The 72,089-nt window shown below is 40.0% G+C and overlaps 1 protein-coding gene across 1 annotated transcript; it reads right to left on the bottom strand.

The window, feature by feature from the left end:
* Positions 1–23,307: 23,307 nt before the first annotated feature.
* LOC114650955 (ICOS ligand-like) lies at positions 23,308–64,661 on the bottom strand. The gene is made up of 6 exons (XM_028800911.2): positions 64,382–64,661; positions 45,855–45,910; positions 43,515–43,835; positions 41,676–41,984; positions 37,961–38,084; positions 23,308–31,065 (listed from the first exon to the last, which is right to left on the bottom strand). The coding sequence occupies exons 1-6, from the start codon at positions 64,393–64,395 to the stop codon at positions 31,044–31,046; spliced, it is 846 nt and encodes a 281-aa protein (XP_028656744.1). The 5' UTR covers positions 64,396–64,661; the 3' UTR covers positions 23,308–31,043.
* Positions 64,662–72,089: the final 7,428 nt, after the last annotated feature.

The following is a 72,089-nucleotide window of genomic DNA, read 5'->3' as shown; positions in this document are numbered from 1 at the left end:
TATGTGTGATACTGAGAAATTAATTCATGCATTTATTTCTAGTAGGATTGACTAATGCAATGCGGTGTTCACTGAATGTTCAAACTGTTGTTTATACAGCTTCCAGTTAATCCAAAATGCTGCTGCAAGAATTTTTACAAGAACAAGAAAATACGAACACATAACTCCAGTTCTTAAATCCTTACACTGGCTCCCGGTTAAGTTTAATTGAATTGCTTTTTCCGAGATTTCTTCCATTATTTTTTCCCCCTTTATGGCTTTTTTTCTGGGAGTTTTTCCTTCTCTTCTTAGCGAGTCAAGGCTGGGGGGCTGTCGAAAGACAGAGCCTGTTAAAGCTCATTGCAGCACCCCTTGTGTAATTTTGGGCTGTACAAAAATAAATTGCTTTGTATTGTATTTTTACTTTTTGTGAAAGTCTTTAGATCAATCCTTGTAAGAGTAACCTACTGTTATTTTGAACAACCCTCTTAAAAGATGTTTGCTCATTTTCAAAGAGGAACCCTTCCTATTATCTGTCAATAGTTTCAGTCTGCTTCCTTTCATCTATAGACCTTTTCTCTAAAAAAAAGAAAACTAAATGCGGAAATCACAGTCCGGAAGAAAAGGCCACTAGAGGGCAGTGGGCTCCTTTTGTGGAGTTTTGATGTTCTTAATTTCAGTAAGGCAATGTAAGTGATGCTTTATGGGATGTGACAGCTTTAGCTCCCTTTCTATTTAAATCACTTCAGTTTGTTTTCTTATGTACACATCTATAAATATATAACACTAAAAATAAAAGATTAATCATTGCCTGATTGCAAATGATATGATACTAGACAAAAGTAATCAAATTCTTCTTTTTTTCTTAAATTTGTTTTCTTCTTTAAATCCATCCATCCATCCATTGTCCAACCCTCTGAATCCGAACACAGGGTCACGGGGGTCTGCTGGAGCCAATCCCAGCTAACACAGGGCACAAGGCAGGGTGCCAACCCACCGCAGGACACACACAAACACACCCACACACCAAGCACACACTAGGGCCAATTTAGAATTGTCTCAGAAATGTATTTCTAGTGTTTTATAGGTTTCAGTTGTGTTTGAACAATTCCACCTTTAATTCCCAGTTCCTAAAGTGATCTATTTTATACAGGTGCTTGTCCAAGTAATAAATGGGCAAATGTTAGTAGTGACTGAACTGTGTGTAAAACGAACAAACTGGTACTGCAAACGGATACAAACAGGATCAACAGAGACGTGTGAAATGTACTGTTGGATTAATGCCCTGAACTGGCTCTTTGCCCTCAAAAGACATATTTTCTGAGTAGCTGATCACAAAAATGAGGATCCTTAAATGGGAAAGCCTCAGTAAGTTGTAGGTATGAGATTTTGTGTCCTGAACTGGCTAAATATAAAATCAATTTAACTAGTCATTTAAATCTCTGGAAAGTAGGCTGCTGTTATATACTATACTAAAATGTCCATGCCATAAACTTGCACTATACTTTGCTTAAAAATGGCAGTACTTCAGGGTACCAACAAACCGATTGCCTGCTTAAGTATGGTATTTAAAGGGTTTAATCCATTACCATCTTTAAACCAAATACTCGTAAAATATAATTGAACATATATGCTCTAAGTATGGGGTAAATGAGCAAACAGCTACTTAATAGCACAAAATTTCTAACAAAAACTATAGTGCAAATATGCATTAAGTTGATTTAACTAGACAATGGCTGTCCTATGCAGTAAACATGTCACTTCTTTATCTTCATCATCATTATTATCATCACTGTTAATACTGGTTTGATGTTCATTTTCCAGGTTTACCTACAGTAAGTAAGCTGGTTGCCCCTAAAATCATGTTCCTCCATTTTTCAAGGACTGGGTATCCTTTTGAGTAGCACTCATTTTTTTTCATTTCATCTGTCACCAACTCCTCTGGGACTCATCCATCTTGGTGGACTTCTTCGTTCAATCATTCTCTGCTTTTCACTCTTCGTGTCTAAATCACTTTAGTTTGTTTCTGCTTAGAACACCAGTCGTCACCTGCACGCCAAGCCTTTCTCTCAACTGAGCCTTTGTCTTCCTCTCACTCTGTGACATTCCACAGATAAACACGATCAGTCTCATCTCTGTTGTTTCTGCCTTTGTCATCCATGTTTCACTCCTTCACATGACTTTCAGAAACCTTTCCCTGCATTGCCATAGAAGCTCCTTTAGAAATCAGAACAGAAGTCGGCTCTTTGAGTTTCTTCCATGTATCTCGTGCAGGACTTCTCACCCTCACTATGCTATACCTGCACCTTGGTCGATACTCAGCATGTCACTTAAGTAGCAGAATGTCCCTATTTTCTCCCAAACAATTCTATTGTCAATATATAAATTCACACTTACTGCAACAGCATTCTGTACCATCTTACACACTTTCCTGAAAAACCTTTACACCACAAAGGTCCGGACCTTCTGACAAACTATATTGGATATTTTATCCATCCATCCATCATCCAACCTGTTATACCCTAACGACTGAAACGCAGCACCCCGAGGCACTTGTGCTAATCGCTGGAGACTTTAACCATGTGACGCTGGACAAAACATTACCTGCATTCTCCCAGTATGTGGACTGCAACACCCGGGGAAATAAGACTATTGATTTACTGTATGCAAACGTTAAAGACGCATACAGTGCCACCCCGCTGCCTGCGCTTGGGAAAGGAGATCATAACCTGGTTCTGCTTCTGCCTCACTACAAACCAAAAGTGAGAGTCCTACCTGTAACCAAACGATCATTCAGGAAGTGGACCCCGGAGGCTGAGAATGCTCTGAGACAATGTTTTGGAACTACAGACTGGGATATCCTGCAGGGATCACATAGTGAGGACATTGAGGAGGTTGTTGACTCCACTACTGACTACATCAACTTCTGTATGGACACTTTAGTTCCAGTAAGAACTGTACGCTGCTATGCTAACAACAAGCCATGGATTACAAGTGACATCAAGGGCCTTTTGAACCAGAAGAAAAGGGCCTTTAAAGACGGTGATCAGCATGAGCTCAAGCGCGTGCAGAAGGAACTCCGAGTCCAGCTCAGGGCGGCAAAGGAGCAGTACAGGAGAAAGCTGGAGCAGAAGTTGCAGAACAACAGCATGAAGGAAGTGTGGGATAGGATGAAGATCATCACTGGCTGCAGCTCGAAGCGGGGTGCCACCATCGAGAGAGACGTGAAGAGAGCAAACCAAATGAACATCTTCTTTAACAGGTTTGACCACCCTAACCCACTCTCACCTCGGAGTACTGCACTCTCTACACATCCTTCTGCTGATACCAACATAGGAGAGACATCCCCACCCACAATTACAGCAGCGCAAGTGAGCAGAGAGCTGAGGAAACTTCGTGCCAGCAAAGCAGCAGATCCAGATGGAGTATCGCCACGACTGCTGAAGGTCTGTGCATCAGAGCTGGGGGGGTCCTCTACAGCGCATCTTCAACCTGAGCCTGAAACAGGGGAAAGTCCCGAGGCTTTGGAAAACATCTTGCATCACCCCAGTCCCAAAGGTATCACGTCCTAGTGAGCTGAACGACTTCCGGCCTGTTGCTCTGACATCACATGTGATGAAGACCATGGAGCGGCTGCTGCTTCACCACCTGAGGCCACAGGTCCAACACTCCCTCGACCCTCTGCAGTTCGCATACCAGGAGAAAGTGGGAGCGGAAGATGCCATCATCTATATGCTACATCGATCCCTCTCCCACTTGGACAGAGGCAGTGGTGCAGTAAGAATTATGTTTCTAGACTTCTCTAGCGCCATCAACACCATCCAACCTCTGCTCCTTAGGGACAAGCTGACAGAGATGGGAGTAGATTCATACCTAGTGACATGGATCGTGGACTATCTTACAAACAGACCTCAGTATGTGTGTCTCGGGAATTGCAGATCTGACATTGTGGTCAGCAACACAGGAGCGCCGCAGGGGACTGTACTTTCTCCGGTCCTATTCAGCCTGTATACATCAGACTTCCAATATAACTCGGAGTCCTGCCACGTGCAAAAGTTTGCTGATGACACTGCTATCGTGGGCTGCATCAGGAGTGGGCAGGAGGAGGAGTATAGGAACCTAATCAAGGATTTTGTTAAATGGTGCGACTTAAACCACCTACAACTGAACACCAGCAAAACCAAGGAGCTGGTGGTGGATTTTAGGAGACCCAGGCCCCTCATGGACCCCGTGATCATCAGAGGTGACTGTGTGCAGAGGGTGCAGACCTATAAATACCTAGGAGTGCAGCTGGACGATAAATTAGACTGGACTGCCAATACTGATTCTCTGTGCAAGAAAGGACAGAGCCGCCTGTACTTCCTTAGAAGACTGGCATCCTTCAACATCTGCAGTAAGATGCTGCAGATGTTCTATCAGATGGTTGTGGCGAGTGCCCTCTTCTACGCAGTGGTGTGCTGGGGAGGCAGCATTAAGAAGAAGGATGCCTCACGCCTGGACAAACTGGTGAGGAAGGCAGGCTCTATTGTTGGCATAGAGCTGGACAGTTTAACATCTGTGGCAGAGCGAAGGGCGCTCAGCAGACTCCTATCAATTATGGAGAATCCACTACATCCATTAAACAGTGTCATCTCCAGACAGAGGAGCAGTTTCAGCGACAGACTGCTGTCACTGTCCTGCTCCACTGACAGACTGAGAAGATCATTCCTCCCCCAAACTATGCGACTCTTCAATTCCACCAGAAGGGGTAAACGTTGAACATTATTCAAGTTATTGTCTGTTTTTTTTTTTTTTTTTTACCTGCATTTTTTATTACTCTTTAATTTAATATTTTTTGCTGCTGGAATATGTGAATTTCCCGCTGGGATTAATAAAGTGTCTAAAGTATCTATCTATCTATCTATCTATCTATCTATCTATCTATCTATCTATCTATCTATCTATCTATCTATCTATCTATCTATCTATCTATCTATCTATCTACAGGGTCACGGGGATCTGCTAGAGCCAATCCCAGCCAACACAGGGCGCAAAGCAGGAACAAACCCCAGGCAGGGAGCCAGCCCACCGCGGGGCACGCACACACACACCAAGCACACACTAGGGACAATTTAGAATCGCCAAACCTGCACCTAACCTGCATGTCTTTGGACTGTGGGAGGAAACCGGAGCACCGGAGGAAACCCATGCAGACAAAGGGAGAACATGCAAACTCCACAAAGCGAACCCGGGTCTCCTAACTGTGAGGCAGCAGTGCTACCCACTGTGCCACCGTGCCGCCTGGATATTTTATATATACTGAATTTCTCCCAACGTCTTGACCAAAAACATCACATGGCCACACATCCACATCTTCAGTTTCTAATGTGCCCCTCACCTCCAATCTTTACTTTGAGGCCTTTTCACTTGCAAACTTGCCTTCAATTCCACTTCACATTTTGTCACCAATATTAGATTATCAGCCTACAAGAGCTCCCATGGAAATCTTTCAAATAGATCTCTGGTCACTACCTCCATAAATAGGAAGTCACATACTCTGGAACCAAAATTAAGGGAAGTGCATTTAAGACTGAAACCAGGAAGTACATCTTCACACAAAGAGTTGAGGAAATCTGGAACAGACTACTGAGTCATGGAGTTCAAGCAGAAACCCTGACAATCTTTAAGAAGTATCTGGATGTGGCATTGGGACAACTTATCTGTTTGCTAAACAAACAGGCTTGATGAACTGAACGCTTTTGTCTCATTTCTCAAATATTTTATGTTCTCTCACTATCATGAAAACCGACAGACTCAACACCAACTCCTGGTGCAGCCCCATTGTCCCCTTGAAACTTTCACCATCCCCATCTGCTGTTGAGGTCCTCAAACATGAGATCACCGCAGACTCTAAGCATTCATCCAAACTTAACTTTCTTAGTGCCCACCTCACCACCCCTTACGGGATTGTCTCAAATGCTTTCTTCAGATTTACAAATGCATGATACAAGTTCATCCTTTTCATCTGATATTTCTACTCCAGTTGCCTGACAACAAAGATCACATTTATTGTCCCATTCCTAGTGCTAAACTTAACTGCTTTTTGTTAACTTTCCCTTTTTTCTATCTTAACCTCTTTGCAGTTAACCCCAAGCTTCTCTCAGTCTTTAAATTCTATATAAAAATGGTCAAACCCGAGTGTATCTTGGGAATAGCTGTTAAGATCCAAAGTACAGCGTTAAACCTTTGCAGTTTAAGTCAGAAATTTACATACACTTAGGGTAACTTCTTTCAAACTTGTTTTATAACCCTCTACAAGTTTTGCTCTATACTAACAAGCTCTAAATTTGGCATATCATTTAAGACATCTACTTTGTGCAGTATAGAAGTCATTTTTTCCAATAATGTATTTCACTTTTTATTGACTCTATCACAATTCAACTGGATCACAAGTTGACATACACTTTAACGTCTTTAAACAGCTTGAAAAACTCCAGAAAATGACGCCAAGCCTTTAGGCAATTAGACAATTAGCTTCTGATAGCCAGTTAGCCTAATTGGAGTCAACATGTGGATGTATGTTAAGGCCTACCGTCAAACTCACAGCCTCTTTGCTTGATATAAGTGCAAAATCCAAAGAAATCAGCCAAGACTTCTGAAAAAAAAGGTGGACCTCCACAAATCTGTCTCATCCTTGGGAACAATTTCCAAATGCCTGAAGTTCTCACGTTCATCTGTACAAACAATAATACGCAAGGATAAACACCATAGGACCACACAGCCATCATACCGCTCAGGAAGGAGACACATTCTGTCTCCAAGAGAAGAATGGACTTTGGCAAATCAATCCCAGAACAACAGCAAAGGACTTTGTGACGATGCTGGAGGGAACAGGTAGACAAGTATCGATAAACACAGTAAAATGAGTCTTATATTGACATAACCTTCAAGGCTGCTGAGCAAGGAAGAAGCCATTGCTCCATATCTGCCATAAAAATGCCAGACTGCAGTTTGCAGTGGTACATGGGGACAATGATCTTACCTTCTGGAGATATGTCCTCCAGTTTGATGAATCCAAGATTGAACTGTTTGGCCATAATGACCATGTTGTGGGGGTGCTTTGCTGCAGAAGGGACTGGTACACTTCACAAAATAGATTGTATCATGAGGAATGAAAATGATGGACATATACTGCAGCAACATCTCAAGAGCTCAGTTGCAAATGGGTCTTCCAAATGGACAATGACCCCAAGCAGATCTCCAAAGCTGTGGTAAAATGGCTTAAGGAAAACAAGGTCAAAGTACTGGAGTGGATATCACAAAGCTCTGAACTCAATCCGACTTGAAATTTGCAGGCTGAACTGAAAATGTGTTTGTGCGCAAGGAGGCCTACGCACCTGTCCCAGTTACACCAGTGTTGTCTGGAGGAATGGGCCAAAATTCCATCAGCTTATTGTAAGAGGTTTGTGGAAAGAGACCCAAAATATTTGGCTGAAGTTAAACAATTTAAAGACAATAATACCAAATATGAGCAAAGTGTAAGTAAACTTGTGACCCACTGGAATTGTGATATAGTCAATAAAAAGTGCGATACTCTGAGGTCTGTGAACATTGTTGGAACAAAATGATTTTTTGCTCAGCACAAAATAGACATCTTAAAGTTTGTTAGTATAAAACTTGTGGAGCTTTATAAAGTGAGTTTGAAAAAATTCACTTGAAGTGGATGTAAACTTCTGACTTCAACTGTAGGGGATAAAATAACATCATGCTACTAACAAATGATGAATGTTTCTGTGTGTTTTATCACTCTGTGGTAACTCATCAAGAATGAGATGGAGCCTTCAAGCAAAGCACACAATGGTGTGGAAAGAAAAAGTTGCAAACCCAGTTTCACAACAAACTAAAACTGAGCCATTAGTTGAATCAATCCATAGTGAAACTGTTGCATTGTGACATCGGTTGCACGAAGGTTCACCGTGGTGCAAATCGATGTGAAGCAAAATGACAAAATGATTGCAATTAAGTTGAAGGACAAGAAAGATGTTAGCCCCCTAAGCACTGTTTACATTGCAGCAACTGTCAATTTTTGTGTCAGGGGAAATTTGGAAGTCACTAAGTCTTGTGCTGTGGTAGCCTGCAATAACACGAGGGGGGCGTCAGTTGTGCGGAAAAGGCTTTGCAAGAAATGGAAAAACTATTATAAGAAAAGTGAGCAAAGAAACATGTACTGTCCTGATTGCAACATCAAGCTGTGCGTTGGTGACTGTTTTACACAAAGGTCGTGTATTAAATCCGTATCAGTACAGCACTGGACACTCGACATACCTTTCCTATGTATTTATGTTGACATTTTGATATTTACATGTTTCTGTTACACATAGTTACATTTTTTCTTGTTTATAAAACGTTAACATTTTTGACTCATTTTTCCAGTGGTAAACATACTGCTAGGGAGATTAATGTATTTGTTCATGTTAGGCAGCAGCAGTATTTAAATAAAGATACGCCTCTATGCAGCATGAGTGAAGGTAATGCTTTGTAAAGCTCTAATCTTCTTTTTCTTCTTTCGGCTGCTCCCGTTAGGGGTTGCCACAGCAGATCATCTTGTTCCATGTCTTCCTGTCCTCGTATCTTGCTCTGTCACACCCATCACCTTAATGTCCTCTCTCACCACATACATAAACCTTCTCTTAGGCCTTCCTCTGTTCCTCTTGCCTGGCAGCTCAAGCATTAATATTAACTCAAATTAGGTAGCAGACTGAACATTCCCAGCAGATCTGCTCTTGATCCAGAAAACAATCCAGTGGAGGTCACAAAAACACTAAAATATTATAGTGGATCAGAATCATGTGGGAACGACACATGGAAATGTAATAACCACATCTATTTAGCGGTTTTCTTAACCAACTCAAAGCGCTTTACATAGATAGGGGGGGGGGGGGGGGGGGACCTGGATGATGCAACAGCAGCCATTTTTAGCCACACTTTAGCTTTTGGGTAGTGAAACGGTGAGAAATAGTTAGCCATTTAAGGCCAAGAGGTGATTAGAGGGCCTAAATGACCCCAGTGGACATGGTGGGCAGTTTAGCCATGACATCAGTGTACACCCTACTCTTTTTCAAAGGTACCCATGAACCTTTTATGACCACAGGGAGTCAGGTCCTTTGTTTTATGTCTTATCTGGAAGACGGCACCATTTTTTTAACACCGTGTCCCTGTCGCTGCACTGGGACATTGAGATCCACACATAGAGGTGGTATGGCTCTCTAGGAACTAGAGAGTAAATGTAGGAGGATTTAGGATAAAGAGGTGAGACTGCTGATGGTTGGACAGGCTGTAAGTATTCGTCACTGTCTGCTTATTATTTTTTGTGCCTTTTTCTGTGACTTTGCTAACAGAGCGTCCATTTGATCCTGTTTCCTTACTATTCCTGTAATGCCACACAGCAGTCGGGCTTCTGGTTGTTATTTCTCAGGCACTAAATGCCCAGGCTGCCACAAGCTTGCCAATCTGAAGTGTTCTTTATAAAACTTTAATGTAATTTATATTCTTATGTAATATGAATTGACTTGAAAGGCACCTGCAGTTGACGTTAAAGGTAAAAGTTAAAAGAATATAATCACTTTATTATTATTTTTAGCATTACTTAATATATTATAGCTTGGTGATAACATCTGTCTGTTTACCCAACCTGTTTAAAATATGAAACGACAAAATATTTTCTTTTTATTTCTTTTTTTCTTCAAAAAAATAATACTAATTTTGTATAACAATATATAACAAGACCCTGGAGAAAAATAAAAATAAAATAAAATAAACTGAAACTTGCCCTTTAAACCGCTGACAATGAGCCTGGAGACTGATTGTTTCTATTAAAATTTTCATTAAAGAACCCGCTCAGCACTGGTTAAAGGTTAATGCAAAGCCTGCAGTATTACATACTGAAAATGTTTTGCATCATTTCTACAAGTGAACATTTTTCCAGACCCATAAACATAATTTTCAAAAGTCACAATATGGGTACCATAATTTACTACTTCAACTAAAGCCACAAAGTGGCTGGTTAGCTGAGCTTTCCTTTTAAAAAACAACTGACTCAGTATTTTAACATTTTTGTTATGTACATGTTCATTATGTTTAACATAATAGATAAATCCCATGAAAAAATATATAAATAGATATTGTCACACACATTCTCCTTGGGGACAGCTTAAAGGCTCTGGTTGGTGGTAATTCATTGCTGAAACACAAGGTGGCGCTGTTTAGTAACACTTCTTCTCTTCCTCCCTCTACAGACCAGATGATTGACAGCCCTACCAGCTCTGACATCACTTCCGGTGTCCATCCACCTGGACCCACCTCTTCCTGCCTGGCCTGTACTTAACCAGAAGTGTCATCATCTTGGAGCAGTCACTTTTGAGACCTGTATCTGTGAAGACATCTTTTCCCTGTTTAAGCTTGTTTGTGTTCTTCATTAGTGTCTAAATGCAATAATGTGCAATGGTCTTAGGCACTTGTGAACAAATGCTGCGAAGCAGAAATATTTTTTTTTAAATAAAGCCATAAATATTTTTTAATAATCAAGAAACTTCCTTGAAACTGCAGATAACTGAGAAAAAGTAAATTTTATCAATATCTGGAGTAACCGCCATTTGCCTTCTCTTAGGTCCATTGTTATGGAGATACTCTTTCCTTGTCCCAGTCCTGCTGCCGACTCTGTGTGTCGTACACATAACCTCGGACTAGGTCAGTGATGTGGAGATCACGGCTCTGTGGCGGCCATATCATCTGTTGCAGGATTTCCTGTTTCTCTTTTGGCTACAGACAGTTTGTAATGATTTTGGCTGTGTGTTTGTGGTCATTGTCAGAATGAAGAATGAATGATAAGACTGATCAGACCACAGCTTGATGGTATTGCATGATGGATATAAATCTTTCTGAACTTCTCGGCAGTGAGGGTGCCATCAATTTTGACCAAATCACCCATTGTTTTTGCAGAAATTCAGTCCTAAACCTGCAAGGAACTTCCATCATGCTGCACTGTTGTCTACAGACATTCATCATTGCACTGGTCACCAGCCTTCTGGTGGATAAACTACCTTCTGTTACTGACAAAAATGTCAAATTCCGACTAATGAATTCAGAGCACCTGTTACCATTTTTCTGTACACCCAGTCCTTGTGTTTTTCATGCATACACCCTTAAAAATGCTGGTTCTTTAATGGTCATTTGTGGTTCTTTTCTGGGTTGTGTGGTTATTCATAGAAATATTGCCTGATAAAAGCACAATTTCATTTTCCGATAGGTTCTTCGCATATGAAGTTTTTTTTTTGTTTTGTTTTGGAAAACTTTCTAATATCTAGAAGAAACCCAAAATCTTTTATGTATGGTAAGTTACCAAGAAGGACAGTAACAGGTTAAGAAAACCTGGACTTGCCTTGTGTTATGGTATACAGCAGGAGTGCTTATAAAATCATGAGCCATTGGTATTTCACAAATCTGTTACCATCTATTCATGGTTATTCACTGTGTGGAGTCTGTTATGGATCAAAATAAATAAATGTTCTTTCTAGAACCTTCATGCGGATGGGTCTTTTGGGAACCAAAAATGGTTCCCCTATGGCATCTCTCTGATGAACTGCTCTGGCACCTTTATTTTTAAGAGTGTAGTTTAGTCATTTAGAGGAAAGTTGCATGAAGACCACTTCCCATAAGACTGAAATTGGTTTCACTAGAGTTCCAGTACTTTCTGCTGGTTCTGAGCAGATAGTTCTAGAGATCAATGGGAGGTAAGTTTGATCTGTTTCTCATTTGCTGCACTGAGTATCCATGGCCGACTACTGCATTTCTGATCCTTAGCCCTGATTGTTTGTTTGTGCTTCTGCAGCAGAGTTTGGACATCACATCTGGAAACAACTGCCTGCTTGGGAGGTTCCTTGATGATGGAGGATGACAACCTTGTATCTTGAGAGTATACCATGGTGTATGAATTTTCTTCCCTCTTCACAGCCAGTTTTTTGGTTAAATGATGTCATTGATCATTAGCACCTCTTTCTTAGATTTGCTTCTTCAAGCACAGGACTATATGCCTACAAAGATCTCACATTTATGAACTGACGTGTACTCTGCTACTGTGTTAGTGTCTTTCTTTAAGGACAGTTATTCATTTTTGCAAGTCGAATGAACTCTAAAATACCCTCTTCTCTGCTGACACACTGATCCAGAAGATAAAAAATAATCATCCTAGACAACTATTTAAGTGAACTATCTAAAGTGCCTAAGGGTTTTGCACTACACTGTATATTTACTTGTGTAAAATATACGCCGTAATTCTGCAAACAAAACAGACAGAATACAGTAAAGGGCTGAGGACTGGCCAGGTACCCCATTTAATAAAGAAACTAAAAGGGAAGGAATACAAGGATGTCTATGGTCCTCGTAAGTTCTTGGCGAAAAAAGGCTTCTCTGTTGTGGAGTTCAGGTGCCTCACGTATAAAGCTTTCTTATACTCGGAATTATGCATAAGCCGTTTGTTAGGCAAAAGTCTGGATTTATAAAATATGAATTTGACGCGAAAGTTGGCTTAATATTGCAATAAGTTTCGACCATCGATAAGTCCTATGCAGATTTTTTTGATGTTGGCATTTTAGCAACTCCAGGCAGTAGGAAAATGAAGTGAAAAGAAAATCTCATCTCATTGCACATTTCGTTGAGGAGTCAGTCACAATTTGATGTTCTTGAACTAATTATATCACAGCTACCTGACATGCCCTCTCAATACAATTGCCTTCAGTGTTGGTAATAATCTTCATTACCTCTAATTTGTCTATAAAAATGATGGGTTCTGTGACAACTGGCAGTGGCAGTGTTAGCTCTTTTGTAGGATATCCCTAGTGGAAGGCTATAGGAGATCGAGATGGCTTTTCGGTTCATGATGATCACTGGCTTATAGACTTCCTAGTGTCGTCCTCTTGGACTTGTGTGCTGAATTGGAGCCTGTATTACAGAGACCGTCACACAAAAATCACACGATCCCTGTACCATTCCAGGTTTTAACAAAGGTAAGGTATTTGGCGATGGACACTTTTCAGAGCAAATTGTCTGACCAGTCTGGAATCTCTCAGTCATCAATGAGCCACGTCATGCCATCTGTATGGGATGGTATAATTAATACGAGGAATGTTCAAAAAGTTTCGGCACTTTTATATTTTTATTGGAAATAGTGAAGGCGGGAGTGGTAGTAATTAGGCATTAAAAAGTTGGTATAACGCTGGGAAAATTGCATCGCAAATGAAGGTGACTATGTAGAAAATTGTTATTTGTTTTTGAAATTCTTAATAAATAGAGTTAAAAAAAGTGCAGAAACTTTTTGAATGCCCCTCGTACACTGTAACTATCCAGCTTAATGCAAAATCCTTACTGTCATGTTGAACAAGCCAAGATCAAAAGGCAGTAAATGGTGATTTTCCTAATGTCATTGGTGAAATTGACTGCACACTTGTTGTGATAAAGGCCCCATCACAGAATGAATTTGGTTTTGTAAACCAAAAGCTCTTTCATTCAATTAATATACAACTGATATATGATGCTCAAATGTGTGTGACTAAGATTGTTGCAGGTAGCCCAGTTCAACCCACAATTTGTTTATTTTATGAAATAGTAGTGTGGGAAGCAGATTTCAGGATCATGCAGTTTGTGATGGTTGGCTTCTTGGTAAGTAAGCCTAATTGATAGGATTGCGATTAAGTTTAGTACATTACAGACATCTTGTATAATCTTTCAGGAAAGAGCGGGTAGACCACGAGAGAGGAAACATAATTAAAGGCACTACCACACATGATCAGGAACAGAATGGCTCATTAACAGCTAGATGGCGGTGTTTGCGCTCATCGCACGGCACACTGCTGTACAGCCTCACAAAGGCTTGCCACGTTGTGCCACATTTGAACTTTATATGTAGAATTTAAAGAGACTTGTATGTATTGCAACACTGACATTTACTAGGCAAAATTATATTTTTTACAAGTTCAATAAGAATGTTCTTAATGTCTTAAAGTTTTGCACATACAACTGTGCACTGGCAGTGGTCTAATCACTGAAAGATGGCGCATTGCTATTACTCTCTCCACTCAGCTGCCGTCTCTCTTATTTTATTCTTTAATTTGTGACTACTGCAGAGAGACCACCAAAAAGAATGATTTTACAGTACTCCACTTCAGTCAGTAATACCTCAAATTCATCCATCCATCCATTTTCCAACCCGCTGAATCCGAACACAGGGTCACAGGGGTCTGCTGCAGCCAATCCCAGCCAACACAGGGCACAAGGCAGGAACCAATCCTGGGCAGGGTGCCAACCCACCGCAGGACACACACAAACACACCAAGCACACACTAGGGCAAATTTAGAATCGCCAATCCACCTAACCTGTATGTCTTTGGACTGTGGGAGGAAACCCACGCAGACACAGGGAAAACATGCAAACTCCACGCAGGGAGAACCCGGGAAGCGAACCCAGGTCCCCAGGTCTCCCAACTGCGAGGCAGCAGCGCTACCCACTGTGCCACCGTGCCGCCCTCAAATTCATCCATTCATCCATTTTCCAACCTGCTGAATCCGAACACAGGGTCACAGGAATCTGCTGCAGCCAATCCCAGGGCACAAGGCAGGAACCAATCCAGGGCAGGTCGCCAGCCCAGCGCAGGGCACACACACACACACACACCAAGCACACACTAGGGATAATTTAGAATCGCCAATACACCTAACCTGCATGTCTTTGGACTGCGGGAGGAAACCTACGCAGACACAGCGAGAACATGCAAACTCCACGCAGGGAGGACCGGGGAAGCGAACCCGGGTTTCCTTACTGCAAGGCAGCAGCGCTACCACTGCGCCACCATGCTGCCCACTTCAATCACATTGACATAAATTTGTTTTTCTGTGTTCTCCCATTGTTCGTAGTAAAGATGTAATTTCTTCTTCTTCTTCATTTTGTTGACCATTGTTATATTCTGTATTGCATTACTGCCGAAAGATGTCACTGAGGGACATAGACAAATTTATATGCTGATTCGATAAATTTATACAAATTTCGATAAATTTACACAAATTATGGTTACTGATGTAAAGCAGTGGGGAGTAGCTAAATTTGTGTGCATCAGAGCATAGTTGACTTTGTGATTCACGAGGTGTCCATACAGTTTTATAAATCCAATTTTTTTGTGTGTGAGCTTTCTTGCCTTTTGAGTGTAAGCAAAATTTTAAAACAGAATCTAAGCAAGTTTTACGCACAAGGCCCCTGCTGTTTGGGTGAGGGTGGTCCAAATGGGTACTGACATCCAATGCCACCATTGTTTAAATAGCTCATGGAATGGAAAGGGCGTATCTTCTGGAAGTGTACATGAAGTGACGGTATGGCCTTTCCTGGGATACATTATAAACAAGAAGTTAGTTTTTGGGTGTAGTATCAATTTTTCTTTACAGTTTTTTTTACTTTGAACTCTACTGAAATTTAAATAAATGAAAATACTGGGACTATAGAGTTGTACACATCATAGACACCACTTGAATGTAGTTGTGGAGTTAGAAGGGGGACATGGAGGTACTCACCCCAGGCCATAGAAACTGTAAGCTTTGTCCACGCTCCAGGTCTCCCAAATGCAAATTGTCTATCTTTGGGGTGGCATTGGAGGTTGACACCCCTGATACCCCTCACTAGTCATCAAATGTCCCTGGCTTTCATCAATCATATGGAAATTCATTGTGTACCGGGAATGCACTAAAATAATGGGATTCCTAAATGGGATCCACTTCCAGTATGTGTGTTCCCCTTCCTGTTCAAATTCCCCCTGCCCCACCACTGTTTGAATCATTATGGTAGCTGCAGAATTTTTGACACCTCCAATGAATGCAGCTACAGGATACATGAAGAATTTTATGTCAGTTGTAACACTGACCTTCTTCCTGACCCAAAATCTTGCTGCACAACTTTCTTTAAACTTTAATTCTTTGTTATGTTTTCTACTGTCATGATGATTGCTTGTGAGATTCTATCCATCATAAACTCAACTCCTATCTCAACCTCTACCTCTTCTGTCCAGCATTTTAGACTTGCTGTTCCTCTAACAAATTATTTTTTAAACTGGCCTAATACACTGACTCTGTTGCACAGTCTGTCACTCCTACAAACTGTTGCAGGTGATTCAAGATGCAGCAGAACATCTGAGGCAGGGACAAGTCAATCTTCTTTTCAGATCACAACCTTGGCGCCCTGTGGCAGCACGTATGACGTTCAGATCTGTGATGATTGCCTACAGAGTAACCAATGGGTCAGTACCTAAATACAGTGGAACCTCGGGTCATGACCGTAATTCGTTCCAAAACTGTGATCGCAACCCGATTTGGTCGTGACCCGAAGCAATTTCCCCCCATAGGATTGTATGTAAATACAATTAATCCGCTCCGGACTGTACGAGCTGAATGTAAATATATTTTTTTAAAGATTTTTAAGCACAAAAATAGTTAATTATACCACAGAATACACAGTGTAATAGTAAACTAAATGTAATAACACTGAGAAAACCTTGAACAGAGAAAACTAACATTGCAAGAGTTCACGCTACAGCCTCACGAATCGATCGCTGTAAACACTTTTTTAAATGAGTTTTAAGCACAGGGAAAAAAAGGAATATTTGAACAAACTGAACTTTATTTAAAAACCAACCATAAACAACCAAAAATTAACATTGCAGGAGTTGACGCTAATAGCCTTACGAACCGATCGCTGTAAACACTTTTTTTTTTAATGAGTTTTAAGCACAGGGGAAAATGAACATTTGAAAAATCCGTAATTTATACAAAAACTAACCTTGCATGAGTCGAGTTCTGGCATGAAGAGAGTGAGGAGGAACTGGGTGGAGAAGAGATTACAGTTTTGAGGTAAAGTCCGTCTGACCGACAACAATACTGTACAGGTACAGGGAGAGACTGAACACGTGCATAAATCACCAGCGCGTATGAACCGGAAGGGAAATGAAACAGAGCACAAAGAGTTCACAGCGAATGAACGGGGAGAGACTGAACACGTGCGGAAATCATCGGCGCGTACAAACCAGAAGGGAAATGAAATAGAGCACAAAGAGTTCACAGCGAATGAACGGGGAGAGACTGAACACGTGCGGAAATCATCTGTGCGTACAAACCAGAAGGGAAACGAAATAGAGCACAAAGAATTCACAGCGAATGAACAGGGAGAGACTGAACACGTGCGGAAATCATCTATGCGTACAAACCAGAAGGGAAACGAAATAGAGCACAAAGTTCACAGCGAATGCACAGGGAGAGACTGAACACGTGCAGAAATCATCTGTGCATACAAACAGAAAGGGAAACGAAATAGAGCACAAAGAGTTCACAGCGAATGAACAGGGAGAGACTGAACACGTGCGGAAATCATCTATGCATACAAACCGGAAGGGAAACGAAATAGAGCACAAAGTTCACAGCGAATGCTCAGGGAGAGACTGAACACGTGCAGAAATCATCTGTGCATACAAACCGAAAGGGAAACGAAATAGAGCACAAAGAGTTCACAGCGAATGAACAGGGAGAGACTGAACACGTGCGGAAATCATCTATGCGTACAAACCGGAAGGGAAACGAAATAGAGCACAAAGTTCACAGCGAATGCTCAGGGAGAGACTGAACACGTGCAGAAATCATCTGTGCATACAAACCGAAAGGGAAACGAAATAGAGCACAAAGAGTTCACAGCGAATGAACAGGGAGAGACTGAACACGTGCAGAAATCATCTGTGCATACAAACCGAAAGGGAAACGAAATAGAGCACAAAGAGTTCACAGCGAATGAACAGGGAGAGACTGAACACGTGCGGAAATCATCTATGCGTACAAACCAGAAGGGAAACGAAATAGAGCACAAAGTTCACAGCGAATGCTCAGGGAGAGACTGAACACGTGCAGAAATCATCTGTGCATACAAACCGAAAGGGAAACGAAATAGAGCACAAAGAGTTCACAGCGAATGAACAGGGAGAGACTGAACACGTGCAGAAATCATCGGTGCGTACAAACCGGAAGGGAAACTGGCTTGTTTGTCACCCGAGTGTGTGGTTGTGAACAGATGCAAGAGTTTGGTGAACTTTTTGGTCGTAACCCGATTTGTACGTGTTCAGAGACGTTCGTGACCCGAGGTTCCACTGTATATGGACACACTTGTGAGGTCCTCTGCTCCTTCTCGGCCATTCAGGTCTGCAGATGAATGGCATCTGATGATGTCACCTCTGTGTGGCATCAAATTTCAATCCAGACACTTTTTATGTGTAGGTAGTGGAACGAGCTGCCCACCTGAATTTGAAATTCCGACCTCTTGATGTGTTTAAGAAGCGTTTGAAGACTGTCTCGTTCTGTGAATTTCTGTCTGATAATAACTTTCTTAGATTTTATTATTTTGGAAGTGTAACTCACTGGTATTTTGTTCTGAGCTCTTCACTTGTGATGGATTTTGTAACCTTGTCCTGTAACACTTGTTCCCTAACAGTCCCCCAGACTGATATTTACTTGATTACGTTGACCTCTTTCGTAAGTCGCTTTGAATAAAAGCATTTGCTAAGCAAATAAATGTAAATGTCACATCCTGTGTCCATGCTTGTTCCAGTTTTTAATGCCAGGACAAGCTCTCCCCAGAGTATCAGTATCTTTTGTGATTTCTCTTTCATTTAAATTATTTTGAAGTTGACATTTTCATGACTATGCATGGTTTTTATATGCCATGTGATATTTTATGTAATGTCTGTTCTTGGCATTAAACTATCAAGGCATTCAAGTAAGAATCTCATTGCATCATGTAAATAAACTTGAATTTTATTTAAAAAAATAACATAACGGCTGCCCCTCTCCACTGATGGCTTCTGCTCTGTTCCCACTGCTGCCACCACACACTTGAATTCAACAATGGATATGTCATGATGAGCTGGTATTTAAAGATAAAAATAAAAATATACTTATTATTAAATGCGTTACCTGTTTCAAGTGACTGGGAGACAAAAATATGAAACAGTACTGAAATGAATCCACACTTTTGACATCCCTTATACATGTAATTTTTGTGTGTCTATTTTAATTGCTTTATTAGTTTCATCATTATTCTGTCTATGACATTTTGTCTTACTTTTTCTTTTTGGCTACAACCATTTTGTGGCTGTGATGGCACATAAACAGATGGAAAGCGGCCCTGTTACAAATTAGTTGAAAGTTTTGACACAAAATAACCGTCCTAGACAACTATTTTAGTGAACTATCGAAAGTGCCTAAGGGTTTTGCACTACACTGTATATTTACTTGTGTAAAATATATGCTGTAATTCGGCAAACGAAACACACAGAATACAGTAAAGGGTTGAGGACTGGCCAGGTATGCCATTTAATAAAGAAACTAAAAGGGAAGAAATACAAGGATGTCTATGGTCTTTGTAAGTTCTTGGCGAAAAAAGGCTTCTCTGTTGTGGAGTTCAGGGGCCTCACATATAAAGCTTTCTTACACTTGGAATTATGCATAAGCCGTTTGTTAGGCAAAAGTCTGGATTTATAAAATATGAACTTGACGCGAAAGTTGGCTTAATATTGCAATAAGTTTCGACCATCCATAAGTCCTATGCAGATTTTTTTGATGTTGGCATTTTAGCAACTCCAGGCAGTAGGAAAATGAAGTGAACAGAAACTCTCATTTCATTGCACATTTTGTTGAGGAGTCACTCACATGTTGATGTTTAGCTTCTAATTTTTATTCTGTCATACTCCTGCATTACATGTAATGATGATATTATCACTCTTTGGTTGTCCTAAGCCTTTTGTCACTAATCGGCGTGTTCTACATGGATGCATACTTGAGGTGACACAGAAAATCCATCCATTTTCCAACCCTCTGAATCCGAAGACAGGGTCACGGGGGTCTGCTGGAGCCAATCCCAGCCAACACAGGGCACAAGGCAGGAACCAATCCCGGGCATGGTGCCAACCCACCGCAGGACACACACAAACACACCCACCCACACACCAAGCACACACTAGGGCCAATTTAGAATCACCAATCCACCTAACCAGCATGTCTTTGGACTGTGGGAGGAAACCGGAGCGCCCGGAGGAAACCCACGCAGGCATGGGGAGAACATGCAAACTCCACGCAGGGAGGACCCGGGAAGTGAACCCAGGACCCCAGGTCTCCCAACTGTGAGGCAGCAGCGCTACCCACTGAGCCACCGTGCCACCCACACAGAAAATCGAGATGAATAATATCATATGCTCCTTTCCAGTTGTGTCCTTTTATTACTTCTTCATAAAATTGTATCTTATTAATGAAACCCGGCCTCCCTCTTCTGATCCTCCGTTGACTATTTGCTAACACTCATGTTCTTGCCATTTGATGCTCAATCTTTTCCACATCAATCCTTTCTATTAAGTTACACGTTAAGATGAGTGGTTTATAGTTACCCAGATTAGCCCAAACACACTCTTCATGCAACAAGATAATATTTCCTTGCCTCCAGTCTCTAGGAATTTCCCCATATTTTGAAAAATACGTACCAGTGGTGTAAGTGTTGATCCTGTGCAGAAAAGGTAGGAATAAGAAGGAAGTGCTTCACTTAAAGTGTTCAGAAATGGTCTCTGTGCGGTTGACTCACACGTGAGCTCTTTGCAGCGTGTAAATCTTTGATCTAAAATGCTTTGTGGTGGGAGTCCATAGCAAAACAAAGGGTTTATATTTGTACTCACTGGCTTCCTTACACATTCAAGGATAAATGTTGTCTGGTTCTGATGATTTGTTATATTTCAGCATGTTTAATCTATGCAGTACTCCTTCCTCTAAAATATCCAAATCAGTAAGTACATCCTGTGTAGACCCTGTTATTCTTGAGAGGATATCCACTGCTTCATATGCATACATTTTGGAAAAAAAACAAGCTCATAACATTTGCTGTTCAACTGTTTGCATATTCTATCCTGCCTTTGCTATCCTTAATACTCTTCACCTCCTCCTCTCCACCATCTTTCGGCTTTTCTACACTATTTCTCTCCAATTGACTTTTAGCTTTCCTAATATCTTTTTCAACCATTGCTGTCATAGTATTAGTGTTACAAGTTTGTTGTTTCATTTGTAACTTCCTTTTAAGTTCTTTCTTTATCCACTGTGGTGCTCTGTTTAAATTCTCAAGGTTCCTAAATTTTGGGATAAACATATCTTTTGCTATAGGTAAAACACCTACCACACATCTCCCTAACTGTTTCAACGCTTAAACATTTATCCCAATTATTCTTATGGAGACTTTATGGCATATGCTCAAAATTTGCTCTTCTAAAATTCAATTTACTTTGTGAATATGTGCCCTGCCAAAACATCAAGGTTCTGTCTGTGCAACAATTGGGAATTTTTGGATTGACACAATAAAGGCAAAATCTAGTAATTAACAGTATGTTTAATTGAAATCCAAGAAGAAACTGGAAAAAAGAAAATCTGCATCTAATGCAGTCTTTGGTATTGGGATTGAACACTACATCCATGTTAAAGAAAAAAGTATTAAAATAAAATCCTAAATATAATAAATATTATTGCAATATTTCTGTATTTAATAATATTATAATATAAATAATGCATCCATCCATTATCCAACCCGCTATATCCTTATTACAGGGTCACGGGGGTCTGCTGGAGCCAATCCCAGCCAACAAACCCCAGGCAGGGCGCCAGTCCACACACACAATTTACAATCGCCAATGCACCTAACCTGCATGTCTTTGGGAGGAAACCTACGCAGACACGGGGAGAACATGCAAACTCCACGCAGGGAGGACCCGGGAAGCAAACCCGTGTCTCCTAACTGCGAGGCAGCAGCGCTACCCACTGCGCCACCGTGCCACACTATGATTGCAAATATTTATTATAATACCTTTACTAGAAGTAAAACACTGAAGTGATTTGGATTACTGATTACACGTAGAATGTCAGGAGTAATTTATATTCAATTAGCTTTTGTACAATGATGCCCATATAAAGCAGACTTAATTAATACAATGGTTTATCAGCGTGACCTTTGTATAAAGAGAATAATCAAAGAGTTAGTTAATTAATCATGTCACGGGGTGACCTAACATCAGCTTTCCCCAGTGGACTTTTCCTATTAACATTTATAATGGTGAAAAAGATGTATTAGCTCAAGATGCTGTTTAGCGAAAAAATATTTTAAAAGGCTTAAAGGCTTTCTGACAGTTTATTCTAAGGGACTATCAGGGTCCTCTAGAGTGTATCATGGAGGCAATACAATTAAACCTAATGAACTGGGCTTTATCATTTAGTAGCCTAGTCATGAATCTTGCTTTTCAGTGCTTTTTTTGTTATTTAATTCAAAGTATCCAAGCACCTACTAATTCCTCCAAGACAACTTCACTGTTCAGTATGGTCATTTTCTATTAACTTACCTCTGATCCAATATTTTGCATTTATAGTTCTAGATAAGAAGCTCTGATAACCAGCCCTTCAGACAAGGACAACCTGAGGCCCTCCTAACTACTGCGGTTAGCCGGTGCTGATTTTTCCTGTGCCTGATGTTTGGTTTCCTACTCTGACTGACTGGGGTCTGTCTGTAAGGAAATTCAGCACCCAGCTGCAGACGGATGATGTCAGTCCAAGGGAGACAAGTTTATTGCACGGTTTCAATGGGACAACTGAATTGAATGCTGAGCTATAGTCAATAAACAACATTCTTACATATGTGTCCCTTTTCTCCAGGTGTGTGAGGATTGTGTGGATGGCGGCATTGACAGCATCGGCGGACAGCATACTGTAGGGGGTCGAGGTTGAATCTTCCAGCATGGCGAAACCTTCAATCCCAGGGCTCATGTGGTTGATTAATTGTTTACATAGAATTCTGTATATCATAGCTGGCCCAGTCTCGATTCAGCTTTGCACGTTAGGAAGAATCTGCACTGGTGCAAGACACAGAAATTTCCAAGTCATCGTCATCATCAAAGCAACACATCGATGAACTTTCTCATGGAAGAATGTTGTTGCCTTCCTCCAACACAGGCTAAACAACTACACAGTTTCTGGTAAGGTGAAATGAAGCTGTCCTGATGGTTCAAAGAAGACATCATAAGCCAGTTCTTCACGGCTGTTTCCTTTGTTAGTCACCAGTTAATAAAACCATCACACAGACTGACTGCTCCACACTTAGATGACTTGCTCAGAGAAGAATGACAAACGAGAAGTAGAATCTAAACCATCAACCATAAAGCTTCCAGTCCATCTAACTGGTAAAAAGGACATGTACAGATGTTAAAACGAAAATAATGTTATTTTTATTTTTGTAATAATTTCCAATGAGATCATTTTGAACAGTTAGGACAAAACAAAACAGCATATTAGAAGTATGCATAGCATATACACTTGTTCTCAAAAATAAGACAAATACACATCTGGGTACTTTTACATTTTGTAAGAAATATTAATGAATACCCAATTCAAAAAGAGAAATTTGGAAATTACATTTCTGTAGATCGTCTTCCCCATTTTATTACTTTATTATTTTTTTATTATTCATTCTCAGCTAACTGGAAGAAGAACAACCATTTGGAATTTAATTTGCTTTAACGTGGTATAGTCATCAATGGATGTGATGTACTTTCACAACGCACCTTGACACAACCGCTCTCCCTTTTATATTTTTTCCCACTACCTTAAAGCAATTGCAATGTTGCCTGGAGAGCGTTTACATTTATTTATTAACACTAACATACAAAGTCACTTACTGGTGAAAATGTTGCACATATTTTCATATCTCTATAAAATGAGAATTATTACCTTAACTCACTCAGCGTTTCACCCAGTGATGAGGACCAATCCAGTAACTTAATAGGGCAGTGTTTAAAACTTCGGCCACAAGACAGCCATGCAGTCTCATCCAAGATGGAAGCCTCACATGAAATCATTCACATTTCCAATCCTGTCTTAGAACACTGTGTGCATCTCCAAAGTAAAAGCAAATTCTGTCACATTTTATGATTTCAATGACCTAAAGCACATAATTTCTGAAAAAATTCCCATGGGGAGCATTCATTTTTTTTTAAATATATAATATAAAATAGAAAACACCCACACATATTCAACACATAGAGACACTTCACCAAAAACAAGATCCCCATTTTGTGCAAAGAATATCAAAGAAATGACATTAATACTGCATTATTGGATAACACACACATACATATACATATATATATATATATTACATCTAGTCAAAAATGTTTTGTGATGTGATAGCTGTTAGGATCTGGGTTGAGCTGAGCAGTCTGTGCAATGTTTTCTCTTGATGTGTAGGGCATTTGTTTGCATTTACTTTAATCTTAGCAATTAAAACATCTCCAATGATGTCATTGTGTGTTGTTAATTGCTAAGATGATTGCAGCATAACACACAATGACATCATTGGAGATGCTATCAAATGCAGGCTCTGATCACACTGTGACGTGAGGTATGATGTTCTGCTTGAAAAGCAGGGAGCAAGGAAGGAATACTTGTACGATTTTTGCATGAGCAAAGTGTCACCACTCAACTAGGACAAAAAAATATAGAAATATATAAATAAACAAAAAATATATAAATAAACAAAAAAAAAGTTGCTGGGGTTTTGGAAGCAGTAGGGGCAGAACAAATTAGCCAAATCCTGTAGGTGTTACGGCACCAGGGATCTTCTTGAAGTCCTGACCTCTTTGAGTCTGAGTTGTGATATAAAAGACCAGATCCCCCTATGTGGAGACTTTGTGCTGATGACATTGTGTTGTGTAGCACAAGGATGTGGAGATGAAGTTGGAAGAATGGTGAAGGGCTTTAGTAGATAGAGAAGTGAAGATAAATAGAAGGAAGACAGAATACGTGAGGTTTAATGATGATTATTATCCAAAAAAGTTGGTTTGAAGGGTAAGCTACTAAAAAGAGTGGATAAATTTAAATATCTCGGATCAGTGGTAACCCAAGATGGAAAACTAGATACAGAAATAAACTCACAGAGTGCAGTATGGGTGGAAAAAGCTGGAAGAAGGTATCAGGAGTATTGTGTGATCAAAGAATTAAGGCAAATGTTAAAGGTGAGGTTTTTAAGACAGTGTAAGGGAGTACAGGAGAAGAAGTTAGATATGGCAGAAATAAGAATGTTGAGATGGATGTGTGGAGTTACAAGAAAAGGACAGAATAAGAAATGAAACAAAAAGAGGTACAGCAAAAGTGGGAAAGATATCTAAGAAAGTACAGGAAATAAGACTGAAGTGGTACGGACATGGGATGAGGAAGGACAATGAATATGTGGGCAAAAGAATGATGGGAATGGAAGTACAGACGAAGATAAAAGCAGCGGAGACCAAAATGGGTAAAGTAAAAGAAGATCTGAAGGAGAAGGGCCTGACTGAGGAAGAGATACAGGACTGAGCTGTGTGGAGAAGATTGATCAAGCAATTTGATCCCACACAGAAGTAGGAAAAGATGAAGAGAAAGAAGAAGATGTGGATGTTATGGTTGAACCTGTAAGATGTTATTTTGCTCTTCTGGTATTGTTTGGTCAGTGAAAATGCATCCTCCCCACAAACCAAATTCTAACAAAACAAACACAACAGAGCTGAAAAAAAGAAAAGTCTAAACACCCTTAAACATCATAAAGTAAACAGGAGCACAAAAACTGGAAGTGCTTGAAAAACACAACTGATCTCATAAAAGTAACAGGTTTTCGCTATCCAGAAAAACACAACTCACAATTTGGTAACATTTTATCATAACTGTCATTAATAACGTATTAACAAGCATTATGTACTGTTTCACAGACTATCAGTCCATTTTCACTCAAATAGTAATAAATGTTATTAAATGATAATTCGTACATTAGCTAAAATATTATGTGTTATAATAGAGCACTGGGCAGACTACTTCATGACATTTCAAAACAATACAAATAAGGTTTAAATGCACCAGTTTCTTTGTCGTAATTGTCTAGGGATTAGCTTGTTCATTCTTAAACCAACATATTTTTTTTGCCTATTTTCATCAAAAGTAATAGTATTTCATAGATTCATAAAATGTGATCTAACATTTATTATTAATTAATAAGTAGTACATGTTTTCTATTTTTGTATGCATGCGTTTGTGTGTCAGTATTAAACGTTAAATATTTTTAGGAAAAAAAAAACATTGAAGCATGTTTTTTTTAAATTGTACTTGCTGTTCCTTGCAACTTTGATATGTTGAAAAAATATTTAAGATTGAGGAAAAGTTGTAAAATACCATTGCTAAAAATATTTTCTTTTTGATAACACAGCAGTGTAATGTTTTATCATAAATCTGCTAATAAGACAAGAAACAAAATGTTTTGATTCCAACCGAGTTGTTCCTGTCATTAATTTCTGTTGCAAGGATGAAACTGAGCTGTTCAACAAACTACTCCTTACTTCACACCGCTTTCTTCAGCAGGCCACAGACCTGGTCATGTTGAAGTCCAGTGCCCATTAATGTATTAATTACCCATTTACACACCTTTATAATGCAAGAACAGTTGCAGCTTTAGATTAGGTACTGCAAAAATCTCCACAACTAATGAATATATGGTTTATAAACATGTGCAAACCTGTATAATGCATGAAGAGTTTCAACTTTAGATTGAGCACTGCAAAAATATTTACAACCGATGAATAAAAGCAAGTACGGAAGTTGGCAAAACTTCTTACGGTGTTACAAGCAGGCCAAAATATGAAATAACCAGTTCTATAGACTGAACAACTCATGAACAACACACTTGCATATAATAAATAAAACATGTGTAACTAACATTTAAAGATATTTGTCACTAATCAGCTATACATTAGTGAAAGCTGTCTCAGGTCAGGTCAGGTCAGGTTGGAGAGCATGCACTGCTACAGCGCGTTGCCGCACCCACAACACAACGAAACAGCTGAGGATTCTGGTTGGCAACCCCTCAGGCTAACAAGCGGTCCAATCTCACCCTCTATGTGCCGTAGCCAGGTGTTACGTGAGTGTCCCCTTGGTCTGGCCCAGCCATTCCGGTCCCCAACAGTGAGGACCCTGTGAGGCAGATCACTTTCTGGGAATGGCCATAGTGTCGTAACTGACGCACCCTCACAATGCAGGTAATGTGCCTCATTCGGGACTCCATGACCAACCACTCATTCGACATACAGTTAAACCAGCGGTACCCAAGGATTCTCCGAAGAGACACAGTACTGAAGGAGTCCGGTCTTCGTCTCAAGTCACTGGATATCTCGCAACCATATAGCAAGACAGGAAGAATTAGAACTCTAAAGACTTGGACCTTCATCCTTTTGCACAGATATCAGGAGCGCCACACAACCCTTTTCCGTGACCTAATAACCCCCCATGCTCTCCCAATCCATCTATTGACTTCATAGGAAGAGTCGCCAGACACATGAATGTCACTGCCGAGGTAAGTAAACCTCTCGACGAGGTCAACACTCTCTCCGCAAACAGACACACTGCTGATGGCCAAGAGGTCATTAAAGGCCTGGATCTTGGTTTTTTCAACATGAGTAATGTGCTGACAAAATGCCTTACTGGCCATTTGCTAAATAATTTGTAAATGTTTAAAAGCACATTACCTAATGTATGAATTATCATTTAATCACATCTACAACTATTTGAATGAACATGAACTTGTGATTTGTTAAACTTTACATAATGCTTGTTAATGCTTTATTAGTCAAAGTTATTATAAAGGGTTAACCAACATTTATTTTGAAATAAATATCAGAACAGACTACAAACAGCACACAAGTTTATTGAAAGGGCTATCAGATTACCATTTTTGGCAAATTTCAAAGCACAGATTAAAATCAAAGGAAAATTGACTTTTTTTTTGTGAGATTTTGTTTGTGTAGCTGTTTATAGTGTCTGACTGTGGTGTATTAATGACTTTAAGCCTGATTCTGCATCTGTTTTTATAAATTAGTTATTTGGGATTTGGGTTTGTAGGTGGATCTACTATTCAACTGCTTGTGTGTGTTTGACTGTAATCCATTTTCATTCATGAGAGTGTTTTCCGGATGTAATTTATTTAATGGTATTTTAGTAAAAAAAACTTGTGTTTGGGACGTTGTCAGAATGATGTGAATGGATAGTTTAATATTTGGATCATGTGACAGGTGTAACGGGAGATTATTTTCATGGTTGTCTTTTTGCTGTTGTTCAGCGTTGGTCACTATAAACATCTATTCTATCAGAAACTCTGTTATGAAAATATGAGATTAAATTTTTTTCTTGCCCATTACTACAAACTACATGGGGTAAATAACATATTAAAAAATATATCATTTTCGGGTGAAGTATTCCTTCAAAAGACATTTTCCAGGTACTCCAGGTTGGCCATTTGCCCCAAATATCTGAAATACTGAAGCAGATTTTTTTTACGGATGAATGACTTTCCTGACACCAGCCTTCTTCAGTCACCTTTTACATCATTTAAGAAGAATGAACCTACTGCAGGTAACAGGTATTACAAGAGGAAGAATAAAATATAGAAAATACTCAAATAATGTAAGAGAAAACATTGCACAAACCACTTCCAGGACCCCCAGACTGTAACAATAGCATTATTTAAAATTGCATCTTTAGTTTATCTTGCTTAAACACAACACTCCTGTACAGGTATTTCAAAATGCAGAGTTACACATATTTAGTTTTAAAGTAGTTAGGTGCATTCACAGAGTAAAATTAATGTTGTCCAAAACTAGTACATTAATTTTGCCAAAGCAACAGTAGCTTATTTCAATAATATCCATTTTCGTAAAATGATTAGTTATTTACAGGGCTATAAGGAGTCAAAATTGATTCTACTGGCATCAAACACAAGTCAGGAATGAACACAGGATAGAGCATGAGGATATTAAACAGCACATTATCTCATCCATTCATCATTCATCTGCTTCCTAAACTACTTTTCCCTTTAAAAATCTGTGCTGACCCGCAGCCTCCCCAAGAAGCAGGACACACTCACACACCCATAATTGTTTTTTTGTTTTTCTAACCTGATGGAGAATGGCAATAATATATGACAGCACCAGTGGCTGCGTGTAAATTTATTCTTGCTATGATGAGTTCAATGGCTCCTTTTCCATATGACATACACAAGACAAGCTCCTCTTCTATTTGTGCAGTCCAGAGCACCTAATTTTCTTACTTCCTTACAACTACATTGTATGCATTGTACTACAGGCTGAGTGCTCCCTCATTGTCAATAGCCTGCCCCTTATAACTCACGGTAAAATCAAACTGCTTTTATTGTGGCTGGTCATGGAGAGTATCTGGGGATTTTATAATATACAAATGATGGTCAACGGGCTGCAACGATCCACAACTTGCTAACATTACGTAAATGAAGACTACGACTGAACACCGTCTGGAAAAGCTTTGTAGTGTGATAAGGCCTTGGAGACATGGCTCTTTAAGGGTTCCAAAGGCTCAGAATTGCAGTGGTTAGTCTCCAAGGCATGGTCAGGAGGTGACTTGATTACAAGATTACAGGAATTAGAGAGGCAGAAAGTGAAAATGTGTTGAGGCGGTACTTTTTGGTTGGCATGTGGGGTAATCCCCCAAACACATGGTAGATGGATGGATTTTGAAATCTGTATATGGTGACTCGGAGAAGCTGTACAGTTTAATCTCTTTGTTGTTACTTTGTGCTTTGCGTGATCTCTCCATATGTTTTATTTAATAATAATGAGATTAATTTTAGGTAAATGCAGATGCCCAGGCATCACTATGTGTAGGTGTGTTACTAATACGACCTGCCCTGCTTACTGTATCTATTCACATTCCAGACCTTCCATTGCTAGCTTAACTTCAAAGTGTTAAGTTCTCACTGATTTGGGCCATAAGGCAGAAGCAAAAATAGGAAGCCATTCATCCTCCTTTCCCCTTAGTATCAACTCGCTTGAGCAAAGCTGTGATTTATCATGTCTATCACAGGATGTGCCTACTTATACCAGGGCAACATATGCTTCCTAAATGACTTGGCACTCGTGCTGTTGGATTTTTCAAGTGCTCAAATGAAAAAACCTTACATTAAAAACATGCAACCCCAACTGATGAGAGCCCACAGGTAACTTTCTTTCTGATTAAGTGTGAAAAATTCACATTACAGCTTGTATTCCATTTGGTTCCTCCTATTCACCACACCAAACCCTTCTGCTATAACCTTAACCTTTAAACCCATTGCACAAAACTTTTCTTTGCAACATCTTGAGAAATTATCCCATTTCTATGAACATGAAAATGCAAACAGATACTTTCCTCAAAATTTAGAAGAATTCACCACAGTCACTTCACTTGAACTGTTAGCCCTTAGACTGGCATTTTGGATTTCAAACAGGGCAGAGAGTTCTCGAGAAAAAGTTCACTTCCATCTCATTACAAAGAACAAACACCACACAGTGAAATATGGCTTAGCAGTTTTCTCCATGGTCGGTTCTTCTACGTCTCAGTCTGACGTCACCTGGCACCATCTTCCAAACCACAGTCACATGTGCACTCCTTGTTCCATTTCCACTTGCAGCATTTCTAAGCAGGCTGGTTCAAGACAAGACATCTGTTCCTCATTTTGTTTCCGACACCACACTATTCCACGTGTTTCAGTTCCCTTAAAGCTGCCTTTCTCTCTCACCATTATACCTCAAGTCGGAAGATACGCAATTCTTCAGATGCTGCTTTAGAACTTCAGAAATCTAAAAGCACAGAGGATGCCAGAAAAATGTCTTTGTTTTCTTACCTTCTTCAAATTTTTTTTTTTTAAAGATGTGTATTCATACAACTCCAGCAGAGTTAGACTTAATATAGATTAAGTACAATTAAAACAAACTTGCCGAAATGCCCAAGCCCACTCTCTCTGGCACGAGAAAATGTCAGTCCTTGAAGAAGGTAACAGATTCATCAGCAGAATCCAGTTCATCTTCATACAGGAAGCAATTTGATGATTTCACTCCAAAGGGAGCACAGCTGACTTTTCAAATCACAGATGTGCCAGCCCTAAATAAAATGATAAGGAAAGGATAAATTAAAGTCCAACAAAAGAAATGGGTCAGAATCATTTAATGTAGGATGGTTTCCATATTAACAAAGCAGGAATAACTTGGAAACAACATAAATACACGCATAGTGCCTTTAGAAAGTATTCAAGCCCCTTCACTTTTTTCACATTTGGCAATGGTGCAGCATTGTGCTTCAATCAATTGAATTCATTTGTTTCCCTCATCAAGTAACATTCAGTATACCAGAATGGAATTTTATTCAAAATAAAAAGGTGAAACATCACATTGAAACAAGTACTCAGACCCTGTGGTATGACACTTGAAATATGGACCATGGGGAACCCTTTCTATTGATCTGTCATTCAGATGTTTCTACACTATGTTTCGAGTCCACCTGTGGTCGGTTCTACTGATTTGTCATGATTAGGAAAGGCATGCACCTCTCCATAGAAAGTCCCACAGCTGAGCAAGGATAGCTGAGAAATGGGACATAGAATTAAGGAAGGATACAAAAACATCCCCGCAGCACAGTGACCTCCATAATTATTAAATGGAAGAAGTCTGGAACTATGACAACTCTCCCTTGAGTTGGCCACCAGGCCAAACCGAGCAATTGTGGGAAATCTGATCCAAGGATCTGATGGTCACTCTGGCTAAACTTCTGAAAATGTATGTAGAAATGGAAGAAACTTCCAGAAGAACAACTACCCCTTCAACACTGCACCTATCTGGGAATTATAAGTGGCCAGACAGAAGCCTCTCCGCAGTAAAACATATATGAAAGTCCACTTAGAAATTGCAAAAAGGCACCTAAAGGATTCTCAGACTGTGAGAAACAAGATTCTCTGGTCTGATGTAATCCTCATAACCCTGTAACCCTGGAATCAACCTAGTTGCTCTTCTCTGGACTTTTTCTAGCACTGCTATGTCCTTTTTGTAGGCAGGACACAAAAACTGCATCTGGTGCTTCAGATGAGGCCTCACCAGGGTGTTATAAAGCTTGAGCAGAACCTCCTTGGACTACTCCACACATCAGGGCTCTATATAACCTGACATTCTGTTAACCTTCATAATGGCTTCTGAACACTTAGAGTCTACTATGACACCTAAATCCTTCTTCCATCCAACTGGCCAGACCCAAACATGCTTAGCTTCAGGAGGATGACCTGTTCTGAAGTGCATATGGTATGGCTGCAGAAGGGGCATTTGTGATGATTGTTTGTTGTCTTATGTCTGTTGCCTTGATAATCTCTGCTGTCATTTCTCTGAAGTGAACTAAGTGAAGACTATCCAGCAACACTGGGTATAACACTAGAAGCAACTCTGGATGCAAACTCAGTCCACCTTAAGGTACACTCATTTACAGTTACAGTTGCTAATTATCATATCATGCATGGGCAAGGACAACTGAATATTTCAAACAATTACTTTTACAGATTTATTCATAGCAAAGAGCAGCCTACATGATGTTTTGGAATAGATATATTGTCCTAATCTACACACATTAGCACAACTACTTTCCAGTGTAATATTATTAGTTAACACCTACAGCATTTAAGAATGATATTGGAAGACATGGGAATAACATAACGTAACAAAAGATATTCTTATCCACTTTATCCAAACCTAACATGCATGCCTCTGAGACTGTGGGAGGAAAAACCAGATTACCTGGAGTAAAACCCATGCAGGAAAGTGGAAAACATGCAAACTTCAGACAGATTCCAATGAAGTGCGAAAATTGAACACTTCTATTGTGTCACCTGATATGGGGAAACAATCACATAAAACGTCTACGTAGAAACAAACAAAATGTGTACTCTTCAAACAGAACACTGGAGCAGTGAAGGCAAACATTGAAGCACCGTTTATGTAGTGCCAAAATGTTTAAGAGGCAAATGAAAAGGTCAGGAGAAAGAAACTAAAGTGTGCTGAAGTCGAACAATGGAGAGATCTGTCTTATCTTTTGTTTAACCACAGCACAAACCAAAACTGTAGTCAGAAAATACTGTACTGTTATTAAATTCTAGCCCTAACATGAAACCTTATACATTCAGAAAATTGGTTAGTAAAGATCAACACTTGGACGACGATTGCCTCCTGCTGCCGGTTTATAAACCGTCACGCTAATGACACAAGCCGACACGTCCCTTAGGGATATGCCCTTAAAAACCACATTACACACTACACCAAAGAAACCACAAAATGACAGCAAACAACTCCCCACATAAACATAAATAATATTCATAACAACCCAGCAATAATAACAAAATTAAACATATATTATGAATCAACATAATAAAGGATTGAGAAGACTGCCCAGAATAACATTGAGAAATATGTGTAATTATCTATATAAAAATACAAAAGAGCTTAATTATAACAGTTATGATTGTAGAAGAACTGTTCAAATGAACCAGGCAACTGCTTTTGCTCAGTTTTATATCTATTATTATTCTACAGAAGCACAGATTAAAAATGACTGTTTGGTGAAAATGTGAACAAATTAGAACTTCTCATTTGAAAAGAGAACTAAAATCACTGACTTCTCCAAAAAGAAGAGGAGCTTTAAATTATGTTTAATAATATCGGGTGCATTTAGTTTTCAATGTTGGTAAAACAAAGCAAATTCTTGTCATTTTTCCCCATTTATGAGGGGATATGAAGGAAAAATCTGCCATAACATTACACGATGTTGAGGACTCAAGTTGTTCATGTCAGCTATGAAAGCCATTTTTGTACAAAATGTAAGAGTGTGGGATAGCAAGGGAATGAGAGTACATAAGTGGCATCTTGCACGCAAGATTCATCTAAGACAGACAGATAACAGTCTTTTTCCTTCAAAGGGAGATGGGGCAGAATCAGTTTTTGGTTTTATGTGCTGCCATTATCAGTTTTGAAGTAGATAGTGCTGCTATTTCATCGACCCAGTGTCCCAGATATCACACATGCATGTCAGTGGATCAGTCTCCAGGCTTATCTGAGGTATTTACTTCCACCATGGGTTGAGTGGAGGTGTTGGTGCTAACTATGCCCTCTTCTGGTCTATCCGCAGTACATTTGACCCCTTCCAGTCCCCCAGTTATAAATCATAAGGCCACCAGAAGGAGGTGTCACTCCTTCTGAGCGCATCACAGGATGGAGCTTTCATCTGGTGACTGAAATTGGCCATTCAAAGCCTAATGGCAGCTTTTGATTTTTGGAAACATTTTGTTTCATTTTGCGTCACACAGTGTGTATTTTATTCATTTTATCTTTGAATTAAGCAGGGATGACTGGGTCGCTGCCCCAACATTTCTCTTTTGGACTTGCACTTCCTCAAAACGACCACACGGGTTGCTGTCTTTGTATAGTTTGCACCTTCTCCTTTTGCTTGTATGGGTTTTCCTTGTAAATTCCAAAATGAAATTAAGGTTACGTTAACTGGTGACTCTAAATTGGCCCTGAGTGATTCCGGTCTTTTAGTCAATGCTGCTGGGAAATGCTCTGGCCTCCTGTGATCCAGAACTGGATTAAATGGCGGTGTTTGAGAATATTATGTTATGATGTGATTATTTACTGTTTTACGGTGTCCACATGAGTAAATGTTTTGCTTAGGTGTTAGAACTCTTAAAGCTGCTTATTTATTTTGAAGTGTAGCTGGATTATTATCTTTAGATGACATTCTATTGTTGATATTTATGTCTTATTTGGTGTACCTTCCTCATGAGTTTTCTGTCCATATCTGAAATTGTGCCCATAAAGTAGACTGTTTACTTTTATTCTAATGCAGATTAATTTGTATAATTGTCTGAGGTTACAGACTAAGACATTTACCAATGTCTAGTAATTTATTTAACTGGTTCAAGTTCAAGTTCAAGTTCAAGTAGGCTTTATTGTCACTTCAACCATATACAGTTAGTACACAGTGAAACGAAACAACGTTCCTCCAGGACCAAGGTGCTACATGCAACATAAATTTACAACATAAATTAACAGAAAAACTAAACTAGCTAACTAAGAAATGTGCAAACAAAAGCAACAAAGTGACAGTGTGACAAAAACACAAACGTAACATAATAATAAGGTGTTGTGGTGATGAGTTGAGGTAGTGGAGAAACAGTAAACATTCCTTAGTGTAGCAGCAAAAATTAGGAAGTAAAGAAGTTAGTGCAAAAAGTAGTCCAGTAATGGATATTGTGCAAAAAAAGCATTGACAGGTTGGTGTGTACGATAGTTTGGTAGTGTAGGTCAGTGTGTTTGCGCTTGTGTTGATTAGTCAGTCCAATCTCAATGTTTTGAGGTAGTTGAGTTAAGCTAAGTGATAATGTTTGTGTGTGTGTGTGTGTGCATGCGTGTGTGTGTGTTTATCAGTCCAGTCCCTTTTTGTTGAGGAGACGGATGGCTTGTGGAAAAAAGCTGTTGCACAGTCTGGATGTGTGTGCCCGAATGCTTCGGTACCTTTTTCCAGATGGCAGGAGGGTAAAGTGTGTGTGAGAGGGATGTGTCCGATCAGCCACAATGCTGGTGGCTTTGCGGATGCAGCGTGTGGTGTAGATGTCTTCAATAGAGGGGAGAGAGACCCCGATGATCTTCTCTGCTGTCCTCACTATCCGCTGTAGGGTCTTACGGTCCGATATGGCACAATTCCCAAACCAGACAGTGATGCAGCCGCTCAGGATGCTCTCGATAGTTCCTCTATAGAAGGTGGTCAGGATCGGTGGTGGGAGCTGGGCCTTTCTCAGTCTTCTCAGAAAGAAGAGACGCTGTTGGGCTTTCTTGTGTAGGGAGCTGGTGTTGAGGGACCAGCTGAGGTCCTTCTCCAGGTGGACGCCCAGGAATTTGGTGCTGTCGACGATCTCCACAGAGGAGCCGTTGATGCTCAGCGGAGAATGGTCGCCTCGTGTCCTCCTAAAGTCAACAATCATCTCCTTTGTCTTGTCAACATTCAGAGAGAGGTTGTTGTCTTTACACCAGTCCGTTAGCCCCTGCACTTCCTCTCTGTACGCTGACTCGTCGTTCTTGCTAATGAGACCCACCACGGTCGTGTCATCAGCGAACTTAATGATGTGATTTGAACTGTGTGTTGCTACACAGTCGTGAGTCAGCAGTGTGAACAGCAGGGGACTGAGCACACAGCCTTGTGGGGCACCTGTGCTCAGTGTGGTGGTGCTGGAGGTGCAGTTCCCGATCCGTACTGACTGAGGCCTTCCGGTCAGAAAGTCCAGGACCCAGTTGCAGAGGGAGGTGTTCAGGCCCAACAGGCTCAGCTTCCCGATCAGTTGTTGGGGGATGATCGTGTTGAATGCTGAGCTGAAATCTATGTACAGCATTCGAACGTATGTGTCCTTCTTGTCCAAGTGTGTGAGGGCAAGATGGAGTGCAGTGGAGATGGCGTCGTCCGTTGAGCGGTTAGGATGGTACGCAAATTGCAGTGGGTCCAGTGAGGGGGGCAGCAGGGTCTTGATGTGTCTCATGACGAGCCGCTCGAAGCACTTCATGATGGTGGGTGTAAGTGCAACAGGACGGTAGTCATTGAGACAGGACACAGAAGACTTCTTGGGCACGGGTACGATGGTGGTGGCCTTGAAGCACGTGGGAACGACGGCGCTGCTCAGAGAGATGTTGAAGATGTCGGTAAGAACATCTGCCAGCTGTTCTGCACATTCTCTGAGCACTCTGCCTGGGATGTTGTCTGGTCCAGCAGCTTTACGTGGGTTGACTCTGCGTAGAGTTTTCCTCACATCCGCTGTAGTGAGACACAGCACCTGGTCGTTCAGAGGAGGGGTGGTCTTCCTCGCCGCCACGTCGTTCTGCCTGTCGAACCGAGCGTAGAAGTTGTTCAGCGCATCTGGGAGGGAGCCGTCACCGTCACAGGCAGGTGATGTCGTCCTGTAGTGTGTGATGGCTTGTAAGCCCTGCCACATGCGCCGTGTGTCGCCGCTGTCTATGAAGTGATTGTGGATTCTCTGGGCGTGTGCGCGCTTCGCCTCTCTGATGGCCCGAGGTAATTTGTAGTTGGCCCTATATGGATGTATGTGTGAGTGGGCCTGGTGATGGATGTGGGGTCTATCCAGGGCTGTTCAATTCCTTGAGCTTACTGATCCATGACTGGGTGCCCTTTGCAAGTGTGAACTGCAAAAAGCAGGTTTGAGAATGTTATATCATGGCTCTCCTTCATTCTGTATAAAGCAGTCCATGGTTGTGAAGAAAGATTCTTTCATTTTTCCACTTTCTAAACAGTGTGCATGGGAGGGCAGGTGGACTCTGAAACAAAACTACACACAAAACAGAAACCAATACACGGATGGGACACCAGTTCATAGCACTGCACACTTACTTGTACTGGGCCAGTTTGGAGGGGTGGATGTTGGGGAAAGGCAAGGTACTAAGAAAAAAAAACTAACACATAAATGGGAAGAAAGGGAGTCCACTTAAAATGAAATTTTAAGCCAAGCCATGAGATAGTAGCAATAATCACAGGGTCATCATGTGATTAAAGATGAAACAGCAATTGGCCACAATGTCAAAAATATAGTAAATTGGGCATTGAGATGATGGTGGCATGACAGCACAGTGGGTAGTGCTTCTGCCTCAAGAATCCAGTATTCTGGGTTCAAATATCACCACTCCTTGTTGTTGTCTGTGGGACGTATTTATCTTCTCTACGCAGAAGTCGCACACTTGGTTGACCTCCAAATTTACCATGACGGAATGTGTAAGAGTGAGCAATATGAAGGACTAGACCTGCCGTGTGGTCAACATTTCTCAAACAGATGCCACCCACCCCCTCATTACTCTGAATTGGGTTAAGCAGATTTGAATATGTTATGTTAGGTTATGTAATACTGAGAAATACAGCAACAACTGTACAGAAAATTTTCCATTTAAACTTGCAAAAAACAAGTACTTACTGTTTATTTCTATGTCTGATTCCAAGAACTGCCAATATAAGTGTTACTATTATTATTATGGAAACAGAAACAGTAGCAATGATAGTCATCTTCTTCTTTTCTTCCATCAGCTTTTTAGGATATGCTTAAATTAAAAAACAAGATTAATAAAATTATTAGTTGCTATGTATGCATCCCATACCACAGTAGTTACAGCATAATACATAATGTCTTTCAAAAGTACTCAGACCCTTGACCAATTCTCTAATTTTACTAAACACGTTTTACAGTGTTATTTGGTTCACTCTGCTAAGTTTATTTGAAAGTGATGAAATTGAAAATTTGTGGGATGACACACTATATAATACATTTTGGACTTCAGTGGTTTGAAATAAAAATATGACAGAGAACACAATTTCAGTGTAGGAGTTAAAATTCAATATAATGAACCAATTGGTCAAGGCAAGGTAACACATTGTTTATGACATATTAGAAATTAGACTTCAGTGTAAGTTGACCCTTGCTGGTGCAGCCTCCTTGCCGAATTACAAACTGCTGCATCAAAATCCATAAACTAGCAATAAATACGGAATCAAAGAAAGCACATTTTTATTTGGAGCCCAAGGTGATGTCATTAGACACATATAAACGAAAGTCCTGTGTGTGTATGGAGCAGTCTGATCTGCTCACGCTCAACCACAGCCACTAGATGGCGCATGCATGCACTTTTACATTTTTTCAGGATTTGCATGCACCTCACTACAATAGACCTGTGTGCAGCAAACGCCGCCACGCAACAACATTATACTAATGACACGGATAAAGAGACACAACTTCGAAATAAAGCAAACAGTGTGGCTCAACAACGTGGAAGTGCAACACCTCAGCAATGGAGGGCAAGGCTTGACGTTTTCGCTAAAAACATTGTCTATCTGGGAGTATTTTCTCAAGACAAAGATCAATAGGACTTATATACCAGATATAAGATATGGTATTGCCAGTGTCTTCTTACAAAAGCCAGTGGGACAGCAAGCACAGATGAGTCCATGTCCTCTGCCCTGGGTAATTCTTAAAGGTTAGCTAATGCCTCTCCAAGTTCACGAATATAGTAAAACTGCTCGGGAGTATTTGGGTTGTCTTTTGTCCCGAAGACCACATGCGATAACGTGCAGTGAACACACTTGACTTGAACATTCATAGTTTTCATCCTCTTTCTCTGTACGTTTACCATTCATTTGCTCAAGAGTTGATGTGCTTGCTGCTTCCTGAGCAGCTCTTCTTTTCTCCACCCTAGCGGCCTGCTTCTTCTCTTCTTCCATTGGCATCTTTTCGCGTTAAAACTGATTAAGTTAGTTTTTGTGTTGCAATTACTTAGTACGTTTTCTTTAATTTTTCACTTAATCTGGCACTTAAGTCTTCAATCTGCCTCAAGAATGATTAGCGAAGGTGGTAGGGAATGAGAACGGCGTCCGTACGCATGCGCCGCATGGCCGCCCTGCTGCACGCTGCAGAGAGTTGATTCTACAATAAAATAAAATAAAAATAAAAAGGGTAATAAAATCATCACCCCAAAAGCGGATAGTAGACATCACATAGTATATGTGTACCAAATTTCAGGTCAATAGGTGAAACGGTTTTTGAGCTACAGGTGATTTAAAATCCTGGACACACAAATGAACAGCCACGGTAGCGTATTATAGAAGAAGATAGGATATCTGTCATTCTGTTGGTTTGTATATTCACAATATAATCATACACCTTTTAAACAAGCTGTATCAAATTTTGAATAGTTCTTCTCTGGGACTGTACATACTTTGGGATCCAAAATTTTGCCTTTGGGGGTCCCAGTGTTTTTTTAATTTTTTTTCCTGTCTGCTACAGAGCTGTGTTATCATTGCAAAACAGTTCAGCCATTGGTAATGACTTTGGCACATTGTTTAGGTTTGACCCTAATTACATGTGGAGGTTGCATTCCACATCATTGATTTAGTTTGGGATAGATGTGGTGTGATGGTGGACTAAAACAAAAAATCATGAATCACTCAGAAGTAACTGTGTCTACTTCCATGAAAGTCTCCATTTACGTTATTGTTCATTATGTAATTTAAAACACAGGCTTCATGGAGTGTCATGTATTTCACTGAGGAGTGGCAGGGTCAATATTATGCAATACTCCAAAACAGCTGAATAAATGTTTAGGAAGTTTTGAATATATATTACTGTTACACTAACTTAACATAAAGACTTTATGGGTCTTCAAAAGTGTTGTCATGAATAATGATTCTTGTGGTAGTAATGACCGTCACCCCCTGGGTGACCTAAAACCTCTAAGAGTTAACAGGCAGGAGGAAGTTTAAATCATAAACCATTTATTCTCTTCGAAGAGGGAGCACTCCTATTACAGGATGCTATAACTAGACACACACAGCATTCTGTAACAAGATGCCCATCTTTTCTCTTTGTTGAGGTATTTTATACACAAGCAAAAGGTACAGAATTAGATCACTTATATCATACAAAGATTCTTATTATCATTGGCTGCTTCCAGTTACTAGCCGGACACAGGGCAAAATAAACCATACTAAATTATAAATAAATATGGTCAGCAAAAACATATAGATCATTAATGTCCAGCATCACGTGTTTGCTTTGCCATTTTCAGCTCCTTTCTTCATTAACACAGAAGCTGAAGGCAGCTGCCTTTCTCATACAGTAAATAAACGTATAGTTTCCTGCTGACAGCCTAATATAGTCTGCTTGCAGACTGTCTCAGCTGCCCTAGGTTACCTGGAAATACTTTTACATTATATAGTGAACTTTGCTAAATGGGATTAATTACTTTAAGATGTAAAATCCAAACTTCACACCTATTAAAAAATATCATAAAAAGACAAATGAATTACCACATTCTATACAGTGAACAAAACAAAAACAGGCACTTTTGCCCAGCTTGCACGGCATGTGCCTGGTAATGATTCAATAATGCAACAGGCCATCCAGTTTATTAATGCGGGAAGAAATATCTATTAGTGAAATAACACTAACCCACAAAATACAAAGAAGTAGTGTTCATGTGTTAAACCCAGCAAGGAGTTACTCACAATTATGGAATCCAACCATACACAAAAAGAGCAAATTCTACACTCCTAAGAGTAGTTCAAGTTGGGAAGCATGCACTGGTACAGTGCGTTGCCGCACCCACTACACGACAAAACAACTTGGGATCCCGGTTTGCAACCTCACAGGCAGACACGCAGTCCAGTCCCACCCTCTGTAAATTACTCTCTATCTGTCGCAGCCAGGTGTTACGTGGGCGACCCCTTGGCCTGGCCCAGCCACTCAGGTCCCCAGCTCACCCTTGGGGGAAAAGCGCCACATGGCCGTAGTGCTGTAACTGACACACCCTCACAATGCAGGTAATGTGCCTCATACGGGAGTAGACAAAATGATAAACAGGCAACGGTAAAAGGGTCAACGTTTAAAAAACAAATACATACTTGCCTTCCTCCCTTAACCGATTGTATAAGGGACACTGCTGGGTACTTCAGCTAGTACTATATAAATCTCTTACCCATGTATCCCCTTCTTCCTTGTTTTATAAAGCGAGCTTTGAAATGGTAGCAAGCACTCTTGGTATTACTAGATATGCTTATCCACAATGACAATGAGGCAGTGCGTGTCTGTTCTGTTACTCATGTATGAGAAACGGAGCTCTGAAGACAGACAGTCAACTTACGTGATTCTTCATAGCTTGCTGTCAAGTTGACCTGGAGTGCGCTGTTTTCAACTATGCATTGGATTTTTCTGAATTGGTGAGGTACATTGACAACAGTGTAGACACTCGTGATATTATAGCTTCGATTGCGTGTCTCATTTGTTGAATTGAACTGAATTCTGTCTGAGTCCTGGGGTTGTGGCTCATCATCCAAAGTCCAGTAGATATTCCCTTTTGGATAGCCCCCATAAGTAGAGCACATGTAGACTGAAATATTGCCATCTGTCATAGAGTTGTTAATTACTTCCAGTTTAGGTTCACTGTAGTTTGCTGGAATGAAACAGTGAGATTCTTATTAGTGTGTGTCAACACAAATCACCTTTATGTCAAGCCTCTTCACATTAATCTATCTATCTATCTATCTATCTATCTATCTATCTATCTATCTATCTATCTATCTATCTATCTATCTATCTATCTATCTATCTATCTATCTATCTATCTATCTATCTATCTATCTATCTATCTATCTATCTTTACAACAGATGTGCTTAGAGTGCAGTGTGTATATTTTGCTAGTTTAGCTTTTACGTAACATTTCCATGTCTTCCTGCTGTTCGTGTGAGATCCAATTTATCCCACAGTGTTATGAGTTTCATGTTCTTCATTGGTGATGATTAACTGGCAGAACAATAACTGCTAGTGTGTAAGAGTAAGCCCGGTAATGGACTGACAGTCAGTGGCAACCAAGATATGTGCCCACTCTTGCACACTTGGTACAGAAAAAAATGGCTTCAGAAAAATCAATGCATGCGTAGTCTACAGTATGGAAAAAGTTGATATGCTGGAACATATTTAGAATTTCAGATTTGTTTAATAATATGAATAATATAAATGGTTTCTTTTCTACTCCAATCACTGTGGTTAAACACAGTCTCTGATTTATCTCTGTCTTATGCTGATTTCTAAACTCCTTCATCCAATTTAAATTGTGTTTCTTTTATAACGGCTTACTTGATGTATTACTGTGTGGGAGCGCAATGCTACATCACTATATTGTTTTATAAATTTGTGTTTTGTGCAATAGTTTCTTCACTACTACTGTATATAATGTTATGATGGTGTCACGTATTGTATGTTGTGTTGCTGTAACTGTATCTAACTTGTTATGTGCATGGAGGCAACACTAAGAGAAATTTCTAACAACTGTGTTGACTGCCAGTAAAGTTCAATGTCAAAACATTTATCATTTTACTTATGCTTAATCCAACTCAGTGTTTCAAAAAAAAATTCTTTAAAATTAGGATATATTTCTCAAAAAACCACTAGATGTCTCCAATGCTTTAAAAATAAACTTTTGAACAGCCTTATGCTGTGAGAAGTTAAGCAAAATGACACCTTTAATTGGCTAACTAGAAAGATTACAAATTGCAAGCTTTTGAGGCAACTCAGGCCCCTTCTTGAAGCAAGATGTAAACAGCCTTATGTGTAGTTAGTGGAGGTGGTGAATGACAACAGAGCGGTGGAAAACAATGTTATGCTTCAGCTTATTAATCTTTCACAGTTTAACACTGCACCTCATGTAGCATGGGATGTAGTATAGGATAGTTAATGCAGCTGGAACAATTCCAATCAAAAGAGAAATGTTATTTGTTTTTGTGCTTAAACCCATTAAATATTAATTAGATAGATAGATAGATAGATAGATAGATAGATAGATAGATAGATAGATAGATAGATAGATAGATAGATAGATAGATAGATAGATAGATAGATAGATAGATAGATAGATAGATAGATAGATAGATAGATAGATAGATAGATAGATAGATAGATAGATAGATATGAAAAAAAACTTACCAGCTACTTTCAAGGAGATGCTTTGTTTTTTAGATTCTCTGTCACCAACAGCCACAATACAATCATAATTTTTAGCATCATTGACTGAAATATTTGAGAGGTGCAAGGAGCAATTTCCATTTTGGATCTCATTTTCAGAAACACGAGCTCTGGTCTTAAAGTTTTCACCATATTCAGGAGTATTGTTAGTAATTGCAAATACCAATGTTTTATCTATTTGCCAACACAGGTAGTACAGATCAGATCTCTTGGAAGGCTCACATATACATGGAAGTAAAACATTTCCTCCAAGTACTCCAATAACTGAGTCAATCCCTAAGGCTGCAGAAGAGAAACAAAAGAAAAAAAGTTTTCATAATAGTGGGTTTAATTTTTCTCAAGTTATATTTTAATGCTTATTTATTTGTTTATTTATCAAGATTATGTTAAAAGCTAAATATACTATATAGTGCATTTCATATCTATCTATCTATCTATCTATCTATCTATCTATCTATCTATCTATCTATCTATCTATCTATCTATCTATCTATCTATCTATCTATCTATCTATCTATCTATCTATCTATCTATCTATCTATCTATCTATTGCCTTAAAAAGTAACACTCATATTCAAGTAACACTTTAGTTTACATACTACAAAAATGCATCTATTACTCATTTACCTGTATGTTACAAGATGTTACCAAGGCTCCTTTCACTCTTAATAACTCTTACAAAGCATCAGTAAAGTGCTTATTCATTCCTACAGGACTACTAAAACAACTTCATTGTGGAATGGTCATAGGTAGCTTAAGTGAGACATACTCCTTGTGATATTGCATATTTCACAGTAAGACATGCAAATCTTTCATATTCACAAGTCATTTTTCATATTCGCAAGTCACTTTAACAATGTATCAAAGGCTCTTCAATATTCCACACTGCACAGCGATGAATATCCAGTTTACTGATACTTTGCAACTGCTATTAAGACTAAAAGAATTATTTGTTAATGTCTTATTATATAAAAGTTTATGAGTAATAGATGCATTTTTGCAATACATAAAGTGTTACTCACATTCATTAGAATTATGAATACAGCATTTTATATAGAGCGGCACGGTGGCGCAGTGGTAGTGCTGCTGCCTCGCAGTGAGGAGACCTGAGTTCGCTTCCCAGGTCCTCCCTGTGTGGAGTTTGCATGTTCTCCCCATGTCTGCATGGGTTTCCTCCCGCAGTCCAAAGGTTAGGTGCATCGGTGATCCTAAATTGTCCCTAGTGTGCGCTTGGTGTGTGGGTCTGTTTGTGCTGGCACCCTGCCCGGGATTTGTTTCTGCCCTGTGTTGGCTGGGACTGGCTCCAGCAGACCCCCATGACCCTGTGTTAGGATATAGTGGGTTGGATAATGACTGACATTTTATGTATAAAAATAACAACTTTAAACCTGCTTAATTCTATTAATAATTTATTATCAGGAGAGATCAGTCTTCGATGGGCCCCTCGCTCACACACATACAAAGCTGCATTTTCACTCACACAGTGCCAGTTAAAAATTGCAATCAACCTAACCGGAGCATCTTTGACATATGCATTGCAGATTAATTCAGAGTCACAAAGGACCACAGCCCTTCTTGACATCACTGGGCACAAGTCAGTAAACAACCGTGAACATAACACAAGTCCATCACATTGGGCCAATTTAGAATTTTCAATTCACTTAACACTTATCTTAAGGATGTGTTGTAAGAAAACAGTGTAACAGAGGACATGAAATGAAACTACAGAGACAACTGTAAGGTGTGAAATTCAATACTGAGAGGCAGATGTCTTATAAATAGTTGGAGTGAAGGGAAAGCTTAGCCTTCAGTCAGTAAATCATACATATGTCTGTGTGTGTTGAAAGGCTATGGCTTCAAATGGCTTCAGCCTGTAGTGACATATTGCCATTATACAGTAGGGGTGTGGCTATTAATCTACTAAAAGACAACAATCAATCATTTATTTAATTTAATGTACATCATAATAAGCCTGATAAAAATCAGTCCTGATATGTACTAAAGCACACACTGCGAGGAAACCATTAAGGAACTAAACATGAATAAAACATTATGGTGCTCTCAGTTCAAACACTAATGTATGACAAATGCAATTTACAAATAACTAAAATATGTTTACGTTAGCTTAACAAAAATAATCTTGAGCTTTTGAATATTTAACAGTTCATTATACATTAAACTTGCAAATGCGTTTATCTCTCCACTTTAATTTTGTATCATTTTTAATTAAAGACCTAAAGGAACAAAAAAAAGACATTTGGCTATGTTTGTGTTAGTGGCTTCTAAATCTTAAAGACTTACCTTTAGTACAAAACACTTGTAGAAGAAAGCAGGCAGTGCACAATAAATTGATGACCCTATGGAAATACAAAAATAAAAATATTAAGCATAATGTTACACATGATCACTGTGTTTAAAAACAGCAATGCTGAGTTGTCTACTTGGTAAATGCTATACACAGACCTGTGCTATTAAGTCAATAGAAATTTCTCATGTGGTGCCTTTCTGTTACTTTATCGCTCAGTATATGTGTGTATGTGTATTATATATATCTTATACTGTATATAAACTTCTACATGTGGAAGTGTGTCTGTCTGTCTATCTGGCCAGAAAGTGCGAGGCTACAGCATGAACCTCAATGAGCCGACAAGGCGGCCCCAAGTTAACGAGCTGGAAGAAGAAAGTACAAGGCTACAGCATGAAGCTGAAAGAAAGCGACTCCATCGGTAAAGTGAATTTTATACAGCTAGTATATATATATATATATATATATAGTATTTACTATCTATCTATCTATCTATCTATCTATCTATCTATCTATCTATCTATCTATCTATCTATCTATCTATCTATCTATCTATCTATCTATCTATCTATCTATCTATCTATCTATCTATCTATCTATCTATCTATCTATTATTAATACCCTGCCTTAAAAAGAAAGTTTTGAGACCACCCATTTCCAACTTTTTTACTCTCCCCTGAACCTTATCTACCAGTCCTAACCATTGGTCCCAGAATTCCCAATATAGAACCCTAAGTATTCAAAAAACAGAAGAATTCTGCTGCAGGCCATTATGAAGTGGCGGCAGAGAGCAATCCCTTCGATTCCTAATCCAGAATATCTTCAATGCTATGTTACAAGTTTAGATGTATCGATCCCCACTGTGGCTAATGAAAGAAATTCAGAAGTTTTTACTAAATTTAATTTGGGATAAGATTGGTTGGGTTAAGCATAGCATTTTATAAATGCAAGTGGATGAAAGCGGTCAAGGTTTATTTGATATTTTCAGCAGAACAGACGCTTTTAGACTAAAAGGTTTTCAAAACATTTTACATACCCTTAACCTTTATTATGGAGGAGTTTAGCCTTTGTGTTCTTTTTCAAGGTTGGCAACCTTAATTTTGACAACTTTTTTATTGATGTCAGACACTTTCCATTATTTACACATTTTTTTCGAAATATGGTCTCAATTTGGCATGTGAAAAATATTCAATTAGATACTAACTTGAACTCAGTATTCTGGTTTCTTGGAGAACAATCTGGAATCCTGTTTTTAAACTAGAGTTTAAAACTTTAGATACGTTATTATTCAAACATGGATTTAACAAAGTCAGAGACTTTATTGATCAGGTTAAGAAAAATGGAAATCTGATACAATAGTAGTTCGTATTAAGAGCTTGGCTTGTGACTTCACTCTTCTTCTTCTTTCGGCTGCTCCCGTTAGAGGTCGCCACAGCGGATCATCTTCTTCCATATCTTTCTGTCCTGTGCATCTTGTTCTGTTACACCCATCACCTGCATGTCCTCTCTCACCACATCCATAAACCTTTTCTTAGGCCTTCCTCTTTCCCTCTTCCCTGGCAGCTCCATCCTTAACATCCTTCTCCCAATATACTCAGCATTTCTCCTCTGCACATGTCCAAACCAACGCAATCTCGCCTCTTTGACTTTGTCTCCCAACTGTCCAACTTCAGCTGACCTCTAATGTATTATACAAATTCAGACAGTGATAACCAACTGAGGTGCAGATCCCCTTTATAAAGGCCCTTTATCTGGTAAACAAATAAAAAAGTAAGAACTGCCAGTGTGTGGGATACTGAGTAGACCAAATGTTACAAATGATACCAGATGTAAAAGTCTAAAATATTTTAAAAATAAAACACATGGATGGTTTTTTATTCCCATTTATTAAGAAAATGATTTTTATGGATTATGCTTAAAAGCGTACCAAGTGAAGGAAATGCCAGACCACAAAAATGGAGGAATCATTTAATGGCAGACAATACGACTTCTCCTGCATGGAGAGCTTCTTATAAACCCCAGAATGGAAAAAGAATTAGAGACTTGCAGTTGAAGATTATCTATCTATCTATCTATCTATCTATCTATCTATCTATCTATCTATCTATCTATCTATCTATCTATCTATCTATCTATCTATCTATCTATCTATCTATCTATCTATCTATCTATCTATCTATCTATCTATCTATCTATCTATCATGGCTTTCATACTGTATATACATTATATGGTGAATGTGAACACCACCACATTAAACAAATTCACAGCCTAAAGGATTTACAGGGTCTATTGACTTATGATCATATTCCACATTCTTCCATCGCATCTAGAGTCAGCAGACCATGGAATGTTTTGCTAGTTTTCTCGTGCCCAATGTTTTTATTCCTTGGCCAACTATAAATACACTTTCTTGTTTTTCACTGAGAGAAGTGGAGTTTGAATCATTAGATGATATTAGTTTACCCATAACAAGTTACAACGAGTTGAGAATTTTGATGTAAGTTGTTTGGCACCAACGTTGTATTCAGCTATGTTAGGACTGAAACATCTCGTTGGCACAACTAACCAAAACCACACACCTTATGAATGCTGCTAGAGGTAGTATTTTACAAAAAAATTTGAATAAAATATTTATGTATTACACAATACAGAAAAAAATAAACACTTAAGTTAACAAAATAAAGCAGACAAAATGAAAGAGATGTCAAACGCGAGGGCATTCAGTGAGTGCTACAACAGTCTTTTTTCACCCATTACATTAGGGAAGGAAATGAAGGTAACACCAGAAAGTAACTGGTTGTCTTCTTCCTCAAAGAGCACCCCTAAGCACTCAGCCCACCCTCTTGCACTATGTTAATTTTTGTGCCAGGAGTGACAAAGGCACATTGCGGTGTGACTATCGGTCAAACTTTCCTTCACTTTACCCCCTCCATCAACCTTCCACAACAAGGAGTTCTCTGTGGTTGGAGGCCTGACACTTTTTAACCCATGGTATTTCACAGTGACAACGATAAAAACTAAAAAAAGAATGAAACAAGAAACACAAAGAAACCTCAAAACACTGGTAAGAAATTCCATTTCCAAAAGAAATAAATCCTTAAAGGCTAATCCGACAAATCAAAATGCTTACACAAAAAGCAAATAGGCAATCAGAAACTCAATTTGACCACCACAAAATTAAAAAACCTAAAATGATTTCACTACCAGGAAAGAGACTTAAGAGAAGGTGACCAAGTACCAACAATGTGTCAGCAAGATCCCTGCATTAAAGAAAAAAGACATTTTATTGTTTTCGGCTTGAGGTGGCTGAACAGGTAATTGGAGGTCCCATTCCCTTTGGCTCAGTCTTTATGGGAAATGGAAAAGAAATTAAGAATAAAGGGAATGATGATGAATAGACTCCAAAAAAAAAAAAATGAGCCAGGTTTCAGCCCCAGCAAGAGCATGAAAAGCTGTTATAATCTGTTTCTCTTTTTGATTTTTACCAGTTTGTTAAATTTTACCAAGATATTTAGGACATACAGTATATCTGAGATTCATATTTATGCCGACTCTGAATATTGCAATTGGTTTATGAATTTGACCATATATAATGTTGTAGACATTTCTGTATTGTTTACAATGCTATTTTTATTTCTTTACACTCACTGCCATTTGGTGTTATGACACCTTGGTATCAACCCCTCAAAGTGTTGCGATAAAAGGCCAACTCTAACATCATGATGCTGCCCAAGATTAGAATAACAGCCCTAAAAACTCTCCTTGTCGTGAATCCTAGACTTTACTTTTCTGGAGGCTACATTTTCTAAACTCTGACTCTGACTTTTGGTTTTCAACACCATAATTTAGTCTTTTCCAGTTATAATAATAATAATAATAATAATAATAATAATAATACATTTTATTTATATAGCGCCTTTCCCATGCTCAAGGCACTTACAGAATATAATAAAGAACGGCAAAATACAGTATACAGTATATAGCATTGTACAAACCAGATAAATAAACAAAGAAGATTAAGACAGTAAATTCTGAAAAAAAAACAGACAACATAATTGATGGTCTCGCGCACACACACAGGTTACATTAGCATCTTGACAGAGAAGTAAACTGAGAGAAAGGTAATAAAGTCAAGTAGAGCTAAAAGCCTTCCTGAACAGATGAGTTTTGAGTTGTTTTTTAAAAGAATTCATGGAGTCAGCTGACCTGATTAATTTTGGTAGGTCATTCCAGAGTCTGGGCGCTATACAGCTGAAGGCCCTGTCACCCATGGAGTGTAGATTAGTGACGGGCACAACAAGATTACCAGAATCAGAGGACCTTAGTGGGCGGGCAGGCACATAGTGATGGAGAAGGTCACTGATGTAGTTTGGCGCAAGGTTATTTAAGGCTTTATAGGTTATTAGTAGGATTTTATATTCGATTCTGTAGGACACAGGGAGCCAGTGAAGACGGAGCAGGATGGGTGTGATGTGCTCGCTGCTGCTGGTTCGAGTAAGGACTCTTACAGCTGAGTTTTGAATAAGCTGGAGCTGTGATATAAGATTAGAAGGGGCACCTGCCAGTAGGGAATTACAATAATCGATGTGGGATGTGATAAAAGTATGGACAAGTTTCTCAGCATTAGAGAAGGAGAGGAAGGAGCGAACACGGGATATGTTACGGAGGTGAAAGTAAGAAAGTTTCTTAATGTGATTTATGTGGGCGGAATAAGCGAGGGAGGAATCAAAAATGACACCAAGATTTTTTACAGTAGAGGCAGGTCTGATGAGATCACTGCCAAGATGGACTGGGAAGGAGCTCATTTTATTAAGTTGCATTTTAGTCCCAATTTGCAGGAGTTCAGTTTTATTGCAATTTAATTTTAAAGAGTTCTGCTCCATCCAGGTTTTAATTTCACTAAGGCAGGTTGTGAGCTGAGAAAGCTCTGATGAAGTTCCACTTTTAACATTGAAGTAGAGTTGAGTATCATCTGCATAAAAATGATAACCCAATCCATAACTACGGATAATATGGCCAAGGGGAAGCATATAAATACAGAAAAGCAGAGGACCGAGGACAGAGCCCTGAGGGACTCCTTGTGTGACTGGCGCTGAGCTGGATCTGCTGTTGCCAAGACTAACAAGGCTAATCTTTGCCTGACTTCATCTTCTGGTCTCTACACCTCTCTTCCTCTCTCCTTATGTGCATTACCACAGCTCATCTGCTACTCTGTCAGTCCCTTTCAATTATGGTTTGTTTCTCATCACAGGACCATGTCTCGAGGAGTAACCTGTTCTCATTACACTGCCATGGATTCTAGCCCAGGTGGCACGGTGGCGCAGCGTTACTGCTGCTGAATCGCAGTTAGGAGACATGGGTTTGCTTCCCAAGTCCTCCCTGTGTGGAGTTTGCATGTTCTCCCCGTGTCTGTGTAGGTTTCCTCCGGGTGCTTCTGTTTCCTCCCATAGTCCAAAGACATGCAGGTTAGGGGCATTGGCAATCCTAAATTGTCCCTAATGTGTACTTGGTGTGTGGGTGTGTGCCCTGCGGTGGGCTGGCACCCTGTCTGGGGTTTGTTTCCTGCCTTGCGCCCTTTGTTGGCTGGGATTAGCTCCAGCAGACCCCCGTGACCCTGTAGTTAGGATATAGTGGGTTGGATAATGGATGGATGGATGTCTGTATACTGCCAGGTTATGTGAATACTTAGCATGATGTTAGCATTTCTGCTTTTTAATTTTCATTCAGTATTTGGTAAGATAAGAAATTGTTACTATTCTTATCTTTCAGTTTTCTTTAGAAAGTGTGACACATCTCACCGTAGCGGCAGCTGTTGAACACACAGCTGATGTTGTTGGGTGCGTGAACACCACATGTGGAGTCTGTATGAATTTTGTTTCAAAAGGAAGACTAATAATCTAGTAAATTACTGTAAGTGCTTGGCACATCAAGAATTTTCAGATCAGTAACTTAGACCGACTTTGTTCTGCTCTTTAAAGCTAGCATATTTTCTTAACGGTTCCATCTTTTCTTATCATCATTTGCCTTCAGATTGATAATCTTCTCAGCATATTTCCTTTAGTAAATATATCATCAACGTATAATAACCACACTTCAGCATACATATGTGGGTCTCAACAGCTGATGTACCACTTTCAACACTCCATACTGCCCAAGACATTTTCCTTAACGCATAAAAACAAATAACAACAGTAATGGTGAGCAACTTACTGGCACAGTGCTCAGTACTGCGGCCTGACTGCTACAGACTCCTGGGTTCAAGTTCTGACCTCATCACTTTCCGTACAAAATTGCCGTTTTTGTCCTGTGTCTCATCTGGCTTTCCTATCACAATCTAAATGGGTCTAGCTCCTTACTTGGGCTCGATAATGCCAAAGAAGGGTGAACCTTGCACTAGATAAATAAGATTGGCGAAGAATGAATGAACAGCATAAAGTACATTGTGATAACAAGACATACTGTACATTAAACAGTACTGTGCTGCACGATTCTGATAGCAAAACAGGAGTGCAAGGATTAAGACTGATGACAGGAACTTCTGAAATGGACCGATATCATATCTTTAATCAATAAGAAATGAAAGCTCAGTTCAGATGAGCTCTTATATCATAAAACGGTTAAATCTTTGATGGGACAGACTGCCCAATTTTTAATTTGCTCCTGTATACAAAGGATAAAAAAATATGGAAAATCTAAAACAGCACATGCATTGTCATCATTATCAGCTCTCAACTAATTACCATATTTTTCGCACCATAAGACGCACTTTTTTTCCCCAAAAGAAGGTTGTAAATGTCTGTGCATCTTATGGAGCGAATATTGCGTCACAGACCATGATGTGTATTACCTGACAAAAGTCGACATCCAGGGGTAGAGGGCGACAAAACTCACTGTTACGTTACAGGCATTCCCTCTGTGCTATGAGGAATGTTAGACCCATTGACTCGGAATCTAATCCTTGTGTGTGTGTGTGTGAGTTGCGAAATGTAAACAAATGTAAACAAAGGTAAGATGACATCGACATCTCACGAGGGAGCGAAGCGAGTGCAGAAAACAAATGTTTTGCGCATTATCACTGAGTCGGACTTTTGTTGAGAGTGAGACAAGAGAGTGAGGAACTGGCATCAGCTGATCGGGACACCTATGGCAAGGTTCGTTTGGGAGGAATACCTAGACATTGATCCGTGGGAGCCAAACTGGCTACCGGACTTCACAAGACAGTATGGCTTGCTGTTGGACTCGACAGATTACCAGCCGCTGGACTACTTCAGGCTGTTCTTTCCTGAAGCTGCCTTTCAGCTACTGTCAGATGAGACAAACAGGTATGCAGAGCAATTTTATGAATTGAGGGCTGTGCTTGCACCGCATTCTCATTTTTCAAACTGGAAACCCACAACAAAACACGAGATGAAGGGCTTTGTGGCATTACAAATATAGATGGGACTAGACTGGCGATATAACTTCAGGGAGCATTGGTCCAAACGTGCGTGATGATAGGCACGTGCTCCTGCAAAGTGATTGTTAGCAACTGAGCGTCATAAATTCTGACACTAGCGATAAGGAGTTCTTGGGGTTTCCATAAAACTAGAAGAGTCCTTGAACCTTAAAGTCTCTCCTTATTTGTTAATGACAGTGATAATGTTTCTTAATACCGCTGTTGAATTTACATGGTTGAAATATTATTCTGCTATATTTTATTAAACATATTAGTACACCATTTGGTTCAGAATATTTTTTTTCTTGTTTTCCTCCTCTAAACCTAGGTGCGTCTTATGGAGCAAAAAATACGGTAAGTAAAAATTTCATTGCATAATGACCATGTAGCTTAATTGACCTTATATTATCGGGATTTGCTAATATTAATCATGGAGATTAATTCTGCACTGTGTTTAATACAGGGAGATTCACTCGAAAGAGGCCAAGAATATTATGTAATAACTCTCGCTTGGACAAAGCAATCTGAACAAATCAACATGCAATGTGCTCCACAGTATATGGAGTGTCACAGGAGGCTGGGGGGCAGACCCAGCTGGGACGCCTGGAAGGACCGGGAGGTGGCGTATTCGTCCTCTGGGCCACAAGGGGGCAACCGCCCTGGATCGGGAGAGACCACGGGAGAGGAGCAAGGAGGCTCAAGCCCGTTGGGGCCCGTGGCCACCGCCAGGGGGCACCCTGAGCCTCATGGAACCCGGAACACGTACACTTCCGCCACACCCGGGAAGATGGAGGAAGATCCTTCCAGGGACGCCCGGAGTGCTTCTGGGTACAAGAGCAGCACTTCGGCCACACCTGGAAGTGCTGCCAGAAGGACGTCATCAGGCACCTGGAGCATATCCAGGTGGAAATAAAAGGGGTCACCTCACTACAATCAGGGAGCTGGAGCCGGGAGTGGGAGCAGGACGAAGCTCCCGTGGAGAGAGGAAAGGCGGCACACGGACGTTGAGAGAGGCCCGTATTGACGGTGGTTAGTGCTGGGAAGCACTGTGTGCTGTGTGGGACTGTTTATTGGACAACTGTGAACAAACGTGTGTGCTTTTATATAAAGATGTTGTGTCAGTCTGATGGTGTCTGGGCATGTCTCACAGAAGATTCGAACAAGCCGGGATGCCCCTGCGTCAGAGCGATGAGGTAGGCGCCGGACAGCCGTCACAACATTTAACTTCTGTTTGCAACTTCTAGATGCATACCGCTCATACCCCTTCACTCAGTCACTTGACTTCTCATCAGGATGGTGGGTGTATGGTGTTGAGCAGAGCATCTTCATGGTGCGAACCTATTGGGTCACCAATTCGTTTAAGCGATGTCAGAATCAACTGGATGATCGTGAGTTAACTGAAGGTTACTTCCAGCACGATGGAGCAACGTGTCACACATCCGCAAGGAGAATGGCAGAAACTGAGTTCTTCTTCAGCAACAGGGTCATTTCAAAGGGGCTTTGGCCACCACGATGGCCAGATCTAACACCACCAGACTTCTTCCTTTGGGGTCTGCTCAAAGAAAAAGTCTATCAGAACAAGCCTTGCACTGTGGAAGATTTGAAGAAAAACATCCAAAGTGAAATTGCTGCTATTCCCCCCGAGACGCTTGCCAATACGTTCAGGAACACGGAGTGCCGCGTTGAAATGTGTCTGGCAGAAAACGGAAACCACTTTCAGCAACCACTTCGATTAAACATACGTCAAGATATATAGTGTATTTTTGGGTTCAAATTGCTTCATCCTAATGAGAGTTACAACAGAATATTCGAGTGAATCTCCCTGTATAATTTTGCCTGATTTGCCTGTAAAAACTAAGCACTGAAGTCCATGCTGCCTCACTGGGTAGCTGTGCACTTCAGTTAATACATTAGATTACATTCTCAAAATCTCTTGATCCAAGTCAGGAAGATGCCCCTATCTCAACAGCATCGATTGCAACACAGCAATTTGTTCCAGACAGGGCATCAGTCCATTGGACTGAAACAGGCTAAATAGGTTTTTGAGAATACTGCATTATTAATTATGTCCAATAATATTCAGAAATTAGCTTAAGCCCATCCAGACTCGTGGGTGTTATGACAGTCACTAAATCCTGAGATGATCTGATGGACCACAGCATAGACATCACCCATCTGCTTTTTTTTTTGTTTTAATCCCAGCAAACCATCCTCAATTGCCTGCATGGCTAACCACTAGGATACGGTTACCCAAACTGGTACAGGAGCATATGTTCAGAAAACCGCAGTGAGAGTTGTTATTAAAAATCAGAAACACTGTTACCAAAACAGAAGCACTAAACCTCAAATGATGTCAAAACAAGAATAGTCAGAAGTCCATAACCAAAAGACATACCATCACCGAAACCTAGACATAAACCCGTTAATGAAGTTGGAAGGAAACTTGCTATTAGTCAGGAACAACATGATGTTCACTGCTGAAAGCTCACCCACTGAAAATTGTTCGAGGAATCCTTTATCTCTGAATGTGGCTCAGCATAATTAGTGTTGCATCGATGACGTAGTGCCTCATGCCCTCTGGGATTCACCATATGCAGACAACACAACCACGAAATATCAGACCTTACGAAATGGCAATGTGGCAATAAACAGTGGTAATAAAATTCTACTAGCTTATAGTTACCTTGTTGGTACAAAACATTCATCCATCCATTATCCAACCCGTTGTATCCTACACTGAAAAAAGTATAACATTGATGTTGTTCATTCAATGTAAATTTTCTCTTTCAAGCAACTTAAGTTTAGTCATTTAGTGTTGTAGCTTGAAATATTTGGTTTCAGATCTCAATCAAAGTAAAAAAAATTTGTTTGTACCAAAGTAAGTTATGGTGGAGGGAATAAACCTATTTAATATTTTAGTTTGTTCGTGTGCTGTATTTGAGGGCCCGTTTGTATATACTTCCGGTCGAACTATCCAGCGTGCTGGCTTTCCAACTGCCAAAAAAGAAGAACAACTTAAAAAATAGATTTAGTATAAAACAAGTGAATTGCACCCAATCACTCTAAATGATTTGCCTCAACTTAAAAATTGTGGGATCAATAAGCTAAAAAAAATTATATTGGTTCAGATTGAAAATATTAAGTGTGAATCATCACCTTTTTTTTTTCAGTGTAACTAAGGGGTCACGGGGTTCTGCTGGAGCCAATCCCAGCCAACACAGGGCACAAGGCAGGAAACAAACCCCGGGCAGGGCACACACACACACATACACCAAGCACATACCAGGGACAATTTAGGATGGCCACTGCACCTAACCTGTATGTCTTTGGACTGTGGGAGGAAACTGAAGCACCCAGAGGAAACCCACGCAGACACGGGGAGAACATGCAAACTCCACACAGGGAGGACCCGGGAAGAGAACCCGCATCTTCTAACTACAAGGCAGCCACACTACTACAGTGACGCCCTGGTACAAAACAACCATGTATTAATATTCCCTGAGGTTAACACCCTCCATGAAACTACAACAGGACAGGTGAAGAAAAATTATTATAAAGAAAAAAAAATTAAATAGCTTCAGTTTGTAACAGCAGTGAGACATAGCCTGATTATCGGGTGCATGATGTGAAATGGGCCATAGAAAAGGAGCCAGTTTATCTCAGGACACACATCCACATTGAGGCCAATCTGGAGTCACTAATTAACCTAACCTGCACAAATCCTTGGGAATGTGGTAGAATAATGTGAGGAAAATGTACACAGGCTCAGGACAAATGAGCAAACAGCATAGAGATCATAATGATTATGCACGCAATATAAAAACAGGACATTGGATCCATGAGGCAGCAATGCTAACAACAGCAATCGCTGTCTGCTAATATTGTTCTAATAAATCACCTGCGGCTCCTTCTAAGATACCCTGACAGCTCCTGTCTTGACACACAACAGAAGCCACATATTAACATTTATAATCGGAAGAAATAGTGTAGAGCTGTCAGGATCTCAAAACTTATATAAGAAATTAACAAACGTTTGAAGAGGTGCTCCCTTGTTTTTTTAGATTGCCACTTTTTATTTTACCCAAGAACAGGATTCGTCTTTGAAGACTTCTCTCATTCAGGACTCACCAGCTTGTCCGCACACTACTCAGGGAGCACCCTGTTGTTATTAACTCTTTCAGGGCTGATGTCAACTTTTGTCAAAATTCGGGGGTAGAGGATGGTAATCAGCTGCAAACTGTGACAAAACTCGCCGTTACATTTTAAGTTTGACTTTCTTTGCTAGAAGGAAAGTTAAGTAGCTTTGTTGATTTAACCTCGATTCCCTGCATGAGTAGCGAACAGCTAACAACCTCAAAAATGACATTGAGATCAGGCGAGAGTCTAAATGCGTCATAGACGTTTTACGTATTATCGCTGAATCGGACTCTGACTTGTCAGACTTGGAATTTGATGCAAGTGATCAGGAGATGGACATCGAATATGAAAGTGAGATACCAGCATCAGCTGATCGTGGCGTTGAACACATTTGTGTAGCTGATGCGCCTACGGTAGCATTTGCCTGGATGGACCACCACTTATGATGACAAGATCATATTGTGTCACACTACAACTGCCACCACCGCCCACTGGCTGTGCGAAGGCAGCCAGCCCACCGTGCATTCCAGCTCGCCATCAAGGTTCCCCCGTGTAGCCACTGCCTCCAGAGATATCCGAACATGTGCCAACAGCAACCACAGCATGCAGCAACAGATGTTTTATGTTGCTTTCTGTGTGAAATCATTACTTTGTGTGCTTTTCAGAAAACTGAGTTTTTTGGAAAAAATATTCAGCCCTCAAAGAGTTAAAATGAAAGCAGTCTGAAGTCAATAACCAAAACATATGCCATCACCAAAACTTAAACAGAAAACCGTTAATGAAGTCGGGAGAGGAATTGACAGATCAGTAACCAGATGACATTCACTACTGAAAGCCCACTCATTGAAGTAATTTTGCAGTGCAGGCTTTTAAGGAAATACATCGTTGGTGTGACACCTCATGAATTCTGGACATGTGGTAGTCAAGTCAATAGCAACAGTGCACCGTGTCCTGACAATATAGCCACAAAAAGTCTAACCTTACAAAATGGAAAAGAGGCAAACTCAAAAAAAAAAAAAAAGGAATTAAAATTCTACTACCTTGTAGTTACCTGGTTGGTACAAATCATTCATGTAAAAACTTCTAAGAACCTAAAACAGAGTAGCCAAAAAATATGTATTTAAAGCTAAAAAAAATAACAAAGTGTCTCAATTTGTAAGCATGGGGTGGGGTCAGTGTCTGCATCGGGATTATATGGGTAGAAGACAGGAAACAAGCCCTGGACAAGGTGCCAGTCTATTAGAAGGCACACACCCACACTGGGGCCAGCTTAGAGTCACTAATTAACCTATCCTGTTCATCTTTGGGAGAATAAACTGGGTTCCTGGATGACAACCTACACAGGCACAAGAAAAATAAGCAAACTGTACACAGATGACAATGACCATGTATGCAATTTTTGAAATGATAGGTAGCAATGCTATCCACAGCCCCACTATCTGTTAGTACTATTTACTACATAATGAAACTCTGCTTTCTGTGAGAGTTTGTGTGTGTGTGTGTGTGTGTGTGTGTGTGTGTGTGTGTGTGTGTGTGTGTGTGTGTGTGTGTGTGTGTATTTGCCTCACCAACTACTTCAGCCCCACTGCCTGACACCCCACTGCTGCCAGTCACTTCTAGCAATCCAATTGGTCTGTTTAACTTTGGTCTGATTCATCAATTTGCCTTTAGTGGCTCAGAGGTATGGATGACAACATGATACTTTAGAGGTCCAAAATTCAATTCCTGATTATGACCATATTTTTTTATCTTTTAACAAAACAGGAGTTAAAAAAGAACACATCAACAACAACAACATACCGAGCAAAATCGGGTTGCCAAATACTAAGGAGGTGCAACCTGAGTCTCCTTCAAAGACACGAAGTACTAACAAGAATACGAATAATGGAGGCACATCTACCATTGATGGCAGTCAGAATGTGGACAGAAGTCGAGCAAGACACCTCAAAATGACAATCTGAGAAGCAGGCTTTACGGGAACACAATCAAAAGAGAGATGAAGGATCTAGCAAGAGAAGCTAAGACACACAGGGATACCAAAAAGAGGGGTAGGAGAAATGCTGAGGCTACTGATAAAGAAAGAGAGGTTGAGGTGTGTGAAGATACCAAGGACAGGCGCAGGAAGAATGCTGTATTTAAAAATGTATGTTTGTTTTTGACTGGTAAATGTAGCTATTTTTAATAAAGCATCTGCAAATCCTTCTAACTTAATTAACCCAGTAGTTCCTGTCTTTACAAACAATAGAAGACATGTCTTAAAATTTATAATTGCAAGGAAAACTGTAGAAGAGTCTGGATCATAAACCTCATCCAAGAAAATAACAAAAGCTTTAAGTGGTGCTTCCTTGTATTTTCGATCACCATCCAAGAACAGGATTCTTCCTTGTAGGTGTCACTCATTCAGGTCTGACCATTGTCCTCCTGCTTGTCTTGCTGTGATGGGTCACTTGCTGTATGAGTTCTGCTGTACTAATGTGCTATATGTGCACTAAAGTTTCCATGTCATTCCTAATGCTCTTCTAATTATATAAAAAATTTCAGGCAATTCATGCAGTTAAATGAGTGCATTTCAAAGTCGTTTAAGTACCAAAGGACCAGCAAAAATCACACAGTACAACAATGTTGTATGATTTAGTAGTTTACTGCTAGTGCAATACACTTGGAAATATTTGCAAGCACTTTGACCCTGAGGGCTATGTAAAAATTAATCTAACAAAACAGGCCTCACCAACAGTGAAAGAGGAAAATCCACAGAACAAATTTCAGAGTTGGAATTTCCAGCGCATTTAAACAGTGACCTTATTCTGCATGAATACTAATGAATTGTTTTGTCAAAATCTTCTCTGCATGAACGGAGTAATGTAGCTTACATAAAAGCGAAATGGAGAGATGGAATATATAGCAGCAACCCTTCCAACAACTTCTAGAATGTGTACAGTTCATTCAAATGTGTCAAAAAAATGCCTAAACTTTGCCTTGAATACGGATGGCCGACTTCCACTTGCATACCCGCTGATTTCCTGTCACACTGGGAGTGATGGAGATATAGGAAATACCCATAAATGCAAATGGAGTTCCAACAGCTTCATTTATAGTCTATAAAAGAAGCTGACCCTGGCAGATGACTTCACCAAGAATCCCCTTCCACATTTGAGAGAAGGAAACAGATAAGCGACTTGAAGAGTAAAAGTGGAGTAAAAAAATCCCCAATTTGTGATCATTGTGATGCAAGCAAATAAAAATAGAAATAGTGTACAAAAAGAAAACAGTCAGCGGGAGTATCTTTATCATCTAGTCCTGTTCAAATCCCAAGCCTTTTTTTCAATTCCAAATCTATGCATTTATATTTCAAAGGTCTAATTAAAGTGGTACTTATATTGAACTAAACAAATAGAAATGTTGTAAAAATTGACCCAATGGAGCCATTTGCAATATTAAAACCCACTGCAGCCGGACCCATCTTTGTGGAACTTACATGCGTTCCTTATTCAAGAATGGTTTCCATTTCAATTTCTACCACAGTCCAAAGGCATGCTGTTTGATTGGTTGACAGCTCTAAACTGTAGTCATTTAAGGGAGTGTGAGTGAGCAATTCAATGATCTGGTGTCATCCATGCATTGGTTCTGGGACAGAGTTTTACATCCCATGACCTTGCATTGCGAAATACCAGTTCCCAATATGGACTGGTGAAACATATAATATAACTGTGAAGGATTGCAGCGGTGGGACATAGTCTATCATGACTGCATAGGGTTAATGGCAAGAAATAGCACTGGCAGAGGTACAAGTCCCACTCACACATACACCCACACTATTTAATATTGGTAGTGAACGTAACACACACGTTTTTGGGATATCAGAGTAAACCTGAAACATACAATAAAACACAGATAACATTGCCTGGTTCACTCAAACATGCTTAATCAAAATGAGAGTCGTGGGGTCTGAAGCCTATTCTAGCAGCATGTGCCATGAGGCAAGGACCAACTTTGAATGAGGAGTTCATTACACGACCTACTCATGTACACACTCACTTTCACACAGGTTTGGTTCACAATTGCCAATGTACCAAACAAATACAAGTGAGAAGAAAAGTGAAACATTTAATTTTTAGAAACAAACCTGACTGACTGATGATAAGGCTTTCTGATAGCGATTCTAACCACAGGACCTGAGCTGGCCCCTTCCTGAAGCACTTATAAGTTAATTTCAAAAATCACCTTGCACTTGAAAAGTCTGGTTCAAAAAATTGACAGCGGACATACATAATAATACGCTGTTTGGACAGGCTCCACTCTCTCACAACCCTGAACTGTATTAAGTGGAATTTTAGAATGACTGAGTGCCAGCTATAAATCCGTCAATCCATAGTTTAGTTTTCTACATGGATAATAGCATTGGGCATAAGGTGTGAACCAATCCTGGGTGGGATGCCAGTCCACTGCAAGCTGCATTCAGCAAAACACCTGCCAGTTGTACGAGGAAATAAAAAAATAAGGACCCAAAAATGTGCAGACTTCACATACCCTGTGCCTGGAATGGGATTTAAACTCAAATCCCCACTAATAATTGCACCCACCAATTGCAGTTAAAACTGCTGATGTGCTATCTGAATTGTTACAAGCGTATAAGGGCCTGATACCACTACTGCCAAAAACAATAAGCGTGATGAGTCACTCTGAAACAAGAAGTGAAAGCAATTGCTCTGCCTTTATATAGAACTTTTACTAACTTCACAGTCTGTTTAATGGCCAGTAACTGGGTTAACTTAGGTTATCCAGTTGTCCCTGTGCAACACAGTTGTGAAGGCTGTAAAGGCGTTTCCTCGGGCTAAGCAACCTTCATGCCTCTCTGCTAACAGGAGGTGGCAGGAGTATTTTGAAAATGTCCATGATGATTTACTGCGTTTCAAAATTACAAAAAAACATTTCCATCCATCTTTCAAGATGAAGCACAATCAGAGACATCCCTGGAGCAACTGCTACAAGGAACACTCAAACACTGGCATGACTTAAAGTCTGCCATAATGAAGGAAATGAAACTGACATTCATTTCAGGCATTTCTTTCATACAGTATATAAGAAGGCACTGCAATTGTATTAGTCTTGACTGGTAATAAACAAATGTTTAATTAGTCGATGATGAAATATATTATTTTACAGCTGTAGGCATAGTTTATTGTACTGGCCTGTCTAAGATTTGTTTGAAGTATTCTGTTTAAGGACATAATGTACCAGCTGTACACTACATTATGGTGAATAGCCCTTTCTGCTGATAACCTTATCTTTTGCACAAATGCTGCTCTGGAATCTGCATGTCCTAAGTGCAGAGGGCCACATTGCTTTCCCCGTTCAAGGTTCAAACACTTTGTACACACAGGTACCGACAATGTTAATGAAGAAATGAAGTGCAGTTCTCATGGCAATTCTGTCAGAACAGGATACACAAATCCCACGTAGGGAGAGTCTTACCTTTTGCTGCTCTATCTTATGGCTTTTAATTCAGGTCACGTTAATGACAAAGAATAAAACAAATTCCTTCATCTATCAGTCTATTATATATTGCATTTCTTATCTATCTGTCGTTATTTTGCCAACACTTTTATCCAAGGCAACGTACAACATTTCAAGCACAAACAGGTGGAGTGACTTGCACTTGGTCACACAGTACTGGTAATGGAGACTTCAACCCACAACCTCAGGTTTTAAAGTTCAAAGCCTGATAACTAGATCTATCTATCTATCTATCTATCTATCTATCTATCTATCTATCTATCTATCTATCTATCTATCTATCTATCTATCTATCTTTTATATATTGCCATATCTATCTATTGATATAACTTTATGATGTGGTTATATATTTTATTGTATCCACTTCTGAAACAGCATCAGTAGGTGTTTGCTTAGGCATTATGAGTAGTAAAGCTACTTATTTCCTTTGAAGTTAAGGTCAATCATTATCTATGTTCCATCCTCATTAATTTCATCTCCACATTTGCAAAAGCCCTTTTCTTGGACTGTTTACTTTTAGTATAATGCAAACTGATTTGTGTAATTGTCTGAGGTCACAAACTAAGAAACTGGCAAGTCAGTAGACAATAAAATGATGACCTTATGGAAATAAAAAAAATAAATGTTTAAGCCTAATGTTGCACATGTTTGCCGAAGAGTGGTGTTTAACATACGGCTTTGTTGAGTTTTCTAGTTGACCGATGCTATGCAAAGGCCTGTACTACTAAGTAAATGGAAATTTACTATATAGTAACATTCATATCTATATATGTATCTGTTATATAATGCCTTTCATATGTCTGTTACTTTGTCTCAGTATGCGCACACACACATATTCAGTTTATACACATTCTCTAGCACCTTCCCTATCTATCTGTTATACAGTGCTTTCATATCTATCTATCTATCTATCTATCTATCTATCTATCTATCTATCTATCTATCTATCTATCTATCTATCTATCTATCTATCTGTACAGTGCCTTTAATAACTATATATCTATCTACTGCGTGTGTAATGTATGCCATGCAAAAAAGTACTTATTTACAAGCAAGAAAAACAAAAATATGGATAAAATATAACGATGTAGAAATTACTCAATTATGATACGCAGCGAGAGTGTTTCACTTTTAGAAACGTTTCATTTATGTAGTACACGTTGTTTTAAATTCTACTTCTTTTTGCACCTTTACACATTTACACAACTCGTTTGCACGTCACCGTGTTGTTCTGCATCGCATATACTCGTATATGAGCAGCGCTTGGCGCCCAATTGATGTGAAGTTGAACTGCGCTATATACAACAAAAGGTAAGTGGTACAACGCGCTGGATGGCAGATTTGATTATTCGACCACCGTCCGTCCAGTTTTAGTTATAAATACCGAAAGCATTACAAGCACAAAGAAAGAAAGAAAGAAAGAAAGAAAGACTCACCGAGACAAATTCATGTTTCTAGCTTCTCACGCGTGCAGCCAAGTGAATAAAGTGGAATGAATCGATTGTATGACCCTCTTGGAAAGTCCCTTTTAGGCTGAATAGAAAACTCACGCTCGGTGGCATGTGACAAGTCCGCCTACAACTGACAGCGTTGTGCCTGCCCTTTCACTCGACCTTCCTCCTTGTCTGTGTGGGTTACCACCTTGTGCAAGGGACAAAATCCGGCAGAGAAAATCGTTGCTCTAGATTCTTTGGAGGAAGTGTCGAAACTAACTCTCTCTCTCGCTCGCTCGCTCTGTCTCTTTCTCTTGTGCGCGCGCTCGAGAATGGACGCGCTCTCTTTGTGGTCCCCACACATTCTAATTTGCATTTCCCGAAAGTTCAGTGAGCAGCTTTGCCAAACGTGTTGTCAGATCGCTTCACAAAAATGATCGTCTACATTTTCCGTTATTACAGCCAAACAGTATTCAATCTCGTATGTGTCTGAATAAGAAAGTGGACAAACTATGGCGTGTCTGTACTGCTCAAGCATGTTGCCACCGCGACCCACGAGCAGCGTGAAAGTCGCCGTTATGGTCTATGAAGGGTTGTCACCAGTGTAAAATCAAAGCTCTGCGTGGTTAGTGGGGGAGTTGGGTTGGGTGTCTTATATTTTTAACAATTGTTTTACGGATCAGAAACCTTTATGTCCTGTTGTTTCCTGTGCGTAAATGGTGGTGGCAGTGGGGTGATCGGTTTTAAAAGGTGCGCAGTTCTAGTGCGCGTCTTGGAATTTTATGCAGCGGATTAAACGGAGGGAATAGAGAATGTTAGTGCTTACTAACACTTTTATTATCAGTAGGCCTAAATACTAATGTTATTTTATCAATCAGTTTTTATTCTCCTGCGTTGTTCACTCCAGCATGCTTCGTGCAGGCAGCTTTAAATGAAGCGCCGGCTGCACTGCAGTCTCAATTCCGCCACTAGGATTTGGAAAGTTAAGGATGGAAAAGTATTGCCAAAACGAGATGAAACTTAAATTATTTCCAGCCATTTCATGTAGGGTATACTGTCAGTTGTTAGACTTTTGGGGATTTTATGAAACCATGAACCCTCTCCAGTATTTCAGGTTGGCCCCCTCCCCGCTCCACCGCTAGTTTGGTCTGCACTCTGCAGCCAAAAACACAGCAGCAGTCCTTTTTCTGGTGAAGGAAGGAGTCATACAGGAATGTGCTTTGAATATGCAGCTAGTGATGCAACATTTGATCCAATTCCAGAGTTCAGGAGACCAAAGCTTATCCCCAGTAGTGAAAGGTACATACCGTGTGGCAGTCATTCACACACATTCAGACTCAATCTGAGGCAAATGGAGTGGGAAGTTAAACTAATTGACATATCATTTAGATGTGGGAGGAAAACCCCTACAGGCCTGAGGAGAATGAGCAGACTGCATAACACAGAATCTGAATTTAGGACACCACTGCGCCACCGTGATATTCTGTAAGAGTGTATGCAGTGCCGGTGCTAGGTTATTTTGCACCCAAGTCCAAGCTTATTTGTATGCCAACCGACTGCTTGGTAGCTAACCCATGTGGCTGGGTTTTTACCCCCTTCATGATTTGCGTCATAGGTGAACAACTAATTCTCCTTAATGGTGGCGCTGGCCCCGAGTATATGTCATCATTAACTGTCAAAAGTTCTTTTTTAACTTTAGAATTAAAAGAGCTAGTGGAGACTATAACCAGAATATAAAATAATGATAGATAGATAGATAGATAGATAGATAGATAGATAGATAGATAGATAGATAGATAGATAGATAGATAGATAGATAGATAGATAGATAGATAGATAGATAGATAGATAGATAGATAGATAGATAGATAGATAGATAGATAGATAGATAGATAGATAGATAACAACAACAACAACATTTATTTATATAGCACATTTTCATACAAAAAGTAGCTCAAAGTGCTTTACATAATGAAGAAAAGAAGAATAAAAGACAAATAAATTAAAATAAGACAACCTTAGTTAATGAGTAAGATAGATAGATAGATAGATAGATAGATAGATAGATAGATAGATAGATAGATAGATAGATAGATAGATAGATAGATAGATAGATAGATAGATCTTTACTTACCCAAAAGAGAAAATTTGCCTTTTTGTAGAAAATCAATAAATAAAAACTACATACATATTATAACAAACAAATACAGACAAGAGTTACTGAAAAGAAAGAAAAATTCCTACTTGGCCAAAAATAAGAGCAGTCCTAGTCACAGTTTCCATTGCTATAAAGGAGCCCCAGTAGTATAAAACCCTCAATGCTAGTGTATCAGAGAGAGGATGTACAGCATTGTGCATGATGACACTTAGTCTTGTCTTTATTCTCTTCTTCACTACTATCTCCAACGAGTCATCCAGAATAAGCCCCATAACTGAGCCTGCCTTCTTAATCAGCTTATGATTTTGTGGGCCTAAATTGAAGTTATGTTGCCAGTCCCACACACCACAGTGGCCATTAACATGTAAAGGATGTCACTAGTCACATTAAAGGATATTGTGCAGACTCCTTTTTTCTTAGCAAACTGTGTTATGAGACTGTTCCATCCTGTTATTGGTGTGGTGCTCCAAATACTTGTAGCAGTGTACCATCTCTACATCCACTCTATCAATAATGACCGGGCATTGAGGCCCTATGGTGTAGGAAATTTCTACTACAATCTTTGTCTGATAGGCAATCTGTAGTAGGTCCACAAGAGGACTCATATAGTCCAGAACCAGTCTCTGGAAGGTCTTCATGATGTCTCCACTGGTCTGTACATGTTAGGTGAAAGATGCACCTGCCTTCTATATATATATATATATATATATATATATATATATATATATATATATATATATATATATATATATATATATATTGTGAGACTTGCCCGGACACCACCAGTTGGAAACCACATCTTTATCAAATACACACGTTTATTAATTACAAGAATAAAGTCTCGAACACCACACAATGCACACAGCAAGTAAATCTCCCCACTAAACCTTCTTTCTCAGTCTTTTAGCCGCCAATCTCCTCCTGGGAGTTTCGTCCTGCTCCCGCTCCTGACTCTAGCTCCCCGACTGTTAGGAGGCGGCTCCTTTTATTCCCGCCCAGATGTGCTACAGGTGGCTGATTACGATCTTCCTCCATCTTGCCTGGTGTGGCAGAAGTGACAGTTCCCCAGGTCCCATGAGGCTTAAGGCGCCCCCTGGCGGTGGCCACGGTTCCCAACAGGTCAGAACCTCTTTGTCCCTTTCCCGTGGTCCTCTTTTTATCCAGGGCGGCTGCCCCCTCGTGACCCAGAAGCTATTACTGTCCCTTTCCGGTCCCTCCAGGCATCCCGGCTAGGTAATGACCCCAGTCGTCTGTGACAATATACTGTATATATATATATATATATATATATATATATATGTTGTCGTGCATGTGTGTCAGAAGGTCACTCTCCACGCTCATCTGAAGTACATAATACCACTCCAGGATAACAGAGGGCACTGGTGCTAATCATGTCCTCTTCCCTTACCTCCACAGTACCATGAAGTCTCCCAAGTGATGGCAGCTGATTCCACCCTTTGCAGTCTGCCGCCTTTAAGTCTTGAGGCTGCCAGAAGAAGGCATTGTTCTGTGATCAGAGAACCACACAAGATGGAGCTCCATGTGCGTGACCTACGCTTGAAGAACACTTTGTTTAAGCCTTAAAAGGTGACGTGATTTTATTTTGTTTTACATCTGCAACACAGAGCACCTGTTTGTTTTGAAAATGTAGAAAACCAATGAGAATTAAACTGGGATGACCGGATTCCAGCCCCAACATTTGTTCTCTCTAGCTTGATATTCCTCACTGAACCACTATATATACAGTATATACAGGTCGGACTGCCTTACCCACTAGTATATCTTTCCAGGACCCCCGCAGATGTGCAAAAACCACAAATGCTCAGTGCTTATATAAAAGCGTAAAGACTACTGTGTGCATGATGCAAAGAAAGGGCTGATACAGTGGGACTGAGGGTTGGCTGAACTCGGGTATGCCATGTTTCAGCAGTATCCCTCTGTGCATATTGTTTTTTTGTACATATTTAACAGGTGGTGATGCATACAGGAATTTGAAATGTTCTCTATCAAAAATATTCTGGATTTTTAAAAATTATTTCGAACTATGATGGCAGACCAACTATATATACAGTGATCCCTCGCTATATCACGCTTCGCCTTTCGCGGCTTCACTCTATCGCAGATTTTATATGTAAGCATATTTAAATATATATCGCGGATTTTTTGCTGGTTCGCGGGTTTCTGAGGACAATGGGTCTTTTAATTTCTGGTACATGCTTCCTCAGTTGGTTTGCCCAGTTGATTTCATACAAGGGACGCTATTGGCAGATGGTTGAGAAGCTACCCAACTTACTTTTCTCTCTCTCTCTCTTGCGCTGACTATCTGTGATCCTGACGTAGGGGGTGTGAGCAGGGGGGCTGTTCGCACACCTACACGATACGGACGCTCGTCTAAAAATGCTGAAAGATTATCTTCACGTTGCTATCTTCTGTGCAGCTGCTTCCTGAAGTGACATTCTGCACGGTGCTTCGCATACTTAAAAGCTCGAAGGGCACGTATTGATTTTTGACTGTTTGTTTTTCTCTGTCTGTCTCTCTCTCTCTCTCTCTCTCTCTCTCTCTCTCTCTCTCTCTCTCTCTCTCTCTCTCTCTCTCCTGCTCCTGACGGAGGGGGTGTGAGCTGCCGCCTTCAACAGCTTTGTGCCGCGGTGCTTCGCATACTTAAAAGCAAACAGCCCTATTGATTTGTTTGCTTTCCTCTGTCTTTCTGACAGTCTGTGCTCCTGACGCTCACTCCTTTGAAGAGGAAGATATGTTTGCATTCTTTTAATTGTGAGACAGAACTGTCATCTCTGTCTTGTCATGGAGCACAGTTTAAACTTTTGAAAAAGAGACAAATGTTTGTTTGCAGTGTTTGAATAACGTTCCTGCCTCTCTACAACCTCCTGTGTTTCTGCGCAAATCTGTGACCCAAGCATGACAATATAAAAATAACCATATAAACATATGGTTTCTACTTCACAGATTTTCTTATTTCGTGGGTGGCTCTGGAACGCAACCCCCGCGATGGAGGAGGGATTACTGTATATATATATATATATATCCATCCATCCATCCATTTTCCAACCCGCTGAATCCGAACACAGGGTCATGGGGGTCTGCTGGAGCCAATCCCAGCCAACACAGGGCACAAGGCAGGAACCAATCCCGGGCAGGGTGCCAACCCACCGCAGGACACACACAAACACACCCACACACCAAGCACACACTAGGGCCAATTTAATAATAATAATAATACATTTTATTTATATAGCGCCTTTCTAATGCTCAAGGCACTATTTAGAACCGCCAATCCTCCTAACCAGCATGTCTTTGGACTGTGGGAGGAAACCAGAGCGCCCGGAGGAAACCCACGCAGACACGGGGAGAACATGCAAACTCCACGCAGGGAGGACCCGAGAAGGGAACCCAGGTCCCCAGGTCTTCTAACTGCGAGGCAGCAGCGCTACCCACTGCGCCACCGTGCCGCCTATATATATATATATATATAGCATTACATTCCCAAATCCATTTAAGGGACATGGGAGGCCAAATTCAACAGAAGGCAAGAACCAGCCGTGGACAGAGTGATAATCCATCACAGAGGCCATCTTCACTGGCACTGGGGCTAAGCTTTGAGTTGCCACTTAATGTATGACACACATCTTTGGGGCTGTGGGAGGCAAACCTGTACATGTAGCAAGTGTTCTTGTAATAGTAAACACATTTTCAGTATTGCGCCACTGCTCAAATTATTTCCTTTGTCCTACTTGACCTGTTGGCGTTATAGGTGCTTTACATTCTTTGCTAGATGGAAACTCCCCTCTCCCTGAGGCATTTCTGCCTGCTGGACTGGTAGCCTTCAGGAGATTGAATGTCTTCAACAACAGCTGGGTGAGGGGTTGTAGTGGGTGGCAGATGCTCTCTTGTTGATAACAGTTAAGGAGCTTGTCTACAGTGTCTTCCTGATCCCAGCACTGAAGAAACAAGATATCTGACTACTCAACAGTTATTCTGGCTGAGCAACACAAGTTGAGAAACATGTTTTAAAATAACATGAGGTTCACCATACTAATTTCACCAATAATTTTGAACACCTCAATCATGTCTGCTATTAATTTCTGTTTGCTTAAACAGAAAAGATGAATCCCTTTCAGTTGTAGCCCATACCCCTGTAGTCCCGGGAATAAGTCTTGTGTCTGTCATTTTTCTGTTTTGCAGACCTTCAGAGGAGCATCATGTATTGGGCACAGTTCCAATTGGTAGCCAAGGTTGTTTTAGTTCATTTTTACTTTTTTCTTTCAATGTTATTGTCACCTGTCATTTCAGTTTCAGAGTAGTTTCAGTTTTGTTTTATAAAATGTTCACCATTTTAATTTTGTTTTTTTTTATTTTTGCTGACTGATCTCAATTAGTTTTTATTTTGAGAAAATCATTTTAGTTTAGTTCTCATTTCAGCTTAAAAATGGATATTCAGGGATGATTACGAAAAGCACATTACCTGCATTGTGAGGAAGCGTCAGTTACGGCACTACAGCCATGTGGCCAGAGGGTTGGACTGGACCTCAACCAGGTTATACCAGTTGCTGCTCGCCAACCTGACCCGACCTGACAGTCAATACATAGCACAGAGATTGCAGAGGCATGCAGAAATGTCCATTAAAGTGGGGTTTCTTTCCTCCAGCCATCTTTACTGGGAGTTATCTTCCGGACATTTTCAAAAATGTGTTAATCGCATTGTAAAAGTGTCTGTTTGTTCAAGGAGCAGACTGTTTACTACGGCAGAACTGAGCATTTTAAACTTAGATGAAGAATAGTCACACACTGATTTATTTTTGAGGCCATTTGTACTTATAGCAGTGGGCCATTCAAAAACAATGGGGTAATGTTTCAAAAACTACCAAAACCAGCCACTAGAGGCTGCAAAGGCCGTACAGATTTTGCTTATCGTGTACCAGAGGCAGCGCTGCCTGCAATGTTCACTCTAATTTTATTTACTTACAGTATGAGAAGGTGTGAATTACAGATGAGATGGTACTTTCCATTTATAACTGATTTTTTCTTTAGTCCCAAACACCACTAAACATTAATGCATGAGCTGGTCCTCCATTAAAAATCAATCAACCTCAGAGAAGCCAGTGAAGGACAGGGGGTGGGACTTCAGGGATGTTACGACTGCCACAAAACATAAACTAAAAAATGTTAAACGGGTAGAGGGGTCCCTGAAATAACGATTGCTGTGAAGCAGCCACACATGAACTACAAACAACCCCTTATGGAGTTTCAGGAGCACAGCTTCATAGCACTTCCAAACTCCTATGCAAGATGAGCGTCATGACAACAGCCCAAAAAAAGATGAGCGGCTTTCCTGCCTTTGTGAACACATGGCCACAAACTAGCAATAAGTAAAAACATAATTATTATTGTGCTCAGAGAATTCCAATCTTTGGGGCACTGATTGGCCATTTAGAATTTTTATGAAGCCGCACTTCACACAGCTGGCATTTCCTTTTTGCTTCCAATCTGTGTAGATGGTTTGCATTTTTCCCTTCCATCAAGAAGACAGAAACACCT

Source organism: Erpetoichthys calabaricus, chromosome 4, assembly GCF_900747795.2.
Source record: "Erpetoichthys calabaricus chromosome 4, fErpCal1.3, whole genome shotgun sequence".
Classification (NCBI taxonomy): Eukaryota; Metazoa; Chordata; class Cladistia; order Polypteriformes; family Polypteridae; genus Erpetoichthys; species Erpetoichthys calabaricus.
This window is presented reverse-complemented; position numbering and strand designations above follow the sequence as displayed.

Bases quoted from the DNA above. Each gene is read 5' to 3' on its own strand.
- LOC114650955 (XM_028800911.2), bottom strand. The intron at 43,836-45,854 runs GTAAGTCTTTAA...TCTCTTCTGCAG, and splicing joins ACAAGTGTTTTGTACTAAAG to CCTTAGGGATTGACTCAGTT. The intron at 31,066-37,960 runs GTAAGTACTTGT...CATTTTATTTAG, and splicing joins ATCAGACATAGAAATAAACA to GGCTGGCACATCTGTGATTT.